This window comes from Drosophila navojoa, chromosome X (assembly GCF_054131105.1).
Source record: "Drosophila navojoa isolate 15081-1374.11 chromosome X, UAZ_NAV_1.0, whole genome shotgun sequence".
In the NCBI taxonomy this organism is placed as follows: domain Eukaryota; kingdom Metazoa; phylum Arthropoda; class Insecta; order Diptera; family Drosophilidae; genus Drosophila; species Drosophila navojoa.
Window position 1 is genome coordinate 4,869,650 of NC_142895.1, and position 72,089 is coordinate 4,941,738.

Sequence of the window (72,089 nt, forward strand, 5' to 3'; positions counted from 1 at the left end):
GAAAAAAGAGCATATTGGCATCGAATACAATATTCTAATATATATTTATGTGTACTAGAAAATATGTTCTGATTCATTCTTAATTCTCATTTTCAAAGAACATGAAGTATGAAGATGTGATGATAAAATGTGAAATCTCATAATTAGTGGATTTGATTTATAATTTGCAACTAAAAAAAGTCTCCTAATTTTGTAGTATATATAATTTGATTCAAGTTAAGCTATGATTCATTTTAGAATCATTTAAATTTTGGAGTTCAATCAGGAAACATTTAAAAATTCTTTTGCTACAGTCGGTGCAGGACGTTTTGGGCCATAATTACAGGGTATAACGCTTATGTTTACCTGTGAATGTGAATGCGAATGCGAATGTGAATGTGAATGCGAATGTGAATGTGAATGCATCGCTGGCGACCAAACTAAACACAGCTCGAGCGATGCCAGCGAACGGAGCAGTTCGCATGGGCTGAGTTGAGCTGCCACGCCCACTGTTTGCAATGCCCCACATATGCTATGGCACAGTGAATGGGTCGAGCGGGTCGAGCGGAGCCAAACCGCTGCAATTGTGGTGCAGAGTGTGGTGCGCCTTTGTCCTTTGTCCTGCGTCCTTTTGTCAGCTGATTTGCATTTAATTGCAGCGATTTGCCTGCTTTTTTATAACTATATATATATATATATGTATGTATGTATGTATATAGCAAACATATTTATATTTCTATGTATATATATTATTTCCAGTGGGCGTGGCATCAAAGTAGCCATTTGTGCTTGATAGATAAGTCTATATATATACATATATGTGTATATATATATGTGTGTGTATATACTATATATATATATATATATATATGAGTGCTCACTAGTGAATGTCCTTGTTGTTGGCGCTTAAGCTGCTTTAAATTTATTGGTGTGCACAGTTTAAGCGATTTCGTTTTGTATTTTTGCACCCGGCCACGCCCAGCCGCCTTCGCCATGCCCTCGCCGTGCATAGCTGCAAAAAGCGAGCAATGTATAAAACTTGCCAATTATGCTATTGTATGCAATGAACTGAACTACTTCAATTCCAATAGCAACAGCAACAGCAACAAACACACACACACACACACACTCTCTCTCTCTCTCTCTCTTTCTCTCTGCTTAGATGTCTGCGCGCTTTTAAAGCCGTTTTTGCCATTCATCGTGCCGTCCACAGCGCTAAATGTGGCATTAAATTTGCAACAAGAGCAGCAGCAGCAGCAGCAAAAGTGAGGCTGCAACCACACACACACACACACCATCATATACACACACACACACACCAACACACAGACATTTATAACTGCTAACTGGACACTAAAAATATGGTCACAACATGAACTCGCGGCGCATAACATAGATAAAGTAGAAGCAAAAGAGATGGAGGAATGCAAAGAGAGAAAGAGAGAGAGAGAGAGAGAGACAGGGACAGGGAGAAAAGAGACAGAGAGAGAGAGAGAGAGAGAGAGAGAGAGAGAGAGAGAGAGAGAGAGAGAGAGAGAAGAGTGAGTGTCTAATATCGCTTAATGCTATAACTTTTATGGAAAATGTGTAAAAAGAGAGCGAATAAGTGAGATAGAGATGGAGAGAGCAGAAGATAAAGGTAAAGCGACAGAGGGAGAGGCAGAGTGTGAGAGAAAGGAGGAGAGATGAAAGAAGGAATGAAATAGATGTAAGGAATGAATGAGTTATTAAAAAATATGTATATAGAACTTGAGAGAGAGAGAGAGAGAGAGAGAGAGAGAGAGAGAGAGAGAGAGAGAGGGAGATAGAGACTGCTAGACAGATATAGAGACTGGGAGAGAAGCAGATAGAGAGACAGAGAAAGATACAGAGACAAAAACAGACAGCGAAAGAGACAGAAAGAGAGAGAGAGAGAAAGAGAGAGACAGCTAGACAGATATAGAGACTGGGAGAGAGAGTGAGAGAAATTGATAGAGAGAGTGAGACAGAGAGAGAAAACGGAAGAAAAAGAGGCAGATAGAGAGGGCGAGAAAGAGAGATCTCTCGAGAGAGAGGAAGAGAGAGCTACACTAAGAGATAGAGAACAACATAGAGAGTGTAAGAGAAGCAGAGTGAGATACAATATCAAATATAGATGGAGGGAGAGATATATTGAGAGATTGAACGCAATATAGATATAGATAATATAGTCAGAAGTAGAGAAAGTTACATTGAGCGATAGAGAACAATATAGACAGTGTGTGAGAAAGATGGAGAGATAAAATAAGAGATATATAAAGGAAAAGAGCGAGAGAGAGACAGAAAGAAAGAAAGAGAGATATCCATGTGTTTCATATAGCAAAACTCAAACCGATGCCTCTTGCTACTCAGAGATAGTGAAAACACGATAGAGAGAGACAGAGAGAGAGAGAGAGAAACAGAGAGGGAGAGAGAGAGAGAGAAAGACGAAGAATAGACAAGGGTAGGGCTCAAGGGAATTGAATAATTGAAGTCTCCAGCTCCACTCGAATCATGCGCTGCAGCTTCTTCCATTCTCATGACAGTATAAATACGTACAGAGAGACAGATAGCTAGATGGAGCGAGGGAGCGGAGTGCAGGGCAGGGCAGAGGGGGCTGCAGTGCACCCAGATATTTTGTTCACATCAGCAATATAGCTACGCAACCGCTGGCTTCATATTAATATTAAATCATCAAACAAAGTTATGACAAATAAATTGCATACCCTGTAATTGCTGCAGTATGGGCATAGTGGGCTGCTTGCTTCCGCCTTCTCCAGAGTTTCGCATCAACAGCAGCATACCCTCCCTGTGCCTCACAGTTTTCAATGGGTATTAAATTAATATGCAATATGAACGCTTAAGTAGAAGTCGAGCATGCTCTTAGCTAACTTCTCTGCTGGGTATTATTGCAGCTGCTGCTGCTGCTGTTGTTGCTGTAGTTGATAGTTGCTGCGGCTGCTTGCGCACTTAGCGCTACTTTCGACTAATTTTTAATGTCGCTCATATTTTTCACGAAAGCAACAACACGAAATGGAGGAAGAATGTCCATTGCTGCTGTTGTTGTAGATGTTGCTGTTGCTGTTGTTATTGTCGTTACTGCCACTGCTGCTACGATTGCTGCTTCTACTCTTACAGTTGCTGCTGCTGCTGCTGCTGTTGCTGTTGCTGTTGCTACGATTGCTGCTGCTGCTCTTGTTGCTGCCTCTGTTCATGTTGCTTATCGTACTCTTTGTGTTGCTGTTGCAAATATTTTAGCTATGGGTCTTTTTGATGTTGCTCTTGTTGCGGCTGCAATTGCTGTTGCTGTTGCTGCTGTTGTTGGTCATGTTATTGCTGTGAGGCTTCTTGCAGTTGCTGTTTCCACAATTGCTGTTCCTCCTGCTGCTGTGGTAACTATTGCTGTTGCTGTTTTTCCTTGTGATGTTGCAGTTGCAATTGCTGCTGCTGTTGTTGCTGCTGTTGTTGCTGCTACTGTTGTTGCTATTGTTGTCGCTGCTGTTGTTGCTGCTACTGTTGCTGTTGCTATTTCCGGTGTTGCTGATTTCGTGGGTACTGTTCTAGCAATTGCTGTTGGCATTGCTGATGTTGCTATTGCTTCGACTACTGTTGCTGTTGTTGCTGCTATCGTTGCTGCTGTTGTTGCTGTTATTGTTGCTGCTGCTGTAGTTGCTGTTGCACTTTCTGCTACTGTTGTTGCTGCTTTCGTTGCTGTTATTGCTGTTGCAAATGCTGCTGCTGTTGTCGGTGCTGTTGCTGCTGCTGTTGTTACTGTTGCTGTTGTTGCTACTGTTGTTGCCGCTGTTGTTGCTGTTGGAAATGCTGCTGCTATTCTTGTTGCTGCAATTGCTGCTGCTGTTGTTGCTGTTGCAATTTCTGCTGCTGTTGTTGCTGCTATTGTTGTCGCTGCTGCTGTTGCTGTTGCAATTGCTGCTGCTATTGCTGCTGCTACTGTTGCTGTTGCTATTCCTGGTGTTGCTGATTTCGTGGGTACTATTCTAGCAATAGCTATTGGCACTGTTGATGTTGCTGTTGCTGTTGTTGCTACTGTTGTTGCTTGTGTTGTTGCTGTTGCTGTCTATATTGCTGCTGTTAATAATTTTGCTGTAGCTGTTGTTGCTCATTTTATTGCTGTCGTTGCTGCTGTTGCTATTGCTACCATTTCTATTGCTGTTGCTGTTGATGTTGCTGTTGTTGCTGTGTGCATCTCTTATCGCTGCTGCTGCTGCTGCTCATTCTACAACTAGTGTTGCTGTTGCTGCTGCTCACTGCTCGCTGCTGCAGGTGTTCGAGTAATTGCTTATGGTTTCAGCTTTCGACTTGAATTGACATAATACTAGCTTTCATACGCCCACCAATTTAGAGGCGTGGCACTTCTGTCAATTGTTGCCAATTGCTTCCTCTGTTTCGGTGTGTGTGTGTGTGCGTGTGTGTGTGGAGCTCTATGGCAAAGCGTGTTATGTGCTGCGAAATGCTTTGGTTGCTAGTTGCCCGCAGCCTGCCACTGCAGATGTGTGGCAAGTGCGAAACGAGGCGTGGCAGTGGCAGGGGCGGGATTAGGTAGCTGCTGCCGCTGCTATGGCGACTTATGCATACGAAGATACTCACATGTGCCCTCTCACTTACTCTCTTTCTCTCTCACTCTCTCTCTCTCTTCCTCTCTCTTCCTCTCTCTCTCTCTCTCCCTTTCACACTCTCCCTCCCACTGTGTGTTTTGTTTCCATTTTTTCTTTGCTTTATTTTGTTGCTGTGCTGCTGCGGTTGACTCGCGATATTTATTATTGTTACTGAAATTGCTCTCCCTGTGTGTGCGTGTGTGTGTATGTGTGTGTGTCCTCAACGTTCGCTGCAGCAAGTGCGCCTTAGCCTTCGGCTCCATCTGCTGCTGCTGTTGCTGTTGCTGCTGTTTCTGCTGCTGTTGCTTCACAGTTGTTGCTGCTGCTGACGCATTTAAAGCTTTTGCGTCATATAAATAAAAAAACAAAATGGGAAAAAAAGCGCAACATCAACCGAAAAAATTGTATATAAATATAATATATATGTATATATTGTATATATAAAGCAACTAGCAAAGCGGAACAAGCAACAGCAGCAGCAGCAGCAACAGCAGCAGCAACAGCAGCAGCAACAGCAGCGAAGCAAAGCAAAGCAAAAGCGTCTATTTACAACATGAAAAAGTTTAAATACGCTTACAGCAAGACTTACTAAAAGATTTTCGTGAAACGAGATAAACAGAGAGAGAGTGAGTGTGTGGGAGAGAGAAAGAGAGAGAGAGACAGAGAGAGAGAGAGAGAGAGAGAGAAGGTACCTCTACACCATAAATATTTCTGAAAATATCTGGAGTATTGAAAAACACTATAGCATACATTAGTGCGTAGCAAGAGAATAATATATATTAGGTAAAAAGTATAATAAAAAAAATTATATACATATATATATATATATAGTAGTATATATATTGACAGCTTATATGTTATAGATATAGTAGTATATATGTATATGGACAGCTTGTATGTTATAGAGATAGTAACTAAGCGATCAACTATATACATAGCATACAAATTATCCATAGACTCAAGTTTGGTGAAGATACTTAGAGAGAAAATACCTCTATGAATAGGATAGATATCTTGTATATTTCCCACATATGATATATGAGGTAATATATGGATATATTTATATAATATGATATAATAAGCCAATAAAAATAGATACTAATATAACACCAACATAAGCTTCAAGCAGAAGTGAAAGACTAGCTTGTATAGCTTTTATAAAGGAGATTATAAGTGGGAATCATGCGAGTTTAATAGGTACCATATATTTTAATGATTGCGAATAGCAAAAAAGAGCTAGAGAGAAACGAAAAACGCTGTTAAAAATAATAAACTTAGAAGTGTTTGAGCTTGACTAGTTCAAACTAAACTAACTATAAGAAGTACAAGAGATAACCTTATAATAATAATGACAGATTCTTGAAGTTCCTGTGAAACCGTAATATATGTACAATATATAAGCAAACATAATTAAGGCCAAACATAAGGAACTTATCGATAAGCTTAGATACATATTTTTTTCTTCTTCAAGGAATAATTTCATACTGAAGATTTGCGATATGAGCGAGGTATACTTGAGGTATCTCTGAACTTACCTTTAGTGACTGAGAGTTTAACTCTCTATAGACTAAACTATATCGAATATAGGTCAACGCAGCTGAGCTAGCCATTACAGGGTATGCAGCGCATAGAGTTGAATAAGCTTACTTACGTTCTCTAGACCCCATATTCTTGTAGTAATAAAACGTTTAGCAACAGGCACTTGATATAGCCCAATTACAGGGTATACATTGCAGAGTATCATCAATCCGATTCGTGCCCTAAGCTGATCCTGGTCCAAACTCTTACTCTGATATCGACTACCCAATCGATGTACCCCAATTACAGGGTATACATTGGTGAGCTTCAGCAATCAGACTTACGCTCTATAAACTTGCCATCAAAATCCACAATAAGGGAGTATATATATACCCTTTGGGGCGGTCGCTGCTCAGCTGGAGCTGCTCTGGGCTCGGCAACAAATCGATATACCCCATGCCAGGGTAGACGACAATGGGCTGACTGCGGATGCCGAAGATGAGGCACTGATGCCGGTGGACTGCGACGCCGGAGTCCTCGACTTCTCCAGCTACTACAATGGTGTCTCTTTTTTTTTTTTTTTTGTTTTCGTCGGCTTTGAGGCCAGACGTCTGATGATGCGAGCAATGCTTGATTTATTGAGCCACGGCACAGTGCGGCCCGCGGCACCAGCCACGCCCACTTTATGTGGAATAAAAAAACTTTGTTGGTTTTCGCTTTTGAATTTATTATTTTTTTTTTTTTCTTTTTTGTTGTCTTGCTTTCTTTTAGCGCGTTTTGTTTGTCTTGTTATCGATAGTTTTATTTAGGGGCTTTATTATATATGCAAGTTCTGGTAGCTATGTATCGTTATCGTTATCGTTATCGTCTTGGTTGGCATGTGACATACACTATATCAGGCTCCAATTAAACATTTATCTATGAAGCAGCTCAATAACCAGTAGGAAATACATGATGTCTTCTTCTTCTTATTATTATTATTATTATTATTATAATTTCTTTTTCTTTTGGTTTGAAAGACTTCTAGAAACTTAAGAGAATTATATTCTTTACAAATAACTATTTAACGGTTAATCTATAATTCATTAAAGTCATATACTTGTTTATATTCGAATTGGTATGCACGCCAAGATACCCTATAATTTGTTTTGGAAATTATTTTTGGAAAATTTGCATATCTGGAAAACATATTCGTTTCAGTTATTGAGCTTTGCCTTTTGTCCTTTACTTAGACAGAGATTTTTCCTTCCTTTGGTTTGCTTGTTGCTTAAATTAGTTATACATATACATATAGGTATATCTCATATCGGGTATATATGCATGTCGTATTCATTATGCTATTTTACACTCAAGTAGTTTGCAACAAGTAGGTTTACATATCGTTTAGGCTGCGATTAGTTGAAGTTTTCCAGTTGGGTTCCATTTATTTACTTTTATTTTATATCTCAATTTGCCTAACATTTTTAAACAATTCTTGATTTTAGCAAATAAAAAAAAGGAATGCGATAATATATAATTTTTTTTTTTATTAATTTGATAATATGTTCTTTTTTTCGCTATTTGATTTTATGATATGTACAGTCTGCAATTGAAAGGAGCTTTAAGAGAGCTTGGTTAGGGAATGTTTTTTTTTTTTTTTTTGCTTTTGTTAGGTTATGTTAGCTCTTAGTTGAATGCAAATTGATTTTTTATCACATTATTTATTTATATTGGTATAATATGCAGTAATTTTTAATTTCAATACTCGCTCACGAGGCGATAGGAAAGGCGTATAGATATTGACTCTCTGTTTGACGGTCTCTCTGTCTCTCTCCAACTGGCTGCATCTGTTTTCTCTCTCTCTCTCTCTCTCTCTCTGTGTCTCGTCTCGTCTGTTCCGTCCATTGGTCAGCGACTATTCCTTTACGTCTGTCTGCCTGACTGTACTTCCCTACATCTGTCCGTCCGTATGTCTATGGCTCCGTCCCATCTAGCTTTTTGTCCGTTCGTCTGTCTGCCCTTCTACACACTTCTCTGTTCGTCTTTGTCTATCCCTTTCTGCCTAGTTGGTCCATGTGACTTTACCTGTTTGTCTTTTTTCCCTCAGCTCAAGTACTTAGGTCAGTCCATCTCTTGAGTTTTCCGATCGATGACTTTAGATAAATACTTCTGTTCATATCTTCCCTATCTCCATTGCTCTCTTTCTCTCTATCTCTCTCGCTCTCCCTCTCTCTTTCTCCCTCTCCCTCTCTCGCACTCTCAGTCAAAGCCAAATCTGCGACAGTTCTTCCCAACCAGTTCAAGAGATTATTGAGTTCTCACAATGGACTAACGCTTGACCTAATCTACAGATAGAGCATTCTCCATTGGGCGGGATATTTTTGATATTTATAAGAAATGTACTTAATTTGCTTGTGGCGTGAGCGAGTATTGGTCAGTCGAGAGCGCCCGACTGCAGCATGCTTGACGTTTTTTCTTGGTATTTAGTATATTTTTCCTTTGTTTAGTATTTTCTATGCAGTTTTATAAAATAAGTACAAATTGGGGTGTTTTTTTTGGGTTAGTTTGTTTTTGCTGCTTATTCACTTCATTCTGGCTCCATTATTTCAGTTTAGATTAGCTATTTGTTGTAGATACAAAGATACAAGATACAAGATACAATTTCATTGGCTTTAATTGACTAGACTCTTTCTCTGTGTGTGTGTGTGTGTATTTAACTAACATGTGTCTGTGTGTCTATGTGTCTATGCGTGTGTGAGTGTCTGTTTGTGTTTATGCATAATTTTCGTCTAGGGTAATTAAGATATTGTTATTTGTTGACTTTTGTTTTGTTTGCTTATAAATTTTGCTCTTTATTAATTGCCCAATAAAATGAATGTATATATGTATATGTATATCTATGTATATATCTTTCTCTTTCACTCTTTCACATCCACCCCAGTTTGTTTCACCCTTCCGCTTCTTGTGTTATTTATGAACTACTAGACTAGGACATTCAAAAAAAAAATTGCTTCTCTTAAAAAAAAAATACCCTACATATACATATATATATAGATAGAGATATATAGATATATGTATATATATCTGGTTACATATGCTTAAATACATTTTTAATTGTTTTTTCTTTGTTGTTGTTGTTGTTTTGTATTAGTTTTAGTTTTAGTTTTAGTTGTTGTTTCTGTTTTTGTTTTTCGTTTTTCAGTTTTAGTTTGGAATTTATGATTTACACATTAGATTCAAATTCGTTAGATACAATAATTTACGAGTCAATCGCATCGATTGCGTGCAACTCGATCCCCATCGACTCCATAGACTCCATTCTCCTTCTCCTCCTCCCCGTCCTCCTCCTGCCGCTGGCGCTGCAGGATTAGCCTGGAGTCTGGCATTTGCTGCATAAACATAAAATAAACATGGATAAAATAAGCTCTGATATAAAACTGCAGTGTTTTTTGCATTTGACAAATTTGTGGCCATGCGCCAGGCGCTGCACTCGCCTAGGACGATGGGGTATGCTCGACTACTGACAACAAAATGCAGCCATTTGAATTGAGCTGCCCCATATCTAGATATATGGATGTATAATAGTCATAGCTTTAGCTCTATGCTGAGTGAGTTCAGTGAGTTTTTGGGGAACTATTCTTGCGAGTTTATATATAAGGCCTGCTAGAGAGAGAGAGAGTGCAATGAGTATTCTAGGTTTCATTTGTTGTAGAAAATAAAAGTTAAAGAAGCGTAAACGACAAGCCAAAAGCCGTTACGAGGTAGCAATATGAACCGAACTAGTTCGTAAACGGAACTACACGACTTAGTCAATTATCAAGGCAAATCAAAGCAAGTGTTAGTGGGTAAGGTTACGAGTTACAGCCTGATCTAAGCTATATGACACAAAAGACATCCATAAATGAGCCAACTGCTTACTGGTTCCGAATGTGAACCATGTAACTGCAGTAGAATCCGCTTATAGCGTCCGTACAGCTATTGCGACGAAAATGTTGGTCTACAGGCAAACTTCTATGAGCAAACTTATACGGCTATAGCGCATTTCGGGTATAAAGACGGTCCTTTGGACGACGTTATAACCGGATTCCGCTGCTTATAGAATCCATGTAACTGATTCATATATCCTAATGCATGTATTTACATATATAACGATATTTATATGGGTGAGTATGTGTTTATGATATGTATGGTATGTATGATATAGGTATATGAAATGTATAATACAGTAATATATATGGTATGTATGATGTCTATGATATGTATGATATGTATGAAATATCATATACATATGTATATATTTGATATGTATAATGTGTATGATGTGTATGGTATGTATGATATGTATGTTATGTATTACACAGTAATATATATGATATGTGTGGTACATATAATATGTATATGATATGTACGATATGTCTGATATGTATGATATATATGATATGTACGATGCAGTAATATATATGTTATGTGTGGTATATATGGTATTTATGATATGTATGATACAATAATATACATGATGTGTGTGGTATATATGATATGTATGATATGTATGATGTGTATGATATGTATAATGTGTGTGTCGTGTATGGTATGTATGATATGTATGCTATGTATTATAAAGTAATATATATGATATGTATGACATATCAAGTATGTATGATATATATGATATGTATGATGTGTATGATATGTGTCATATGTGCTACATGTTTCTTGTGTATTTGTGCATGAGGTATACGTATGCCTGTACAAAATGTGTATGCGTGTACGCATGTATACGATCTATAAGCATGTGCATATACACATGTGGGACATAATTAAGTGAAATGATATGTATCAAATTCACAGCTATGTACATGCATAAATGCCAAACTGCATGTAAACATACATATGTATGTATGTATGTATGCATGCAAGCATGCATAGCTAGTCTAAACACTCTTGTTGAGTGCACCATTACAGGGTATTCAAGGGCCGAGTGCATATTCCGTATGCTTATACTATTTGTGTGGCAAGGAGTTTGTTAACAACAATAAAATGCATCGTTGTCATAGCTTGGAATGTTCATCGTGCTGGCAGATTGATGTGCAGACAGGACAGGATGCTGATGCTGGGCCAGAGATAGAGAGAGAGAGAGAGAGAGAGAGACTAGAGAAAGGATATTCGAGTGCACTTGAATGCCTATGCGAGCACACTTCACATAGCTACACACACACACGTACACACACACATACACACACATGCATACTGAGAGATAGTAACATATATGAAGCTGTTGCCATGACATACCGCAGCTCCTTCAGCCGAGACCCCAATCCCAAGCCTTGTGCCCCGCTCTGATTTATGTGCACGTTGAACACTCTATGCAGTCCTGCTCTCTCTCGCTTTCGCTCATGCACTCTCTCACTCTCCCACTCAGCCCGCCCAGTCGGCCTCTGCCTCGTTTCAGTTCCGGCAATCTGCTTGAATTGTGCGCTGACTGTTTGCAGACACCAAACACACTCACGATTTGTTTGTACTTATTTTTGATTCGATTTTACGAGTAGCGATCGCTAAAGGACTCTCGAACTTGGACTTCGCTTTGGACTTGAACGGCACACCCGGCCCTGGCCGGGAAATCAGAATGAAGCGACGGCTAAGCACTTCAACAAAGCAACAACTTTAATTTCAGCAACGGCATTAAATGCTTCCCACAGTCCTTCAGTTAGGCACTTCCGTGGGGCATCCAGCTGAGGCTCCAGCTATACCAGACCTGCCATAGACCTGCCTAGCTTACGGCTTTAATTATTCGAGTTTCGGTCTTGTTTCGCCCAAACATTGCAAGGTGTTGCTCATCATTTCAGTGCAGCTTAGACAACCTCCCAGCTCCCGTCTTTGGCTACCGTCTCAGACTCTAAAGTGCACTTTAGCTGAAGGCTTTAGCCTTCTGACTTCTACTTATTGCCTCCCCAGGCCTTTGGCCACACATTTTCTACTTAGGCCTTGAACTGACTGTGTTTCTATGTGGCTCGAATCAGACTTGAATTCTTAAACTCTGCGGGAGTTTCCATTTCGCTTTTGGACTTTAAGGCCTTTAGCATCTGGCTCTTATGCTTTACTGGGCTTTAGCATTGAAGTGATGGCAAGAGCTCTGCTCTCATGGAGCTTTTCAGATGCGTAGCATTCAAGCCTAGCCGAAGATTGAGTTTCAGCTGAGGGCTCGTCGAGTCGATGCAGGCGAAAGTTGCGTTTTCCCCTCAAATTAGGTTTAAGTGCTGAGAATCTGTAGTTGAACTACGATAATACTGCTTAGGCTTTTCCTTTAGGAATCTAGCTCTAATCTGTAGAGCAAAACAGGCTTATATATCTCATAGATGTTATACATCTGACATATGTTGTATATTTTATATCTTTTATATCTTACATATCGCATGTATCTTATATATCTCATCTATTTTATATATCATATATATCTTAAATACCTTATATATCTCATATATCTTATATATCTCTTATAGCTGATATATCTCTTATAGCTGATATATCTTACATATGTTATATATCTTATATATCTTTCAATCTTATATATCTCATCCATTTTATATATCATATATATCTTAAATATCGTACATATCTCATATAACTTAAATATCTTATTTACCTTAAATACCATATATATGTATCTCATATATCTTATATATCTCTTATATCTTATATATCTTACATCTTATATATCTCATACATATTATATATATCGTATATATGTGTGTCTATCTTTTACATATATCTTATATACCTATATCTTTTCCTTTGAGAACCTAGCTCTCTGCTCTAATCTGCAGACCAAGAGAGGCTTATGTGTCTCATGTATCTTATATATATATATCTTATATATTTGATATATATATATTTCTTATCTATCTTATATATCTTACATATCTTACGAATCTCATGTACCTTATATATCTTATGTATCTTATATATCTCATATATCTTATATAGATCAGCCTCTCAGTGTGTCTTTCTCTGTTTTCGATTAGCATCCATTGAAGCCCTAGCTAGGTCTTTCTAGTCAACCCGCAAGCCTTACCCAACTAGACTAAGCACTCAGCTGACTACAAGATTTTACTTTCATTCCTAGTCAAACGAATCTTCATTCTTCTTGCTTCTTTCTCTTATAAATGCTCTCAACTTTTCGTCGTTTTATGTAATTAGGAAAGAATTCCTAGGGAACCAAGGATTTCCCTGCGACTTCCCACTAGGCGCTAATTGAGTTTGCTCTAGTTCTCAGCAGCTGATCAGAGATCAGAGTTTCACGGAGACTGTCTAACTGACTAACTGAGTAACTGTCTAGCTGACTGACTGCTTGACTGATTGACAGGCGCAGCACTTTAGCTGCTGTTGACTTCTTGGCCTTCTTCTCCCGGCTTCCAGCTCTCTGCTCATTTGCATGTGTCACATCAGCTTTGGTGACATCACAAAACAACACATGCCAACACGCACACGCACACGCACTACCACACACACACACTCACACACACACTCACGCACGTGTGTGGCAGGCAGTTGTCTCTGCCTCGTAGCCTTTGGCATAGGCGATTTTTCAATTAGTTGGCTGCTGCTGCCGCTGGCAACAAATTTGCTGGGCTTTGGCCAACAGCACATCCTGCCCTCTAGCCATCGCTCTCTGCCACACCCCCACGCCCCCCTCTGACACACACTCGATGCTTCACTGTGTCGGCAGCTGTTTTAGCCTTCAGCGCAAATCCTACATAATTAAAATACTTAAAGGCTTTAAGCAGAGCAACAAAGTTTTTCACTTTTAAATTGTTGCAAGCCAAGAGTAAAAAGCCAGCCTAACGGACGAGCACATGTGTAGAAATGTTTTATGTGAGTGTGTGTGTGTGTGTGTGTGTGTGTGCGTGTGCCACCCCTCTAACCATGCCCCCTGGCCGGGTCAGGGTTAGGGGCGTGCGTGTGGGCTCTGCAACGCACAGGCACACTAAGCTCACTTAAGTATTTTTGCGTGCTGGCTTTTTGCACTTCCAACCCAAGGCACAGTGGGTCGAGCTATTGAAAAACTGGAATATCACAATTCATTTCAAAATTGATTTTTTGAATATTGATTTGTGTAATCGATATGCATATCGATATTAACGTTTTGATAGTGATTAGAAATATATGATTAGAATCTATTGCTGTTATCGATAAACCGATAAAATTCCGACATACATTTCATTTCAAATTTGATTTGTATGCACATTATTTTCAAATATCGATTTGAGTAATCGATATCACGTTGTGATAGTGATGTAATATGTATGTAATATCTATTACACTTATCGATAAAACATACATATAATATTGATTGGTACTTATATATACTTATATAGGAAGTCTATATTGATCAAACATGTAATATCAATTACATATATTATCGATAGCGATACATGTAATGTCGATTGTTTCAATATATTTTTTTTCAATGAGCTTTATTCCCCTTGAACTTAGTATATTTGTCATATCGATTGCTGGTATCTATAACGTAGAAAATTTTACATAATCGACTCATATATATATATATATATAGTGGTCTGTTATCGATATAGATATATATACGATATGCGATTAAAGTCCTTTATATACGAATATACGATTCATTTAGGTATATCCATATATGCATTGATAGCTTTTACCGACATACACAAATCAGCAATCATTGTTATCGATATTCGATATGTCATTACATAGGCTCAACATCAATTTTAGACTGTTTCACCCACAGTGCGACATGCTGAACTTCTGACAGCCTCCACGCGCTGTCGATGTCAGTTTCAATCTCAGTTTTTAGTTAAGCAAAGAGTGTGTGGGTGCTTTGTTGTGCCTTGCGTGTGTGTGTGTGTGTGTGTGCTGTGTGTGTGTGTGTGCTGTGTGTGCTATGTGTGTGTGTGTGCTGTGTGTGTGGGCGCATCTTTTAAAATGTTAATGATTCGAGCTTAATTGTGGGCGGCTCATGTGTGTGTGTGTGCGTGTGTGTGTGTGTGTGGGAGGGGCGTTGCTCTGGCAGCAGCTGCCCGCATATAACTCATACGCAACGTTGGCCACAGCTTTCGCTTGCGGCTCGTCGATTTGGCCACGTTAATTGACAGGCGGCCCACATAGATTTTCATAATTTTTGTTATGAGACAACACACACACGCACACACACACACACACACGCACACACATGTGCATAGTGTGCTTGTGGGAGGTCAGCTAGCCGCATATTTAATTACTTTTGTAGTTTTGGCCCGCTTTGGCACAGCTGTTTATGGCTAGGGTCAGAAGGGCTCGCACCCATCGCCGTCGCTTTTGACCTCGATTTAACGATTTTGCTTTGTCATTTTGGCCGTTTAATTATGTGCATGGAAATTTATGTGCGACTCCTTGACTTTAAATGAAGTGTAAGCACTCCGAGCCGAGCCCGAATATAAAAAGCATAAATAGCATCCAAAACCAAGCCCCCTCCTCCCCCTCCCTACCCCCTCCAATCCGATTCGCATAGGCAGAAATCCAAGTCCGGTGAGCCTTTGCCGCCAGCTGTTTGGACCCTGCCCCTTGCCCTGCCCCTTGCCCTGCCCCTTGCCCTGCCCCTTGCCCCTCCACTTCCCCTTCCACACGGCCTCGCCCACAGTTATTTATGGGCGGCGCGCGCCTGATAATTCGGCGAGGCCCGGCTCAGGCCAGCCCAAAGGCTCGGCCCAGCCTGATTAAATTTTGTATTAGCTCAATAAATTTGCAATGCCAAATGGCAGACAGGACAAAAAAAAACTGTATACCGAAAGAGAAAGAGGCAAATAAATGCGCAGCGACACGCAAATGGACAGCGCTTAGTCCTTTCGCGTAGTCCTTTTCCTCTTTGTCCGTTGTCATATTTGAGGCAGAGATTCTCGGGGCTAATTGATGGCGCTTGTTAATTGCCGAACGGACTGCCACGGCCATGATGATGACAATGAGCAATGCACAATGAGCAATGAGCAGCTGCCGAGCACTTGGCCAGCGCAACGCCTCGCTCACCTTGACCCAGCGAAGTGCCGTTGGAGCAATTGCCTCTTGCATACTTGAAACGAATTTTATTTTTTTTTTCGTTTTCTCTCTTCTTGCCTTTTGCTACTTGTTGTAGTTGTAGTAGTAGTAGTTGCCTTTCTTTTCATCTCATGGCTCTATACTCTATGACTCTAGTCTTCTTCATTTTTCATCTTAATTTTAAGTAATCTCTTATTGTCTCTCTCTCTCTCTCTTCTTTTTATGTCTGTCATTCACTTGCTTAAACATATTTTCCCTTTCCCTTCATTTAATCCACTTCATATTGATCTGTTTGTCATTCCCTATTCTATTCTTTTCTTCCCTTTATCTCTGATCCCTCCGTCTACATATTTCCTTCACTTATCTTCACTTCGGCATCTTTGACTTCTCTTCATTCATCCTATTCTCGATCTCGTATTGTCGTCTTCTCTCACTTATCTTCATCCTTTTCGTCTATTCTCCCAGGAGTTTTTCTCATCTTGTCCAGCTTCTCTCCTACAATTTGTCTTCCCTTATCTGCCTTTACTTCTCTTGCTTCTTCCCCCTCAAAATCTCTGGCCTTCATTCCATACGACTCCTCTTCCCTTTCATCTCCTCCATTTGCACCTTTCATTTCAGCTCCTTTGTCTTCTCTTCCCTTTCACCTCCATCTCTTCTATTTGCATCTTCTATTTTTTTGGCTCCTTTGACTTCTCCTCCCCTTCAGCTCCTCCATTTGCATCTTCCATTGCAGCAGCTTCGACTTCTCTTCCTTCATCGCTTGCTTCATCCCCTTCAGCTCCATTAAGTCTTGGTCTTTTCGATTTCATCGCATTGCATTTCTCAATTGACTTTCATTTTTTGCTGCTGTTTTTATTTAGTGCAACTCACTTTCAACTACTTTCTTCAACTACCCTGTACTATTTGCTGCAAGTGGGCATGCTGGACCAGCAAACTAAACAACTTCAATGCTCAATGCTCCACTACTGGACAATACAGAAAACTCGCAAGGAACTGCATATTCTATGGCATTCATCGCTTGAAAATGTTTCAACAGGGTATCTTCCCGTCGTGCTTTACTTCGTGCACACTCTTGTCTTGATTAATTTACTTTACTTTCGCGAAAATTTCACGTTTTTAGTCACTTCTTGCAAGTAATTTGCAAAATGTGTTCGCAATACCCTGGAATTAGAATTCGCAAAGGGTATACTAGACTCTTAGAGCCTGAATTTTCAAAATAGTTTAAGATGTGATAGGGTTAAAGTGTTCTTTCGTTTTCTTCACATAGTCTTAAGGGGTATCACAGAGGGTATCATATCTATACAATATGTAGGGTATAAACAGTTTACATCATTTGCATTTACTCTTCATTTCTTCTTACAAACTGTTTAGAGTGCAATTTTTAGCAAAGGTTTTAGCTGTGAACAGGGTATCTGCTAGCTATGCCGCTGTCAAGCACTTTACAGGGTAGCTGCGAGTCGAGCAAATAGCTAGTACTTGCTAAACCTACTTGAGTGTGCCATAGAAAGCTGCCTTGTTGTATTTTCAGTCAATTTTCTTAATGTTTCACATAATTTACAGGGTATTTTTGAGTCGTACACGCTTGCTGAGAGTCTGGGCTATGACTTATATGGCCAAAATGTGCTATATTTCACAACAAGTGCTCAGATTCAGTGACAAATTTATCTACTGCTCACTTTAAGGGGTATGTGTCGGTCGAGCTTTGCGTGTGCGAGCATTAAATTTGGTTTTCGTCGCGATTTTCTGTGAAACTTTATCGATGCTATAAAAAGGGGGCACGACGAGCTGCTGCACATGTGTGACAAGTTTTAATTTGACTCGGCTGAGCAGGAGCAGCAGCCATGCAGGAGCAGGAGCAGCAGCAGCAGCAGCAGCAGCAGCAGCATCAGCTGGGCTTCGGTTTAGGTTTAGTTCAGCTGAAGCGCTGCTCGCCCGTTAATTACGCGACTTTTGCTGCGGTCGACCATTTGCTGATTGCATGACGCACTCGCTGACGTGTCAGCAGCGACGCGACGTTGGCAGCGGCACGCACGGGCACACCCCCCTCCCCTCCCCCTTCCATCTGGCCGAATGACCAGCGCGAGTCCCATGGCCATGGCCGCCCACAACAGTTAGTCACGCCAATTTTATTGCACTGCTGACACGGCCAGAGGGCCTAGAGGCCGCCATGTGGGTGGGGCACGAGCAGGGGCAGGGGCAGGGGCAGGGCTGGGGCGGTTCTCCACTATCACTCGCAACAATGGCGTCGAACAGAGTTTTCGGATTTCAAGCGGAACAATTAAGTTAACGATCTGCGGACATGAGCGGGCGCCAAGTGACAGAAATCGTGTGCCAAATGCTCCAACATTGGCGAGGGGGGAGGGGGCTGACACGTGCGGGGTGGGCAGCTCGAAAATGCGCGAACGTGTTTTGTAGCTAACGCATAGGCACGCCCATTTAAGCCAGCACCGCCACTCGCCCACAGGCTGGCGGCCCCAGCGCTGGATGGTTAAAGCTTTAAGTTCGGGTCAACAAAGCATTTCTTCTTTCAATTAGCTCAACAGCCAAATTGATTAAATCAATTGCCAGCATTACGTGTGCTCAAGCGGGTCGAGGGGGCCCGGCTAGGTGGGCGACAGTGCGAAAATGTTGCAGCTGCAGCTGGACAATAGGCAGCAGCAAAAGCATCACTGATGCAATGCTCTGTTAGAAGCCTCAAAATGTTCAGATATATGTATCAGTTCTATAAGAACTATAGGTTATAGCTAGTTGAGTCCTAATCGAATGGCTAGATAAAGCTAAGTAAGCAGACTTTGATCTACGATTTTTACTTCTGAAGAATTTTATTTCACAAATTTTCTATTTCCATTCCAACATAAAAAAAAAAAACTTTCTATGAAAATTATTTTTGGGAAATTCTGTTTCGATTTCAGCTTCATCCGATTCGAATTTCTCCTTTGACACTCTTTTACAATTATATTTGTTTTCTAAGACATCTACTTAAAAGCTCCTTTTTCTTGATACCTAGTTAAAACTACTGTATTTTCTGTCTTTCTGCGTATTTTTATACCCTGAACCCATTGAAAATGGGAAATCAGGCTATAATGGTTTTGTTGAAATATATGTAACAGTCAGAAGGAGGCGTGGCAGATCCTACAAAGTATATATATTCTTGATTAGGGTGACGAGCTGAGTCGCTTTAGCCCTGTCTGCCTGTCAGTCTGTTCGTCTGTCCGTATGTTTGAACGCGTCGATCTCAGAAGATATAAGAGCTAGAGATTTCAATTTTTTTAAAATGTCCGTATATATAGAACGCATATCGAGTTTATTTTTCGCAATTCTGGATTCTAATGTCTTTTCCTATTTTTAAGCACTTTTCTTACGGATTTTTCCCGTTAGTTTTTCATCTGCTTCTATCTGCTCCATTTGTCTACCAGCTTCCATCTTCTAGCCTCTCCTGCTGCCCTAAAATTTGCTCAACTTTTCCAGCTATAGGCTCACCTCTCCAGCCTCGCTTCTCCTATGCTTCTTTCTGTTGGGTCAAAAACTTTAAGTTCAATTTGAAAAAAAAAGAGAACAAATATTATTTAAATGATTCCAGGCAAAGTCCTAAGTCAATTGTAGCCAGAATTTCGAATTCAATATGCACTGCTATAACAAGTGGCACAGATTTATAATGCACTCAGCAAAAAGGGTAAGTCTATAGGCATTGAGCAAGGGCAGGGGCGTGGCATACATTACAAGAAGTGGACTTGAGAGTCAACAAAGTTTTAATTTCCTTCAATGATTTCTCTGCGCATTTGTTTTACCAAAGCAACAACAGAAGTATGTGTGTGCTATGTGTGTGTGTGTGTGTGTGTGTGTGTGTGTGTGTGTGTGTGTGTGTGTGTGTGTGTAGCATCATAATCAAGTTAGATAAATCTAAATCCTTTGCGATAAGCGTCTATAGAATGAACCCGCTGTAGCATTGCCTTTCAGCCTAACCAGAACTTTTAGCTGTATGTTTGTGTGTTTGTGTGTGTGTCTCTGGAGGGGGTATGGGGGTTGGGGGGTACAAGTTGGAGCAACGAATTAGAGAGCGCTCTTCCTCAATGCCGTTGCGAGTGAATAGAATTTGTAATTTCCGTTTTCGTTTTGTATGCTAACCCATAGACCCCCAACCGGCCCCGCTCCCCACCTTGATGAAGCAAGCCTCTACCACACCGTACGTCCGTCCGTCCGTCCGCTGCCTCCCTAGGCTGTGAGGCCTGCAGCACTTTAAGTGAGATGTGGCATGGCACAATGAAACTGTTGAAGCTGCATCAACAACAACAACAACAACAACAACAACAATAACAACAACAACAACAGTTGAGGCTGCCTTTAAGGCTGGTTGCAGTTCAATTGGAGGAGCCAAAAGCCAAACTGACGAAAAAAGCGAAGGAAATAAAAAAAAAAAAAAGTTAACGGATTCGGATTTGGCTAACTGTGCGGAATACTTCTTTTTCCATATATGAGTTTGACAGAGAGAGAGACAGAGAAAGGTAGAGTGTGCGAGGGAGATGGCGAGATAGAGATATGAAGCGGGCATTGAAAACATTTTCCATTTGCATTTGAAGCGAAACGTAAAAGTTGATAGCAAATGTGTATAGGGTATACAACCTCTGTGTGTGTGTGTGTGTGTGTGTGTGTGTGCATAGGGTATGTGTGTGTGTGTGTGTGTGTGTGTTTGCTGATGAGAGCGATAAGCAGCCGGCGACGCAAATGAAGCTGAAACAAAAAATACTTTCCATTAGCAGCGCGATCAATGGCTAAAGCTAATTGAAAGCAAATGGAATCAATGTAAGCTATCCGCCAAACGATACCCCGTAAAAAGCGAAATTCAAATGAAAGGAGTACCAGATGCAAAGCAGCGTTATTCAATGGAGCAATATCTTAATTACATTTCGGCCAAAGGTGACGGCGAGGCAAGAGAAAGCGCGTGAGGTTCACATGAAATTTGACTCCATTGCCTCAATGTGACTCTCCAACTGCAGGCAGCAAACGCAGTGACTTTCCAACTGTAAATAGGCATAGGCATTACCTGAGGGCATATGTTGCTTGGAAGTAGTTGGAATTTAAGGGGAGCTGAGTTTTGGCTAGTCAACTAAGCTGAGAATAAGAAAAGCAGCAAAGGCTTGGAAAGGTTTGTGAGGCTGACGCATTTTTGACGGCTTCGAAAAGGCGCAGTCCACGCTTATTGGCTCTGTTGAATATAGCTAGGGGCGTGGCTGATCATATAAGGCATATGTAGGCTTCTGATGGTGTAGTAGGGCGAGTCTTTCTTTCAGCTCTCTGTCTCTCCAAGCTCTGTCTAGCTGATCTCTGTCAGTCTAAGCACCGTCTTGCGTTTGTGGAGCTTGGAGCGAGGGGATAAGTTCTTGTTTATACCCTGAACCCATTGAAAATGGGAAATCAGGGTATAATGGTTTTGTTTGTTTTTCGATTTACACAGAAATTTAAATTATCGAAAACGATTTTTTTTTTCTAGTGGACAGAATTATTTCGATTTATCGCATTTATCGCGATGACAAATTATCGAGACTCGACTGTACATGTCTAATCACTTCTCCTGGTGCAATAGCAGGGCCGAGTCTTTATTACTGTTCCAGTCTATTCGTCTTTCGTCCGCCTTCACTGCGTCCGTCTTCACTCCGTCCGATCTTCCTCAGTCCAAACTCCATCAATCCGACCTGTGCAACTTGGAGAGACAAGAGACACGTAGGTTGCTCTCTAATGAGATAAAGATCTACTGAAAGCACTAACGATTTAAACTTTCTATCCGAAACGTCTTAAAAATGGGATATCAGGGTATAAGGGCTTTCTGGTTAGAGTTAGTAATACCAAGACCAAGCAGTATTCATTTGCGTAAGAGTTGATAAAGTTGATATAGTAAACCCTAAGTAAACTCAATTGAACTTTAATCGACTGTGAAATCGATAGTTCAATGAATTTATCACTATGATCCTGGGTATTTCAAAGTCAGGCACTCCCCACTGGAGCACATCATAGTTTTTCTGTGACTCGCTTTGAATTTTTACAATGATTAGCGCAAGGTTCGGTTCAGTTCGGTTGGGTTCGGCTTGTAGGTTTTTGTAGGAATCGAAAATGAACTCAGCTTGCTTGAGGTTCTGAAGAATAAGGGAGTAGAGTAAAGCAACTAAACTAAAACAAATAATTGAAGTTCATCAATAACACTCTATAATTCATATGTTCCATTACATTCTCTTAGACTAAGTCAAAGCGCAGGCTGGCCTTTGGCAAAATTGATGTAAAGTGGATGGTTTTTTATGGGGTTTCAGGTTGGTTTACTTACTTCTTAAGCAGGAAATGCATAGTGTAAAGTACAAACGGAGCTTTAGTTCGCTCTCTTTCGCGCCTTCGCGTTGGATCCGTGCTGGAGTAGAGCGGGGCCGATCTAGTCGGGTCGCCGGCGCTTTCGACGTCGACGCCAAGCGATGTGACTGTGACTGAGGAGGTGGGCCAGCAGCCGAACGTAGCGCCACTCGACACAGCTGGCCACGGCGATCAGGAGCATGGCATTCAGGCCGAGCGCCAGTGTGGCAGCCGAGCTGCCCAGATTGCCCTTGGTCAGCTGATCGGCGCACCGGCCGATCGCATCGATGTCCAGTTCGCTCATCACGCGCCCGTTCACCTCCAGCGGCGAGATGCAGTAGTTCTTCTGCAGAAAGTCGCTCAGATTGTGCGCGCCCTCGGCCAGGGGCCCGTCGAGCAGGGTGTGGATGTGGCAGCCGCAGGGGAAGTGATTGTTGATCAGCTGCAAGTGATCGACGCCATCCACGATGATGGCATTCGGATCGGGCGTCTCCAGCACATGGTTGCCATGGAACTTCAGATGCTTGATGGCGGCCGTGTGCGTGAAGTTCAGCTCCTCGATGGAGTCGATTTTGTTGTTGAGGATCTGCAGTGTCTCCACCTGGGTGAGGCCCGTGAAGGCGTCGGCGCATATGACGCCCAGGTCGGACTCCTGCAGCGTCAGCAGCAGCACATTGGACAGGCCGCGAAAGGTGAACGGCGAGATCTCCTTGAGATCCATGTAGGCCAGCTTCAGCAGACCGACAGCGTCCATGCCGAAGAACGCGTCCTGCTCGATGCTCCGTATGCCCGACGGCAGTATCAAATGTCCCACATTCGTGAGGCTGGAGAACGCCGACGTCTCGATCCGGATCAGCGGATTGTTGCTCAACAGGATCAGCTTGATGTTCGACGTGCCCGCAAAGGCGTTGCCCTCGATCCGCTGGATCTGATTGTGACTGAGCAGAATGGTCGACAGATTCTGCAGTCCGGCGAACGCGAACTGCGCCACCGTCTGCAGCGGCGTATACTGTATGGATAGCTCACGCAATCGGGGCAGGCCACGGAATGCGAACTGTTTGATGCGCGTTATGTTGTTGCCATCCAGCGATAGCTTCTTCAGCGCCCGCAGTCCGGCAAACGAGTCCGGCTTAATGATGGGAAAGTTGTTTTTCGTCAATGCCAGATTCTCCACTGTCGCTGGCAGCTGGCGCAGTGGAATCTGCTCGAGTCCGCCCGTGTTACACAGCACCTGCACGACGGAAAGAGAGAGAGAGAGAGAGAGAGAGAGAGAGAGAGTGAGGGACAGTTATAGAGCGTGGCATATAGAGGTGCTGCGGCAGGGCAGGTGTCAAGATGTTAGTCAATGTTGGTGCGAAAAATTGAATTTGCGGCTTTATTGCTGCCAAATAAAATTAAATCGAATTTTTTTTTATGCTCTTTGTTCACTTTGTCATACTCTGTAAATGCTATAAGTGGGTATATGCGTTAAGGAATATCTTTATGGTTGTTCGTTGAATGTCTTTAGGCTTGCTTCTCCCTTAACTAGACTCGCCGATATATATCGATTAGGTTAAGCTAAGCTATGTTTGCCGATACATACATTTGCCGATTGGGCTGTATGGAATAGTTTCTTGGTCTGTTTCTCATACAAAACCTGCTGCATGGGCTAGGCGGTTATCTCTAGCTATATGTTAATTTAAAAATCGATAACAATCGATTATTTAACATAATTTATCCAATTAAGACCAACAAGTCTTGCTTGTGATTGTGAGACTAGAGTTAAGTGAACTGTTTATAGCTGAAATTATCAAGGATCTCGATTCTGTAATCGTAAGTATATTATCGATAAATATCGATACACCGTATTTAAGTTTTCTTCTAGAGTTTTATTCTATTGTATGCAACAGAGATTTGGCCCTCAAATTAAAAATTTAGCCACTCCACTTCAATCGATAATTATCGATTATTATATCGATAACTTAAATTTAATATTTCATATTCCATTTCGCTGTTTATATACGTCTATATATCTATACCTATAGTCTACTGTGAGTTCAGCTCATTTCCATTGCTCCCATAGAGTGCAGGGTATCTGCCTCGTCGCGCACTCTTTTGCTTCGTCATTGTTTTGTTTTGTCGCCGCGTTTCTGTTGCTCGTTTCGTTGTTATTTTCGTTGTTTCCTTTTAATCAACCTCTCCCCCTTAGCAGCTGCTTCTGCCCCAACCCACTTTGCTGACCCATCCCACCCCCACCCCCCACGCCCCACCCCCTCGACATTGTTTTGCGCCACGCGTTTCGCAGCCCGCTGCTCGCGTCTCGTCTCCGCTTTGTGCTTTCATTTTTTTTTTACAACTATTATGTGCTGATGCGTGCGTTTGTGGGCAGCACAGCCATGCCCCGCCCCCGCCCCCCCGGCTGTATGGCTACAATGTCCATGCTAGACATGCCTCGTTCCATCTACTTCGTCTTTACACTCTGCCTTATCTGTTGTAACTCCTCCTGCTCATCCATCTACATCTCCTACTCCTACTCCTGCTGCTGCTGCTGCTGCCGCTGCTTCTGCTTCTTCTTCTTCTACTACTACTGCTGCTGCTCATCGTCCATCTGTCTGTCGCATCGCTTGTCGCCGTTTCGTTGATGTCATCGCTGCCCGCCTCTGTCCAGCTCTTTTACAGTCCGCCTGCCTTTCGCATTTGCGCAATTTTCATACGCTTCACCTCTTAAATGAACGAATTAAAAGTTTCATTTCTTGCTGCTTCTACTGCTTCTTCGTCTTCTTCTTCGTCTTTTGTGTTTTGTATTTGATTTTATTTTTCCTGTTTAACAATTGCTTATGCGACTGCCGCCAAATGTTTCATTTCAATACGTTGCGCTGCGTTTCATTCTATTGTTCGATAAGCTCCATGTTCCAGTTTGTAAATGAGCTTAACGGGTATGAACTTTACCAAGTTGCATATATATGCAGCTACATATATATATCTATCAAGTAAGTAAGAGCAAGAAACTTACAAGTAATACAACTAAGAAGATCTATGAGAACTAAACTGAACTGCAGCAAAACAATTTGCAAAACGTCAACAACTTTTTACTGCTCTGCGCGTAAGTTTTATTTGTGAGCTATTGTCATGCCAATATCTTTTATTAGATGGCAATGCATAACTTTAAAATGTGGCGCAATGTGTTCGATTCAATTGAATTCGAGTCTCTTCTGGGTAATCCTTAGTCGACCTGAAGTGTATGGCTGTTAAATTTTCCTCACAACTACAAAATTTGCCTCTAGCTGTTGGCTTTAGACTGCAAAGACTATTATAGTATTGATAACATCTGTCTACAGTCATGCCTGCCTACAGCTAATTGGCCTCTGCAAAAAGTCTAAGCTGATATTCTCAGCTGCCGTCATGATTTCCCAATCAAATGAGAGACCTTACTGAATATTTAGATATCCAAATATTATCGATAACTCGCACAGCTGCATAAAGCTATCGCAAATGTTAGCTCTCCTGCTTGATCCAGGCAAAACCTTGAAGGTTTCATTTAGGGTTCTTGAAAATATATCAGAAAATATCAATATATCGATATATTTCTCAACAATGAAGCTTTCATTTCTCATGGTCTCTCAGCCCTATTCTAATGCCTAAGCCGACGCAATTAGCAAACCAATTGACTCGGTTCTCAACAAGATTAAATCTCTCAGCAGATATACACAGCTAAACTTATATATATATATATATATTTGTATATGCATAGCTGAGCAACCAAGTCCAAGTTGGGCACTTGAGGCAACGGCTAAGCGCAATTTTTGAATAGAACGAGAGAAACACTTCTAAGGACTCGCGCTGCTCTTTTACCTCAATTCATTTATTAATAATTTTTTCATTTTCGTTTTTGTTTTTGTGTTTGCTGGTTGGGGGGGTTGGGGGGCTGAGTAAATCATTTCATTGTTCATAATCTGGAATAATGAAATCACTTAAGTTCTCAATTTGGTAAAAATGACGATGCCAGCAGCGCTCGCTCGCCCCATTGGTAATAAGGATGCGCATTAAGCGTGCCTAAGTGGGCCGCTGACGGGGCGGTCTTGCGGCTAAAGGGGCGCGAGATGTGCGAGGGGGCGTGGCAGTGCCTACTGCCATCATTTGTTTTTTGTGTTTCTGGCGCCTCTCGTGTTCTCTGTTCACATCCTCCAAACTATTCGCGCAGCTGGCCGCAAAAATTCTCGCGGGAGACAATTGAATACGAAAAGAGTGCAAGCGCAGTGGTCGCTGAGTTGACTGACGAAGGGGATACCCTGTATACATAATGAGAAATTGATTGGCTTGCTTGGCATTGCTATATATACCATTAGCTAGATCTCTAACTGCCTATATTATCTACATATATCTATGGCTGTCGCCAGCTACCCTATCTAGCGCTCGCTACAGGGTATACCAAGTGGTGGCGGGGCGCACAGCAGCAAATGTAACAAGTGGAATATGCCATGCCCACAGCAAGTGCCGCCGCTGCCGCGCCCCGGCTCCTGGCTAGCCCCCATGCCTGTCCATTGTGCAGTTTGTGAATTGTGAAACAAAGGGAAATGAACATTTTTGCCCAACATTTTCGATTTAATTCTACTCGCTCGCTCTCTCTCTCTCTCTCTTTCTCTCTCTCTCTCTAGCTGTCTCTGCGTGTGGCCAAGAGGCTGACCAGGCCGAGGATCCCCCAGACGAACTCTCTATAGGCCACCAGCTGATGATGATGATGATGATGCTCCTGCTAACAACTATAAAGGTATGAGAGAGAGAGAGAGAGAGAGAGGGAGAGGGCTAGAGGGTAGCTGGTTAGACATTGTTAAGCTTACTTGAGTCTGGGACAAGCAGATGCACTCGGCTGGGCATGATTTGGATGTTTCGGTTTGTTGCGAGTTCCACAGGCAGACAACAGTGAGCGCAATTATGAGCAGCAGCCAGGAATTGCACATTTCACGTTTCTTCTTCTTGTTGCTGACACGACAGTTTGGCGGCGTAATTGAGCTCGATTCACTATCTCTCTTCCACGCACACACACATACACGGGGATAGAGCCAGAGAGAGAGAGAGAGAGAGAGAGAGAGAGAGAGAGAGAGAGAGAGAGAGAGCGAGAGAGAGGGCGAAGCAGAGTGAGAGGGAACGGACGGAAAGGGGTGTGATTCAACTGCTGCTGTTGCGTTGGCTGCTCCCTCGGCTGCCAGTTGGCCTTTTGCCTTTGCCTCGTTGCGTTTTGGCCTGCTGCTGCTGCTTCTTCCTCTTCCTCTGCTGCTGCTGCTGCTGCTGCTCCTGCTCCTGCTCCTGCTGCTGTGCTCCTTGTGCTTCCTCTTGCTTTGCTGCTGCTGCTGCTGCTTACTTATTTATGTTTTTTATATTGCGTTATTTCATTTGAACTTTCTTTTTATATATTCTTAAGCTTAATCATATTTATTTATGCTGCTGCTGCTTCCACGTGCTGCAAAAAGAAACAACAAAAAGAGAGAGAGAGATAGCATAAGATAACGAAATGACAATTGTGCGAGTTTCATTTGCACTTTTCCAATGCGACACTTAAAACTTATGACTTACTATAAATATAGATAGAGCTCTATATATACATACATATTTCTATCTATACATGCATACATAACACTAAAGAAGCCTACACTTGATAGAGAAAGAGAAAGAGAGAGAGAGAGAGAGAGAGGCAGAGTGAGACAACATGCAAAATTGATGCGCAGATTAGACTTGCTGTAGACAGCGAGAGGAGTGTGAGGGAGGGTTAATGTTAGATCGACAGTTGGCATGAGCCTGGCACCTGGCTGCGGCTCAAAGCCAGTGCTCAAGCTCAGTGTTTAGCTCTTAAGCCCCACTGCCCCGAAAACTCCGCAAGCTGAACGAAAAGGCAACGCAAGGCAAGTCATGGCAAAGGCCGCATTGCCGCTGACGTTGATGTTGGCTTTGGCTTTGGCTTTGGCTTTCAGACTGGGCACTTGGTTCTGGCTGGCTGGCTGGCAGGCTGTCAGCTCCTGCTACTATGTCCAAAATAGCTCCTTGTTAATCCTCAATAATAAATAAGTAATGCAAGGTGGACGCCAGCTTGCAGCTGCTTGCAGCAACAAAGCCAGTGCAATATAATAACTAAAATTGCTCTAAAGAGAATTTGCGATAAGGCGTCGCTGCTGCTGCTGCTATTGCTGCCATTGCTGCTGATGGCAAACGGGCTGGTGGGCCTGTTTGAAATGTTTAAATGCACAAATCAAATATGCAAGCAGCCAAAATGACAAACAGACAAACAGTCAAACAAGCACCTGATGTCCAGCTGAGCTGGGCTGCGCACGGCTTTTAATTGAACATGCTGGGTAACTTGGCCTAAGCAAAATGTCGCACACAATGCCAAATGCGGACACAAGGGGAGACATGTTTGGGGTCAGCCAGACACAATAAATATGCACAGGCATAAATCCGTGACATTATAATTGGAAAGCCAGCAAATATGGCTGCAGGCGCAACGCGTAAGTGTGAGTGAGAGTAAGAGATAATGCACGCATTTGCGCTCGCCAGCTATATTAAAGCACAAATGCAGCAAACTGGCGGTGGGAGCGAGACTGACTGTATGCAGCGAATCGATCGGCTGCCGCTTAAGTAGCCGCCATGTTCCTTAGGATGCGTGTGCGAGTGTGAGCGCGAAAGCAAGTTTACGTAGAGTGTAGACTAGTCAACTAGCTTTCAGAGAGCTTTCAAAATGAATAGCGAGAGCATCGTAGAAAACTGATCTAAGCAGCGTAAAAGAGACAGATATATGTATGTGTATGCATGGCGGTTATACACAATGGCTGTTCACTGGAGATTGAGAGAGCGCACGCAGTCTTATGTAGAGTTTGTGTAGAGTTTTGCAGACACTTTGTAGAACGAGTGAAGAGATACAATATATATATGCAGTGTGTAGTTTGACTTCTCTCATTGACAATAATTATGCCTGTGTAAGTGTATAGCAAGTGTGAGCTGCTATTATTTAAAGCTCTGTCGAAAGGGAGAACGAGAAGGAAAGTCAACTTTAAAGCGTTCGCGCTCATGCTGGTATGTGGTGTACATTGGCGGCCATCTTTGTCACACAGCGTGACATTTTGGCAGCATTGGGAAAAACCTTTGCAGGACCTGAAGCTATGAGCACACGAAAATCTGTGTGTTAAGGACGCGATGTGAAGCGACGCGACACGACGCGACGGTCGCGACGCTCGACGCCTGCCGTACCTCACACAATCGCATTACGTTCTGATCTAAAGGGATAAAAGCAAAATAACAAAGCTCAAATAATGCACAGACAATTGTGTAAGCAGCTGCTATGGAAGAAGAAGAGGAAGAACGACTGCAGCACGACACGAGCAGCAGCAGCGGCAGCAGCGGCAGCAGCAGCAGCAGCAGTGATGGCAAAAGGAATCACAAATGTGGCAACTAAAGCAGGCACCAGGAAACAGCTTAGTGGAACAGCAGCAACAGTAGCAGCCCAGTATAGTTGCTTACTCCATGCGATATGTGGCACAGCATCCAGCAGCCAGCATCCAAGTGCCAAGGCAGACACTGCAATCACCACTGTGGCAGCAAGAGAGAGCGGAGCAGGGAATAAGACAGCATGCGCAGCTAATCAATCAATTTTATTCAACATTTTATTGAATTAACACTGTTGAAGTTGTACAGCGGCTTACGAGACAGACGTTGCCCATGTCCAGGTCAATATCTAGCGCAGCATCATCTCTGACCTCGGTTCTCTGTTCTATCGCCTGCCGTTGGCTAGCCATCATTTATGCTGGCCGTGTCATCGTTTAAGCCAACATTATAGCCAATTAGTAAATAGATTTAATGGCAAAGACATTGCTCAGCATTCCACAAAACACAATGCAATGTTATTATGGCCTTCTATCAATCACAAATTGTGGATAGATATTCCAATTTCGGTTATATAACCAACAATTATGTGGCGAACGTATGCGTGTGCGCTAGAGCGAAAGGGTTAGATAATTGAGTGCAACAAAGCGATTTTAATTGCTTTACTTTTCACACAGTTATTCATATACAAATAAACAAAACTAATTTGCTGTGCTGCTGTCTCGCTTTAACGTGTAACTGAGTACGTACACACAATTATTTGTAGATTTATGCATACTCGTGAAAGTGGAGAGTTGATCAGAGGCAAATGCTCGCCAGTGTTTGCTGCTGTCCCACTCGAACTCATTTAAACTCCGCTCGCATAGCGAGTGTTTGCTTTGATTGGTTGACAGGCTTACTGATTGATGATCAACAACGGAGGCAGCAATAATTTCCAAATAGCAGTAAATTCCATTTTTCACAAAAATTTTCCTTTGTGTCGTAATTAAATACTGACACACATGTTGTAAAGTTTTGCTGCTGCCAAGCTGTGAAATTTATGTTTCTCTTTATTATCACTTTTTGTTTAGGCTCGACTTTGAAATGCTTTGTGTAATCGCAACTCAGGCGAATTAACAAAAAAAAAAAAAAAAAAAAGCAGCAAACCACAAAAATCAGAAATTCAACTAAGCTGACAGTTTGAGTAGACAATAGTCGGATTTAAAGGCTTAAATCAATATTTGAGCAAAAAGTGATTTTAAATTTAATGACAAGTACATTTGCCGGAGCCAGAGTCGGATAAAGTGTTTAAACTTGGACTGCATTCAATTTAGACACAAATAGCAAATGCCAGCAATCAGAGTAAAGAACTTGGAAGCAGTTGAGCAAACTTAACCCACATAACAATTGAGTGGAGGAGGAAGCGGCTGCCTTCACTTTAAGCTCGGCAACCATCTGTGTGACTAAGATGCGTTGCCGCCGATGATAATCAGGCAAGGAAGCAATATCTATAAGATATGTGAGCTCATAAGTTAATGTCCGTTTCACGAGCTAAATAAATATCGTTAAATAGATAAGCAAAGAAGCCAGCAAATAGAATTATTTTTGCCACGCAGCACACAGAGAAGGCGACCACAGAGCCAGAGCCAGAACCAGAGCCAGAGCCAGAGCTCAGAGTCAGGATGTTGGCCAAAACGACAAACGACCCACGACGGACAAAGGACACGGGACACGGGATACGGAATACACTCGGACGATTGGACGATTGGACTTGGGACATTTGAACGTTTGTGTCGTTTGTCGTTAGTCGCCGGGGCCACATTCAATTGCTGCCAACTGGCGAGCGAACTAAGGGCTCCAGCACATATGAGCTGGCAGGGAGCACCTGCAGCAGCAGCAGCAGAGGCAGCAGCAGCAGCAGCTGGCAGAGGCAAGTGCTTGACCGACCACTAGCGTTCGCTTGCCATGAAGATAATTTAGAAAGCCGCACAAAGCACAAAGCACACACAGACACAGACACAGGGACAGGGACGGGGACAGAGGGCGGGAGGGGCAGAGTTGGGCCATCAGTCAATGCAGAAGGCTGTGTCCCGCTTAAATTAGAGAGGGTGTGAGAAAGAGAGGGAGAGAGGGAGAGGGAGAACATTAAGTAAGTAAGTTTTGTGGTTGCAATTGAAAAACGAGCTGAAGCTCTCTTAAAGCGGGCAACAGCGGCCAGCAATGTGGCCGACACTTCATTAACGTGGCCCGACCCGTTGGCCGGTTGGCTCTTGGCCATTTTAATGATCAGCAGCTGCAGCTGCAGTTGATCACAGTTGAAGCTGTTCAACGACCAGCTATGCATTTAATTGCTCTTTGTGGGCGAGCAAAGGACCAGCAGCAGTTCACAATATTTTGGCTGCTTGCCAGCCAACAGTATTGCAATGTCTGTCTGTATAGTTGTGTGCGTTTCTCTCAGTCTCCCTGTGTGTGAGTGTGTGTGTGTGTGTGCCCGCTTATCTTTTCAGTTAAATGCCTATGCCTGGGTCGCTAATCAAATTATGAAAGCCTTGTTAACAACAAGAACAACAACAACTAGGAGAACGAGAACGAGAACGACAACGACAACCAGAACAATTGTGAGCAATGACGATGTGCATTGGGATAAGAATGCCAGTCGGAATTCACCTGGTCAGTGGCCTATGGCATGCATTGATAACTAACATACAACTAGGCAGGTGTTGTGTTGCCCTGTAATATGCATATCTAAGATGTTCGTCTGCATTTGAAGTATATTAAAGTCAACTCATCTGTCATCCAATTCTATTAGATCATCAGTTAAATAAGTGAGATGGCATGATATGCACGTCAGCAGATCGAAACTCTACACATGCAGCTCTCTCCCACCCTGCCTTTCTCACATACTCAGCTGAGTCTCTTTAAAGATGGCCGTCTGCATAAACGGCTAAACTGAAAGCATTTTATTAGATCTCCAGTTAAGTAAGTGAGATGGCATGATATGCACGTCAGCAGATCGAAACTCTACACATGCAGCTCTCTCCCACCCTGTCTCTCTCACATACTCAGTCTCTTTAAAGATGGTCGTCTGCATAAACAGCTAAACTGAAAGCATTGGCTCACTCTATTAGATCATCAGTTAAGTAAGTGAGATGGCATGATATGCACGTCAGCAGATCGATACTCTACACATGCAGCTCTCTCCCACCATGTCTCTCTTACATACTCAGCTGAGTCTCTTTAAAGATGGCCGTCTGCATATACAGTTAAACTGAATAGTGTGCATACAAGCATTGGCTCACTCAACGTTAAGTGAGCGATCGAAGCTCTAGATAGTCCCCTCTCTCTCTCTCTCTCTGTCTCACCCACTCAGCAATCAAATTATGAGCGTGCTGTTAAGAAAAGCAACCAATAGCAAACAACAAGAGCTTTAAGCAATGTTGATGTGTGTTCGGTATAAGAGTTGAGGTCAAATTTCATCTGGTCAGTCGGCCATGCGATGCGTTGTTAATCAAAGAGGCAAGGCAACTCAAATATGCCAGCTAGTGCTCGCTGCCAGCCTTCAATTACCTGAACGCCTGTAAATATGTTGGTCTCATGAGTTTTTGCTTGTAATACACGTATCTTGGCAAAAGTTTTCACTCGTCTGTGCTCTATCAAAGTTAATATTATGCGCAACTTAGCACAAAGTGAAAATCTTTAAGAGTTCATGTGTGTGTTTGTCTGGATGTGCGTGTGTGTGTGTGCGTTTGGCTGTGCGTGTGCTGCAGCAGCCTGTTGACGGTTCCATAAACCGAATACATAAAACATGTGTTAAACTTTGGCCTACAGATTTACACTTGGCCCCAGACAGCGGCAATACAAGCGTTCTGGCCAACATCAAGGCTTAGACGCTGTCTATCACTCTTTGTCCTCCCCATCCATTCGCTTCGGCTGTCTGTCCGTTCGTCCATCCGTCCAGCTGTCCGTCTCGCTGTCTGGCCTTGGCTTGCCAAATTTGTGGCTGTCAACGTCAACGTAAGGCCAGCCTCAACACCATTGCCAGGCATCATCTCTATCACCAGCGCCGACACCAGCACCGACACCAGGACCGACACCAGTTCCAGCCTCATCTCCATCTTTAAAGACAACGACATCATCGTTGTTCTTGTACTCGTTTCTCCTTGTCGTCGTCGTTGCCTCATCATCAGCAATTCCCAAGTGCGTGCAGTCGCCTTTAAGCTGCCTTTGTCTAGCTCTGGCCGCACAGCACAATTACACTGAGAGAAATGCATTGAAGAGGTTAATTCAATACAAATCTAATCAATTCGCACTTTCGGATATTAGATTATAATGCAACACAATTAAAATTCCGATGAATAAATTGATGCAAATATTGAGCTCATAATTTGCATCTATTTCTTGCAGTGTAACTGATGGGGTTATATGTAGCTTAATAGAAGCTGCCGCGTGTCGCATGTCAACCATGGGAGAAAATAAAGAAGAGAAGCCAAAGCAAGCGGCGAGTGGCGGGGCTCGAGTTAAAGCTGTGTGAAGAGGGTATAACGGCACATAAAGCACGACAGCTTCTTGCCATCGCTTTGCTTTGCATATGCTGCGTGTGAAAAGAACTGCGTGTGAATGAGCGAGAGAGAGAGAGAGAGAGAGAGAGGGGGATGGCGAGAGTGCGTGTGTGCGATGTTTCATTGGCTTTTCGGCGTGAAGAAGTAGGAGAGGGACAGGGACAGGACTAGTGCTGGGGAAGAGGCCGGGGCATTGGTTATTGTGTTTATGGCTTTTTATAAGCCATGTCCCAAATCTGTCCGGCCTGAGTTATTGGCCAAAGTTCAAAGGGCTTTGCCATGTTTGTTGCTTATTTGGCGATTTTCCCCAGATGAACGAAGGGCGACGTGTGTGAGTGTGTGTGTGTGTGTGTGTAATATATACTATATCTACATGCCAAGTAAGGGAAATGATAAAATGAAGGGCAAACGCATAATTCAATCATCCGTTCAATTGCTTGCCAATGATCAATCAATCGAGCATATCATTAATTAATTCTACCATTTAGCCAGACGCCAAGCACTTAACAAGCCGCATATACTCCCTCACACACACACACACACACAGTCCGTCCCTAAGTGAGCAGCAAAAAGAAGCCAAGAACTCAAGAAATCAACAGCAGACAGAGCACAAGGCAACCCAACCACACAGATACAAATAGGAGATAAGCACAAAAAAACACTTTCATAAGCACAAACACACACACACACACACACACACACACTTAGAGTTGTATCAATAGGAGGAGGAGAAGGCGGCTGGGCATTTGGGGGCGTGGCAGCAGCTACAGCTGCTCGGCAGCAAAATTTATTTGGCCAACTTTCATGTCGACGCCGCGTTTTCGGCTCGACTCGTAGGTCGTGTGTATTTGTAATTAACTGTTATTTAATACGATTTGCCTTGATTTTGTGGCAACAAGCTAAACACACACACACACACACACACAGACACACACACACACATGGGATATGGGCAAAGACACAGAGCAGGAGCGGGTGGGTTTTTTGGCTGCGGCATCAGTTGTATAGAGCCAAGCGGTCGAGTGGCTCAGAGATTGTTAGACCTAAAAACCAAAAGCCAAATAGCACTTAAATGTGTGTGTGTGTGTGTGTGTGTGTGTGTGTGTGTGTGTGTGTGTGTGTCATGTGGCTGTTGTTGTTGGGCCTCTCTTGTAGACAAGCAGCAAAAATGCTGCGATTTAATTTGCCAAAGTTTTCGACGCCTTCGCCCAATTTTATCGCTTGTTCAAAATACCCTGTAACCGCCTACAATGCTACACAAGGGTAAGCCAGACTTTTGTATGCAGTCTTATGTACCTTGATTAATGTATGTGAATTTCATATTGTCTGATTGATTGATTGATTGATGATTGATTGCTTTGACTAATGTACTGCAAAAATAGGAGTTTCGTAATCGCTTAGCTAAGCGATTGAGGTACTAAAACAGAGATTGATTGATTGATTGATTGAATGAAGTAGAAACTGAAGTGAGTTAGCATGTTGATGATTGAAAGATTAACGAGTTGAGTGACATACTAAGGTATTGATAGCTTAATAGACTGGGACCTCATGATTGACTGATGGATAGACTGACTGCTTGATTGACAGGCGCAGCTTCTTTCTAATTGATTGCTCGATTGATGTTCTATTAGATTGCTGATTGACTGAATGACCGCACAATCGATTGACTGATTGATGACTAATTCGCTGCGCATACAGGGTATTAACACTTCGAGCACACACTCGCCACACATCACTTGGCCTCGCCTTGTTGTTTGCTCTGCTAAGTAGTTGCTGATGCTTCAGCTGCTGTTGTTGCTGTTGCTTTCTTGTTCTGGCTGATATTGATAAATGTTGGTGTTAGCAGGAGGCGGAGCAGGCGAAGGAGCAGGAGCAGGCGGAGGAGCAGGGCAGCTTGTTTGCTGCTTAATGATGATACTTCTCGCTGTCAGGTCGGCGTCTAGTTGAGTCGCTCAGTTGGTGATTTGTCATTGATAAGGGTGACGACAACAGGTGGGGCACTTCGCACGAGGACTTATATATTAGCTGATTGGAGATAAGCGGGATAACACCTGGATAACATCGCAAGCATGTTGCCAAAAGTTCAGTCAGCCAGACGAAAACTTAGTTTGCCAACAAATTGCGATTTGTGGCTAAACTCAAAAGTTTCTGGCCAAAAACGTAGCAATGAACCTACAGAGATATACATACATACATACATACATATATCTGAGTTAATGTGCATATGTGTATGTGCATGTGTGTGTGTGTGTGTATCGAGCGACATTTATGCATGTTGCATGTGGAAATCGAAAAAGCATTTCTGTCCACAATTTCATATGAAACTCAAGAGCTATCAAAAGTATGCTACGCTTGTCTAGAAATAAGTAGATGCAAGTGTAGCACACTTTTCAGTTTTACTTGAAGTATATATGTACATATGTATATCTGTATATATGTATATGGGTTTGAATTGTCTTAGATTAGGTATTTAGGCAAAAACTGCCATGAATTCTCTGTGTATTTCTCTGTCTAGCTCTCGCTCTTCTCTCTTTCAGCTTTTGATTGCTCTCTCTTTCTCTAGCTCATCCTTCATTTCTTATCTCTCTTATATTCTTTACCCATTACTCTCTGCCCTTATCTTTCTCTCTCTCTTTGTCTCACTCTCTCTCTCTCTCACTCTTTCTCTCTCTCTCTCTCCCTCTCTCTCTGTCTCACTCTTTCTCTCTCTCACTCTCTCTCTCTCTCTCTCTCTCTCTCTCAATCTCTCTCTCTCTCTCTCTTTCTCTCTCTCTGATCTACACCTTTCAAGTATCTGCTCTACAAATAGACCTATTCGAATATTTAAGTGAATCTTTTAATTAGTGCTCTGCCTATTGGAAACTGTCAAATTCATAATAGATGAAATCGTTTTTGAACCAAAGTTTTAAATAGATTGCCTGACTAAGGACTTAATGAATTTGATATCATCAACTGGCCTCAGTTTACACAGAGCTGCGCCAGCTTTTGTGACATTCGACACTCAGAGATGAATTTATATTCAGAGTTCAAACAGTTTTCTATTCGTGAGAGCAGAAAAGGGAAGCGAAAAATCAACAACAATTATGTAGCATACAAACATACATACATATATAGAGAGAGCATAGTATAGTCGCTATATAAATGTATGAGAATTCCCCTGGTTTTAATCCAACTTTGTATTAAATTCGATTTGCAAGCACAAAAAATCAAATTTCAATGCGGAAAGCCAAAAGCAAAATGTTTCAAGGTGAAGTCAGCGGGCGCTGGGCAGGGGAGGGGAAGAGGGAGGAAGCGGAAGCGATGACGTTGGCAAAAAAACAAAAACAAACAAACAAACAAACACAACCAAAAACAAAAGAAATGATGATGTTGTAAAAGAAGCAGCAGAAGCAGCAGCAGCAACAACAGTCATAAGAACAACAACAACAACAGCAGCAGCAGCAAAGAGGCTATAAAAACATGTGTAACTAGACGGCTTACAAGGATCACGCACTCAGTGACACTTAATGCGCCCAGCCACGCCTGCCCGCCCACTGACAATGATACGCGACAGACGAGCACACACACACACACACACACACACACACAGAGAGATAGCCAGAGACAGGCAGAGAGTGAGCACGCTGAGCGAGAGACAGACAAACGCAATTAGCTTTTAGCCATCATAACATTATGAACGCTGAACTGACAGACGACAGCGACGTCGACGCTGGCTGAGGCAGTGACAGCGACTGCGACTGAGCGACTGAACGACTGCTAACTGCTAATGATGAAGAGGCGAACGGCAGAGGCAGGGGGGGAGACGCAGCAGTTGAAATCTGCAATAGAGACGTAGATGTTAGATGAATGAAGAGAGACAGAGAGAGAGAGAGAGAGAGAGAGCGGGAGAGGGGAGAACTGCGAGAGACTGTAAACTGAAGCAGCAGCAGGAGGAGCAGACGACGAAGGGGCGGAAGGGACGGTGTGGCTTGTGGTTGAGCGAGAATCGGAGGTGCAGACGATAGAGAGGGGAGAGGGGAGAGGGGCAGGGGGGGGGTCCACAGCACATTATATGTTGATGTGCAGAAAGCAGAGCTCACGGCGCTGCCAACAATGCCGTTAACTTGTGTCGAGATTAAAATAAGGACACTCGCCGAGCAGAAAGCAAAAAGGGCAGCCAGAGATACGGCGAGCGGGCGAGCGGGCGAACGGGCCAGTGGGGGCGTGGCTGAGAGCAAACAGCCATGGACGGGCAGAGGCTACGTGCCACACGCGCTGTCGTATTGCTGTTCTTGTTGTTGTTGTTGTTGTTGCAAGTTGTGTGACTCGCATGAGTTGCAAGCTGTGGAAGCTTTGTTTATGATGTCAATTGCGAGCCGAAGCGGTGGGGCAGGGCAGGGCAGCGGGCGGCGTGGCACGAGCTGACTTTGAATAGGGCGGCAGTGAGTGCTGGAGCAGGAGCAGGAGTAGCAGGAGCAGGAGGTGAGGCTGTGGAGGGCAGAGGAGGACGCCGAGTCTCGCCTGGGCAGCTGCCTAAAAATTACTGCGTAAATGATGATATGAGATTTGGGGAACACATTTTCTGCGGTGTCATTTGGCTCGAGCGGAAACGGATATATGAGCAGGAAGCTGCTGGAAGGGGGGGATAGGGGAGTAGGGGGGTGTTAGCAGGATGGCTGCTTGTCAACTGTCAAGCGGCGGAAACGGAAGGAAATTATTTAACACATACCCACAGAGAGAGAGAGAGAGAGAGAGAGAGAGAGAGAGCGAGTGAGAGACAGAGACAGAGACAGAGTCGGGTTAAGGCAGGCAACAGGCATTAGATGTGAAGCAACTCCGTCTCTCTATGCGTGTGTGTATGTGTGTGGGTGGGTGGGTGGTATGGGGGGGAGGGGCACTGCAAGTGGGAGATTATGTGGCACGATAATCATATTACGATTATGTCGCGTAAAATTTGCGCCACTCGCAGCGGCAGTTTAAGTGAAGTGAACTCCGCCAGTTGAAGCACAGCAGACAGACGAAATGAGAAGCGAGTGGGGACGAGGGCGGGAGGGGAAGGGGCGACACTGGGAAAGGATAGACAGTAAAACATCAAATAATACACTCGCAGTCAGACTCGACGTCGGAGTTGGAGTTGGAGTTGGAGGGGGAGTCGGAGTGGGAGTCGGGGTTGGAGATAGAGCAAAGGGCTGCGACGTGCACAACATTGACTTTAGCCCCAGCTAAACAAATTCATTATAATGATATTTTTACATTTTTACGTGGCACGGCTGAGGACAAAGGGAAACTAGAGAAAATGACAGACAGAGCGAGGGGGCGAGAGGGCGCGACGGGGAGAGGGGCAGGGCAGTTAATGTGGACTGTTAGGAAGTGGCGGAAATGGCTTCATAATAATACTCATATATTTATTAGGGAGTTCTTGTGGCGGCGAATGAAAAAACCAAATGCCGGACCGCAGCTAAAAACTCAAATTAAATATTTTTCAATGTGTGTGCGAGTGGGCAAAGAGGGAGAGAGAGAGAGTGAGAGAGAGCAGGGACAGCGTAGAAGTGGGGGAGCTATTTAAAGTGAGCTATATATGTAAATGCAGTTACACAAAAGGATACTTCATTAGATGTATAAATATTTGAAAATGAGCCAGGGAATATGTGGAACTGGACTGACGGCAAGCTCCTATGTTAAATGTAAGCTCTCTTTATCTGAATATGGAAAAGAATAAAAACCCGAATATTTATGTGAGACACTGTATGTGTGTACGTATGTGCATTTCTTTTATATTCGTTATCGTTCTTACGTCTATTTTGACCTGCTCCTTATTCTTCCCTTTATGCTTCTCTCACTATCTCTCTGTCTCTCTCTCTCTTTCTCTTCTTCTCTCACTTTCTATATCGTACACATACATACATTTCTCACAATATCCTCATCTATATGGCTCTCTTTCCCCATCTCAATCTACCATCTTCATCTGCCCTTCTCTCTCACTCGTTATCTCTTTCTCCCTCGTTATTCTTTGCTTTCATCTTTTTCTCTCTTTCTCTCTCTCTTTCTCTCTCGCTCTTTCAGTCTCAGTCTCAGTCTCAGTCTCAGTCTCAGTCTCAGTCTCAGTCTCAGTCTCAGTCTCAGTCTCAGTCTCAGTCTCAGTCTCAGTCTCAGTCTCAGTCTCAGTCTCAGTCTCAGTCTCAGTCTCAGTCTCAGTCTCAGTCTCAGTCTCAGTCTCAGTCTCAGTCTCAGTCTCAGTCTCAGTCTCAGTCTCAGTCTCAGTCTCAGTCTCAGTCTCAGTCTCAGTCTCAGTCTCAGTCTCAGTCTCAGTCTCAGTCTCAGTCTCAGTCTCAGTCTCAGTCTCAGTCTCAGTCTCAGTCTCAGTCTCAGTCTCAGTCTCAGTCTCAGTCTCAGTCTCAGTCTCTGTCTCTGTCTCTGTCTCTGTCTCTGTCTCTGTCTCCCACTCTTTACATCTCCCTTCTGCTCCGCTCTCCTCCTGGCTTATCTTTCTCTTGCTTCTACATTTGGGATCCTTCTCCTCTTCATAGCTCTAGCCTACATATTCAGATGGTCATCTACCTCACATATACATTATATATATGTATGTATATGCATAAATAAATATGTATGCATAACTTTTTTAAGAGCAATACGTGAAATGTCTTCAAGAGCCCTTCGCTTCTCTCTTCTCATTTCCGCTCTCCAGCTTCCTTCGTTTCCATTGTTAGCTAATCGCCCTGGCATCTCCTGGCATTCTTCATGTTGGCATGCAGCTTAGACAAAAGTATGCCAGCGATACACTGAGAGAAAGAAGCCACTCGCTTAGCCTTAATTAAAACGAATTGATATGGCTAATCTTTCTCTCTCTCTCTCTCTCTCTCTCTCTCTCTCTCTCTCTCTCTCACTCTCTCTCATTAGCATGTGAGCTACTTGGGGCTACTTAGGGCTACACTTTATGGCTATGGCACATGCTTCGCCCAGTCTCACTTTTACAGCCCCATTTTCGCTCAGTGTACAAAGTGTTTAATTGTTTAAATGTTATTTCATTGAATAGCGAACGCCCACAGCGAACGCCCCATGGGCGTGGCACTTGATTAAAGGCTGAGCTACAATTTTTGCAAGCATCACACAGACAGCCGGCTGTGTGAGCGAGACAGGGAGGGAGCGAGTTGGGGGATGTGGAAGAAGCGAGCTGAGAGAAACGCTTAGCGTTAATGTTCTTCATTTATTGTCATTGTTGTTAATGTTTTTCGTGTGTGTGTGTGTGTGTGCGTGAGAAAAAAAGCATTTGCATGCCAAGTGAGCGAAAAAGGGGTAAAGAATGTGGGAGCAGGAGCGTGAGGAGGAGCGGGGGGGGGGGGGGGGGCTGGCTATAAGTGGAAATGGGGTCTGGTTACGTGGTTAGCGCAGAGATTTTGCTTGAATGATTTTTATTGCTCGTTTGTAGTAAATTTGGTGTGTAATTAGAGTGAGAAAGAGAGAGAGAGAGAGAGAAGGAGAGAGAGAGAGTGAGAGCTAGAGGCATAAATGAAGAGAGCGAGACAGAGAAAGAGAGAGAGACTGCAGCCCAAAGTAAAATGCGGTTTATTACAACGTGTGTGTATCCATGTGTGTGTGTGCGTGTGTGTGTGTGTGTGTGGGTGACAATGGCAAAAACCCAACTGCAACCGAAAAACCAAGCAAAACGAATAGAAGCAGCAGAAGCAGTTAGCTGGGAGCAAAAGCGGAAGGATTGCGACAGCATAAAGAATGCCAAAATGCCAAATGCTAAACGGGCCGAAAATGAAATTCTGTTGCAACAAACAGAATGAGCGAGATGGCGAAAGAGCAGGAGAGTGAGAGTGGGGGCAGCTGCAGCACGGCCCCGGGGTCAAAAGGCGACCAGATGAGAATGATAAGTAGTGGACGCAGTGCTCCATGATAAGCGGTAGCTGCAGTCGAATGCTTGATGCGGCAGGCCCTGGCCAGTATACCCTGTAAAATGCCGCAGTTGAACGAGCAGCGCTGACGCAAGTGAAACTATGGGAATAATTATGTGGGTAGAGTCCATAAGTATTTGTAGTTTCTATTTATGGTTGATGGCTTCTGATACCCTGTACTTCTGAAAGTGGCATAGCCGCTGCCTCAAGGGCAGCTATAGGGTATGATGCATTATTGCTGGTGTACTTCAATGAGATTATAGCTTGTTATAGGGTATTAAATGCACACGAATGCACTTTACAGGGTATATGTGGGTCCAAGACCGCGTGCAATTGTTGCAAATGCATTTGCTAGGGTACCTCAGTGTCAAATATATCAGATATGTTGGGCAGTTTTTTGGAAAATGTTTACAGGGTATACTCAAGTGTGAATACTTTATGTTAAAAGCCATATTTAAAAGCATTGTTGGCTAATTACAGGGTATATCGTATATTTTGTAGCTGTCGAATTTATTACGAGCTAAGTATATAAAAGTTTGGTAAGTTTATGACAGGGTATAGACAAGTCTGGCAAAATCATAGCTGTATAGGGTATATACACTTCGGATATATTGTATGAGGAATGTACTATATATGCAGGTCATCCATCACTTTTCTGCAATCTCCTTTACAGGGTATCTCGATAGTCTATGCAGGTCACATCCATCCACATTTCTGCAATCTCTTTTACAGGGTATTTCGATGCAGGTCACACTCACACTACTGCAATCTCTTTTACAGGGTATTTCGATAGTCTGGCAAACTATTTCTGCTGCTCGAATAAAACTTGTTTTATTTGTTGCATTTCGCAGAGCTAAAGAAATTTACTCGTTACACCAAATGTAGCTCTGCCTGTGCGAGTGTGTGTGTGTGTGTGTGTGTGTGTGTGTGTGTGTGTGTGTGTGTGTGTGTGTGTGTGTGAAAAGGTGCAGTGGGTAGTGCAGGAGGAGGTGGTGCCAGAGGGGGGGTGGGGGGTATAGCGTGGCGTGTTGTTACTGTTGTTGCTGTGCTGTGGTCTTTCGGTCGTGCTAGCTGCCAATTGGCATGTTTTGGCCAACGTCTGGTGACGCCTCTTAAAGGCGCAATGCGAATAAAGCGAAAGCGAATGCGAATGCGAATGCGACTGAGACTCTGACTGAGACTGAGACTGAGACTGAGACTGACTCAGCGACTGCGACTGCGAATGCGAATGCAGTTGCTATAAAATTTAATTCGCCTGGGGAAATGGAGGAAATGGGAAATATGGCTAATATGGGTTGGGGCAATGCGAAGCGTGAAACGTGAAACGTGACGCACATAGGATGCATTGAGAAACATTTCAGGTTTCGTAGGGCCTGAGACTCGATCGAACAACACACAATTCACAAATCGAACGATGTCTGGGCACAAGGCTAAGCCGACGCCATTGCCATTGCCGGCCATGCAAGCCGAGGGGGATGACGAGAATCCGCTGGCGGAGGAAGAGGCGGACTCGGAGCTACTATACCAAGATGACAGCGATGAAGAGAGCAGCGAAAGCGATGACAGCGAAAGTGCGTCACATCACAGAGCGGATCCCAGCTGAGCTCTTCTCTCACATACTCTCTCTCTCTCTCTCTCTCTCTCTCTCTCTCTCTCTCTGTAGTGCTTAGCGATTCGGATAACTGTAATATCCTGTCCGACTCTGACAATCTGGAGCTGATGCAGCTGGGTGGGCAGTGGAAGGAGCAGCATGTGGAGCTGCAGCTGGCGGAGTTCGAGTACAGCCGCCTCGATGGCGACTCGGATGTGGAGAGCGAGCTGGAGGACTCGAGCCACGAGTCTGCGGCGCTGCTCGCACACGAGATACTCTGCTGCGATCACGATTCAGATATGGAGAGCGACAAGGATGAGGCCGGCGCTGAGCAGGACGAACTGGAGGAGCAGGACCAGGAGCAGGAGCAGGAGGAGGAGGAGGAGGCCAGTAGCTATGCTGATGTGCAGCACAAATACGCTCTGCTCTTGTGCAGCGAGGACGATGATCAATCACCATTCGAGCAACCGCACCAAGAGCAGCAACAACAACAACAACAACAACAACAAGTGCAACTCAAGTGCTCACTGAAGAAGGGCGGGGCCGACTCCCTGCTGCTGCTCGCCAACCAAAACGATCTGTCGCAATTGACAATTGAATCGAAGATGGACTTTAACGAAGACAAATGAATTGATTATGAATAATACTAATAAACAGAAACCCATACGCCCAGGCCATGGGGAAAGATTTTCAGCATAGCCCACAAAATGGAAATTCTGTACCCAAACTCAAATTTGACTTTGGCGAAAACAAAAATTCACAAATTATCAAAAACTGGGATTAAGCAGCACCGATTTCACTAATATTGTTGGAATAGTGTTTGTTGGCCTTGTCAAGACGTTTATCGTAATCCCTATTCTCCAATTTTTCCTCTGATCCTCCATAATTTGACTAAGTCCTTGACCTTACGTTCTTCAGCTCTACAGCACCGACTCTTTCATAGATGGCCCATTCGTCTATCTGTCCATCTATCCCTCTGTTTATCCGTCTCTCTGTCTGTTTCATTCTCCCTATTCCCCTCTGTACACTCGACCGTTCCTTAGTCTGCTCTTTCGTCCAGTCCTCTCCAACGGTTCAGCCATCTATTCAAAAGAACGAAAGGCATCTGCCGCTATTAAGCCCCAAGACTTGACTACATTTACAGTAGGATAAAGAAAAAGTTCTTTGTAATATTTGTTACACATTTTCTAACAATTCTCAGCAAATCTTGCCCAAAATCTTGGACTAGGCAAGACCGTTGCTGCTCAGCTCTCTTCAGTCCGAAAGTCTCGAAATTAACACGAGCACGTAGGAGTCGAACAAGCATTGGGCATAGAGCCGGGATTAAGCTGCATCGCACTCAGAATAAAATGTGTTAAATACAATGAAAATAAAAGGAAAATAAATAAGAGTCGAATGTATATGGGGCGTATACGTAATATAGAAACATAAATCTATTACATATCCTATCAATCATTTATTGATATCATTGAAAATGTATAGCTTAGCAAGAGACGAAAAAGTTTTTTCACTCCATTCAATTGCAGCAAATGACAAAACTTAACAAAAGCAACAAAAACCTAAAAGCCTTTGCATTGGCTTAGGTTTAGAAAGCCTTGCAAGGCCAGGCATCAGAAATGAATATTAAGTTACTCATATTCAAAAATAAAATCAAGTAAAATCAAAAATGTCATTGGCGAAAGTTCAGCAAGGCTTGAAGTAAATATTATTTATGCAAATATTTTGCTCGGGCGTATACGTAATATTTACTCACTAAGGCAGAGACTCTTAGGTCCAGTGCAGATCCAAGTATCATTATATATATATGCGAATTTCAATAAAATTAAAATTAAATTTTTAAATTAAAAACTGATTTATATTTAAATCGATTATTATTATTATCAATATTATTTATATTACGTATACGTAATATTTTTTACTTGTTATCATAAATGTTGTTGAGACAGCGTTTAGTAGCACCTCAAAACTTAAACATCATGTGCTATTGCAACGCAATTTAAATATATTGTTACACATATCTTGAAGACATTTTAAATTAGAGCTTACGTATACGTAATATATATATATATTTTTTTTTTTTTGTGCCTTTTTATGAATTTATAAAGAGCTATGACGGAAGAAATTCTTGTATTTAGGAATAAAATAGAGTGAATGACTCACAGGTCTCAGGCCGTTGATTCGACTAGTAAGAGATTTTCTAATCTAGTAGACTAATAGGAAATGGAGGGGATGGCATTCCATGGACCCTAGTGCCTTTAGCACTTAAGTAGAATATCATTTACATTCATCATTACTATTAGCAGTAAGGAAATTTCTCAATTGGAGAGGAACGATAGCAGCAGAATCTTTTAAATATTTACAATGAAGTGGAATATAAAGTCTTTCGGCGTTTCGCCTTGATCTTACTAAGCCCAAGCTCAAAGTTCCAGCAACTTCAATCAATGTAGAGCAAATCCTAAATCTAAGTTGAATTATGCATCGGAATTGATGGAAATATATTTGTCTTGAATTTACTGAATTTTTTTTCATTATCCACACAAAAATATTCTCTGACTCAATGGCAATTCAATTGAAAATATATATATATATAAAATATTAAACATTTTCTATCAATAAATACGAGGCAATATTATAGCAAGCAATAGTTAAAAAACAAAACAAAAATATAAAAAAAAAAAAAAAATTAATTAGAATGCAAATTAGTCACATTAAAAGTGTTAACAATAGAGCTGATGATAATTGAGTGAAATACAAAATATTGCGTATACGTTGGTAATAAATAGCGAATTTAATTATTTTCACCTACTAATGCAATACTCAATATATGATATGCGCCTATGAAATACGTAACATTTTAGGTTTTCTTCAGTCACTTTGACAAAATTTCATAATATTTATTATCTTGTATAGCCTCTCAAACAATTTTCCCAGTAGAAAGCAGTTGAATGTAATAGAAAAATCATTTTTATACTCCCACATTTCTAAATAAAAGCATTGATTATATTTATATCAATTTTAATAAATTAAAAATATATATATATATATATATATATATATATATATATATATATTATTATTTGAAACTTTCGAAATTTATTTAACTATATAACTAATTTACGTATACGCAATATTTGATTTTGCAAGTCGTAAATAAACTTGAATACGGCCACAGAATTTGCTCCGGCTCTTGGGGTATGGTAAATCAATGTCTAAACCAAATTGGTTCAGTTAAATATTTGCAATAAATCAAACTTAACAAATAATAAATCAGAGACAGCTAGCATATGCATTAGCCTGGCCGACAAAATCAAAGAGCAAAGCTCGGCACCAATAAAGCCCAATCAAAGTCTCTCGACTCGCATCTGGGCCGTATACGCAATATTTGTGTTTCGATTGAAAATGTAACCAAATTTTTGTTGTCAACAGAATATGAAAATCATTTTTGTAACCAAATAGACAGAGAGGGAGAGGGAGAGGGAGGGGGGAAGCACTCGCGGCTGGACTTGAAGGAGTCTCTGGCTGCAGTCGAGTCGAGTCGAGAGCGGAACTTCTATCTTATTTCTAGATATTTTATTTTATTTTTATTTTTTATTTTTTTTTTTTAGCTATTTGCAACTGTGAAGTGGGGCAAGTTGGCAGCGGCCCTTGAGCTGGAGCTGGCTGTGTTGCATGCCACTTGCTGGCCACTTGGGCGATGTTGTTGAGCGGCATTGCGCGGCACTTACCTGTGCGCCACATGCATCGGTCTGGCTCCAGCTGCAACTGGTTGTTGCAGCACTCTCGCGTCTCTCACACTGCCCAGCAAACACTTTATCTCTCTTTCTTTTCTATCTTTTCGCCTGCTCTTCTTCGACTGCTTTGACTTCTTCGTTTTTGTTTACACTTGCATTAACATTGCCATTTTCATTCGCATATACATATGTATTTATATATCAGAAACTTTTAATTAGCTGCAATTAGTTGCTCGCTGCTGCTGCTGCTGCTGCTGCTGCTGCTGCTGCTGCTGCTGCTGCTGCTGCTGCTGCTGCTGCTGCTGCTGCTGCTGCTGCTGCTGCTGCTGCTGCTGCTGCTGCTAATTGCTGTGAAAAGCATAAAACAAAAACAGGAAAAAAAATTCTTGTGTTTAATAATTTGATGTTTATTTGATTGCACTTCGATGTTGTTGTTGTTGTTGTTGTTATTGTTGTTTTTGTTGTTGTTGTAGTTCTCGTTTGTGCTCCGGCAACCGCAGCAAAAGCGCACCGCAAAACTAGCTAAACGTTGAGCCCGACGGCAACCGCAAAAAAAAAAAATATGTTGATGCCGCAGTGCAGCAGCAACTGTTGCCGCCGCAACCAGCAGCAGCAGCAGCAGTGGCAGCAGCAGCAGCCACCACAAAGTGCCCAATCAACTGGCAAAAAACAGTCAAACAAACACACACACACACACACACACACGTGCCACGTGGCACAACAAACAAACAACAAAAAATATTGAAATAAGTCTAAGCAGGTGTTAAGCACCACAGCAACAGCAACAGCAACAGTAGCAACTATTGCTGTCAGCTTCGTCCACAATGAGGCACAGCAGCAACTGTTGTTGTTGACTCAGCCTGCACTTGCACTGTGCTGTTGTTGTTGCTAAGCATTGCAAGCACAACAGCAACCATTGCTCGATCACACTACATTCACAATTGCAAGCACAACAGCAACTATTGCTCGATCACACTACATAGTATGCAAAGTAAATCGTTGATGCTGCTGTTGGATCACACTTTATATATTGCTGCTGCTGCTTGATCACACTACATTCACAATTGCAATGGAAATTATTGCTGCTGCTGCACTGACAACAGCAACTGTAGCTAGATCACACTACAGTTGCAGTTGCATTAGATATTGCTGCTGCTGCTGCTGCTGGCGTTGTTTGCTGTTGCTGCTGCTTCGTCTGGCCACGCACGTGTTTCGTTTCAGTGAGTTTTCTTTTTGGCATCCGCATCCGGTGCCCGGTTCTGTTGTCAACAAGCTACCACACGCAACTAATTCAAAAAATCCAAGCGAACGGATTACGCTACGATGTTGCTGGCAGACACGCACGCACACACACACATATACACACAGGTGCAGCCACTGGCACAGAGACAGCAGCAGCAGCAGCAGCAGCAGCAGCAGCTGCCGAAATCATGGCAGTCGTCGCAGCCGAACAGCCGAACAGCGTCGGCACTCGGCTCGGCTTCGTTGCGCTGTCGCTGTCGTGTCGCTGCGTTCATCGTGCCGCGACTCACGTTTCGTGCTGCCTTTCGTTAGCGCTCGGCGCGTGCTCGGCTCTAGGACGGCGGCTCGGTTGCGACTCAGTCGTTGCTCGGCTGCGACAGCGACAGCACGTGCTAGCGGCTGAGCGATGATGCATGCGCATTAGTGTGTGTGTGTTAGTGAGTGAGATTGCCTGTGCATGTGTGTGTGTGTGTGTTTGTGTGCATTAATGTGTTGTGCGTATTATTTAAAAAGCAGCTTAACCTGCTTTTGTGACCTTTTCCCTTGGCCGACACACAGATTTGTCCACTTCGCATATCGATGCCAATTCTCTAGTGTCTGGCTGTGTACGTGGGTGTGTGTGTGTGTCTGTGTGTGTGTGTGTGTCTGTGTGTGTGCTGATAAATGAGTTTTTATTTTGATTTTATTTACTGGCTTTAGCATATGCAACATTTATTTATTTGACTTCTTCCATTCTATAATTTTTTTTTTTTTGCTCATTACCACGCACACACACGCACACACATACATAGAGAGGTAAGTGTGTGTAGTGCAATATTTATAAACCTTTTGTAAAACAATTTCTTGAAGCTGAGCAACTGTTAATTACAGAGAGCTTCAGTCGAGGCAGTTCCCTGCCTCCCTCTTTCCATCTCTCCCTCTCTCTCTTTCTCTCTCTGTCTCTCTTCAACTCTACCTCTCGCAGTTTATCTCTTCATCGAGTTTGTCCATTTTTTTGGCTCGTGCTCTTCAGCAATCAAACCAATAAACCAGTCTAAGCCGGCTTAACTTATCTCTCGCTGCTTGCTTTAAGCCTCGCTTTTGGCTCTGTCAGTTTTTTGCAGTTTTTGCTGAAACAGATCAAAGCGAACGTATTCATGGCAATCTGAATAATATACAAAAAACATACATATAGCATATTGACGAGGTCATCTTGAAGAATTGATGCGAGGTTTAAATATAGAAAAAAAAAAGTCTATGCAATGTGCATATGTCAAAGATTTTTATTCATCAACTGAAAATCTGTGTTTTTATATGCGAATTGAGAGTTTTTTTCTATTTGGTTCTAAGTGAAATTTCTCTATAAGAGTATTCCTCTACCTATAAAAACATCTCCATTTATAGCATTTAATGAACGGGAATGGTGTAGTAGGTTCCTCTACCTTGATCATACTTGATCATATTCCCGAATGTCATGAGGACTTTCTCTCTTATGTGAGGTAGAGCTTAATCAATGATATTAGCGATTCGAGCTCAGGAATAAAGAACAGAAATACAAATTGATTTTAATATAGTTACTAAATATATGTATATACTTCATTCATCTAAATCTGCTGCTTTTTGATCGAACACTCTAGGGGAGAACACAGGCAGTCGAGTCTATCTGGTTCGATTCATATTTGGACAAGAGATAATTAAGAGCTACTAAACTATTCAGTTGTCTATAAACTAAGTTTTTTCATTGCATGTAAAATAAATTTATCTTCGCTAGAATACAAAGCCTTATTTTAGCGAATTTATCCATAAACCCATTGAAGAGTCTCTATCAGACGCCCACTTCTTTACACACTGCTGCACCATTTTCATCGTATCATCGTATGATTATCTAATATATGCATAGGAACACATTTGTTGTGCAGTTTCTATAGCTAATTGCTGCTCAGTCCAGCTCAACTGAAGATGTTTGAGAGAGCCTTCCTTCTCTCTGCTCATTGATTCTTTCATCGTTTCCAAGTTATTTCCTTCACTCATCAAATGCAAAGCAAAGTTACGACTTAATCTTGAAATACGTGGAATCCTTAGAGCATTTTCAATTCTTAGTAATAGCTACGAGAGACTTAACTGGAATTTATGATGAATTGTAAAGAATTTAACTTTTGTAGTACGCTGCAAATAAGGAGGATTTTGAAGGTGGACAAGTTGCCTACTTTAATGCAATATTATTCATAATTATAATTGAAAAAAGAAAGCTAACAGATATGCAACAATTGCTCGAGTTTCAAAATATTTTTGGAGATTAAACTAGGAAAAAAAAAAAAAAAACAACTTTGAATGGATCCATGTTAGGCTAAGGGAGAGCAGTTGAGGAACGATGAATGGAACAGAGAGTGCAGCACAAGGGGCAACAGAGTCTGCAACACCATGTGGTCTTTCGTTGGCAACAACAATTGCCAAAGGAGAAATTCCCGTTCAGCCGTGCACCTGGCACAAAAGTATGGGCATTCGCATCGATTGAACGATGAATGCAAATATCTAATCGGTGGGGCATCCTGGTCAAGCATAAACATGCTGCTGACGGCGCCCTGCTGACGCCGTTTTGAGGTTGTGGTCGTACTTCATAGACATACTTCCATTCATAGTGCCTGGGATTGTGGAAGGAGAAAGAGAGAGAGAACAGAAGCAGAGAAGAGTGACTCATTTAAGATTTACTTTATGAGTCGATGAGCTACGCACTGTTCTACATTGCCACACAGATAACTCTAGGCAATATAAACATAAACTCCTTCCCTCACTTCACACTTCATATCAAACTCCATCGGCTTCTTGGCTTAAGAGCCAAAGGTTCTGTTATTCCATTCAGCCAACTCATAGCGAAGTTTCCATGGCATATTTATAGCTGAGCTTACTTAACTAGTGAGGGCAGGAACTATCGTATGACACGCTATAGTCGATTATTGCGCTGCTCCATTGACATTTTAAAAATATCGCAAAATGGGTTCCGATTATCTAAAACCGCAATCGTTTATTCCTAAAGGTAATCGCATCAGTCTATAGAGTATTTTCCAGGACAAGCATCAGAGCCACTACAGAGCCAGCAGATCGCAGTTTTTCTCTCAATATACAGCAAAATCCGGTTATGTTGAATCCGCTTATAGCGTCCGTCCGGCTATTGCGACGATTATGCGATGTCTTGGGACCAGCCTTACTAACTTACATGAAAGGACCTTCCTTCGGTTATAGCGTGCGCCGGCTATAAAGACGTAAGATCGTCGTTGCCTTGAGGACGTTATAAGCGGACTCTACTGTATCTGTTCTTTAAGCAATGCAATACAGCTTATTTAGCTTATTTAATAATCCCTTCATAACATTTTTATATTTAAGCCATTTGACAAACAATTCTTACACTTAACGGCATATTTAGATACTCAAATCAGATAAAAAAAAAACTTAAACACCTGCTATGCCTGCTATGGAGCGTTAGATACTTATCCAGAGCAGCATCAGTCTTGGCCCGGCCATTGGCCAGAGTCGCAAATTCAGCTCTCGCTCACGCATATATCGGCTTTAAAGAGCTTGCCCTGTGAGCTGGCTTAGTTGGCCATTGAGAGTGTGGGCGGGCGGGCGGGCGGGTGGGCGGAGCTTAGCTGTTGCTTCAACTGCTTCAAGTGCTTTCAATTGAGCGTTTAACTTTGAGTCGATTCGGTTATATCTAAAAAGGAGCAGAGACAAAAAAAAAAAAAACGAAAACCATTTGCTGGAGTTGGCTCAAGCACCTGTTAGCCCTTATCCTTACCTATCACATACAAACACACACGCACACACGCACACCTTGTTTTTTGCAAAAGATCATTTGATGGCATTTGGCTTTGGCTTTGGCTTTGGCTTTCGCTTTGCCTGACACATTCACGAGCTGCTCTGCCGCTGCTCTGCTGCTGCTTGGCCCCATAATTCGCTCAACATCCGATATGACCGCAAAACTGGCAAATTGGTCAAGTCGGTTGCTTTAGCCAAAAGGAAACCAGAAAGCCCCAATCGGCTTCACACACGCACACACACACGCAAACAGCAACTGCTGCTCGAAGCAGCAATTGAAGTCGATTTTCGAGTGCGACTCACTCTGTTCGATGTGTCGATATGCTGATGCAAATGGCAGGAAATGCGTGATAACGACCACACACACACACACATGCACAAAATATTGGAAATTTGAATGGACACACTAAGAGATAGAGAGAGGAGAGAGAGAGAGAGAGATAGATAGATAGAGTCAACTGGCTGCACTGGCTTCAACTAGAGCAGAGGTCTAAACTTTGCCTGCTTCACTCCTGCTGCCATTTCACACGCTTGGCTGATGGGCTCCGTTGACTCGGCTGGCTCTCATTCCGTGCTCTGCTCTGCTCTAGTCTGTTCGCTGATGTTGTGAAAGTGTCGACAACAGTTTGGGCCTGGCCAAAACACATGCCATGCCAGGCATGGCAGCATGACCAGCGCCAGCATCAGCATCAGCAGCTGCCGCATGCCGCATGCCGCATGCAGCATGCCGCATGCCGTTTCCTCGTTCCGAATGCGAATGTGAATGTGAATGTGAAGGAGCAAGCATAAAGAACCGCAAAATCATGAAATTGAAATGCAATAATGAAGGCTTCATGGTCGATCGCTCAAATATACACATACCCATACACACACACATACACACACACACACACATTTACACACACACAAAGAGACAGCGAGCCAGACAGTTAGAAGCAACAGAATCAGCGAATGTGCAATCGACACGGCACAGTGGAGCGAATGCGAACATTTTCGTAAACAAATTAGTAATTGCGAGCATGTTAAGCAAGGCTGCCTGTTAAACAGCTGTTAAGTTAACATCTTTATGTTATCATTTTAATGGTAAGCATGAAACAATGAAACAATGTGCAATAGCTGCTCTGTTAACATCTTTATGGCATTGCCCAATGTTAGGCATAACAGAGTGTTGGGTAGCTGTTAAGCTAACATTTTTATGTTAAGCAAGGCTGCCTGTTAAACAGCTGTTAAGTTAACATATTTATGGCATAGGTGTTAAGTTAACATCTTTATGGCATTGCCCAATGTTAAGCATAACAGAGTGTTGGGTAGCTGTTAAGCTAACATTTTTATGATGTTGTCTTAATGCTAACTATTACAAAGTGCTAAGCAGCTGCTAAGTTGTGGTCTTTATGTCAATGCATCAAAGTTAAATTTCACAGAGTGTTAAGCAGCTGCTAACTTAACATACTAACTTAACATACTTCAGTGTTAAGACTGTCAAATACCCTGTAAGCTAAAACATTTATGTTATTATTTAAATGGCAAGCATAGCATGCTGTTAATTAGCTGTTAGGTTAACATAATCATGTTATGGTTTAACATAGTCAGGCTATTTTAAGCATTCTGTTAAGCACTACACTCTCTGGAATATCTGTTAAATTAACATCTATATTAACTATAAAATATGTATATATATATAACATATAACATATATATATGTTATTTGGAGCATGATGTTAAGTTAACATGTTCTGTTCTGATTTAACATAGTTATGATATTTTAAGCCTAATGTTAATCATAAAGGTCTGTTGATTAGCTGTTAAGCTAACATAGATATGTTATGGCTTTACATATTTATGTTATTTGAAGCACGATGACAAGTTAACATGTTGTGCTCTGATTTGACATATTTCTTTTAATTAAAGCCTGATGTTAATCATAACATTCTGTTGACCAGCTGTTAAGTCAACATGTTAAACAAGACACACTGTTGAATAGCTTTTATGTTATCATTTTAAGCCATGTTAGATTTGATAGCTAAACAGATCTGTTATGTACATTTGTAATGATATATTAGCTGTAAATGCAGTTAATGTTAACAGTAGATAAATAATATTGCCAGCTAACAAAATTTCTTTTGAAAACTTTACATTTTGCCTACCGTTAAAAGGCTTCGCTGCAATTGAGCCAGCAAGCGAGTGAGTGTATGTGTGTGTTCATGTGTATATGTGTGTGTGTGTGTGTGTGTGTGTGTGTGTTCATGTGTGTGTGTGTGACGACACCACAAAGTTGCCATATTTAAAGCATAAAAGCAACATTTCCGTTTGTCGCATGCCAGCGCAGGGCACAGCGGGAGTGAGGGGGGCAGGGATAGAGTAAGAGAGAGTGAGAGAGAGAGCGAGTGCAAAGAGGAAAAGTATTTACGAAAGGTATCGGAGGGAAAGGGATGGCAAGGGAGGCTAGCCAAAAAACTAGAGGAACTAAGGCAGAGGCCGAGGCCGAGGCCTACCAAACATAGAGACAGTGCGCTTCTCTGTGTATGTGTGTGTGTGTGTGTCTCTGTATGCGTGCGCGTTGCAGTCATGTACAACATGCAACAAACGTGAGAAACTAAAATGAGTGCAATTTGTATGCCACATCGAAGGCCAACGGGACGACGGGAGATGCCCAAAATGGAGGCTCAGACAGAGGATGATGCTCTGTGAAAGGCGAGGATAGAGCAAGCGGTGCCCGCAGCACACAGCTGTTGGCTGTAGGCTGTAGCGGAGGAAGTAGGAGAGACAGGGAAGGGTAGAGCCAGAGGCAAGTGGGAGAGGGGCGAGAGGAGGCGGAGCAATGCGCATCTTTCATTCTTTTTGACCAGCAAATTCATTTTTGCATCAATTGTCGCATAAATTATACAGATTAACACACAAGCAACACACGCACACACACACACACACACACACACATAGATTATACAATTTTATTTGAAGAAAGGATGAAAAAGAAAACCATATGAAAAAGTAAATGAAAATGTAAAGTAAAGAAAAAAAAGCAACAAAATTCAAAGGCAAAAGACAGCTTGTGGACAAGCGGCTAGGAGGTGGGGCTGGTGGGCGTGGCTGGTGCAACAACTGCAGCAATCGTTCGTGTGTTTCGGTAATTGTTTAAAGTAACTGCTACAAATTGAAACGGCGCTGAAGGACGAACGGACATGCAGACAATGCTCGGAATTTCAAATGGACAAGAGAGAGAGAGAGTGAGAGGAACAGAGAGAGAAGAGCGAGAAAAGAGCGTGCATGGGTTGAGAAAATAGGCAAATTAATTATATGTACTATATACAACGTCAGATATACCCTTTACTATCATAGGGTAAATCAGATAGGATAGATAGATATAGATATAGATATAGATATAGATATAGATATAGATATAGATATAGATATAGATATAGATATAGATATAGATATAGCTATAGATATAGATATAGATATAGATAGAGATAGATATAGGGATATAGATATAGATATCTAGATATAGATATAGATATAGATATAGATATAGATATAGATATAGATATAGATATAGATATAGATATAGATATAGATATAGATATAGATATAGATATAGATATAGATATAGATATAGATATAGATATAGATATAGATATAGATATCGATATAGATATAGATATAGATATAGATATAGATATAGCTCTAGATATAGATATAGATATAGATATAGATATAGATATAGATATAGCTATCGATATAGATATAGATAGATATAGATATAGATATAGATATAGATATAGATATAGATATAGATATAGATATAGATATAGATATAGATATAGATCTAGATATAGATATAGATATAGATAGATATAGATATAGATATAGATATAGATATAGATATAGATATAGATATAGATATAGATATAGATATAGATATAGATATAGATATAGATATAGATATAGATATAGATATAGATATAGATATAGATATAGATATAGATATAGATATAGATATAGATATAGATATAGATATAGATATAGATATAGATATAGATATAGATATAGATATAGATATAGATATAGATATAGATATAGATATAGATATAGATATAGCTAGATATAGATATAGATATAGATATAGATATAGATATAGATATAGATATAGATATAGATATAGATATAGATATAGATATAGATATAGATATAGATATAGATATCTCGATATAGATATAGATATAGATATAGATATAGATATAGATATAGATATAGATATAGATATAGATATAGATATAGATATAGATATAGATATAGATATAGATATAGATATAGATATATAGATATAGATATAGATATAGATATAGATATAGATATAGATATAGATATATAGATATAGATATAGATGATATCGTCTAGATTAGAGGTATACGATATAGCTTAGTATAGATATCGACTAGTATAGCTTATGATCTAGATAATGATATAGTATAGTATAGATATTCGCTATCGATTCGATATCGCTATAGATAGAGATCTATAGATCTAGATTGATATCGATGCTAGCTATAGATCTATAGATATAGCTTCAGATTAGATATAGATTAGAATAGATATATATATCGATATCGATTTAGAAGAGATATAGATAAGATATAGATATAGATTAGCTATGATATAGATATAGATCTAGATCTAGCTTAGATCTCGAGATAGATCTCGCTAAGATTAGCTTATCGATTAGATATAGATATAGATATGCTATAGCTTAGCTCTAGATATAGAGATCGATATGATATCGATTTGAGAGAATAGAATGGCTATAGATATAGATATAGACATAGATATAGCTATCGCTCATAGATATACTATGAGATATAGATATAGAGATATCGATATAGATATAGCATAGATTAGCTCTAGATATGATATGATATAGATATTTAGGCTTGTCCTAGGGTATCTGCAAGTCAAGCATGCCGGCATACATATGCAAGATATTTGCGTGTCTCACAGCTTTCGGAATGCCTCACAGTGGAGAATTAATTAAAGCTGCCAGGGCTGGCAATAATTTTGGGGCATTGTTTCGCCTCGAAAAGGAAACACTGTAAAGACAATTCTCGCCAGGGTTTGGGTAGAAAGAAGGTCAAGTCGGAAGCAGCGCGATGCAAGATGCAACGATGCAAGATGCAGTTGCCGTTGCCGTTGCAGGCTCTCGTCTTTAAATTAAAGACGCGCTGAGACAATTGAGTGCCATAAGCCTTGAGCAAGCTGAGCCGGGCTTCACTGGTCTCACGGGGAAGCCAAAAGGCAGGCCTACTGGATGGGATGGTAAAGGCACTGGCTGGTGCTTGTGTAAGGGCTTCTTTATTACTTCTTTTTTTTTTGTGTTTTGTAGCGCCACGTTAATGGCAAATGTCTGACATGCGCTCGCTGACGTACACAAAACCGAAATCTAATTTAGTTTGTCAAGAGACAGCAGCAAGCACAGCTGCCTTTGCCACCTGGCTGGGAGGCTGGTTGTCTGTCTGTCTGTCTGTGTGGCAGACACACACATGTTGCAACAACGTGGGCCTTGGTGTCACTCTGTTTGCGTTGATACTTAAAGCTGCATGCGCTGTGGTTGCCCATAATTAAGATGGCCCAACCCGAAAAACACATTGCGAATTGAATTGTCAGCTGCAAATGCATGGCAACTGCTCGGCAGGCAGGCAGGCAGTCAGCCTCGTTTAGCCTTCGGCCAGTTCAATTGCCAGTCAACTGGTTCCCAGTTGCAGTTGGAGCTGCAATTGCAGTTCCAGCTAGTGCCTCGACTCCTTAGCTGCTGTAGATTATGCTGTCGCCTGGCGCTGCGACTATGAGAATGGCTGACAATCCCCCCCCCCTCTCCCCCTTCCAAAATATACTAAAATTGCCAGCCAAAATGTGTGCTTGAAGTACGTGTGCTGCTAAGGGGTTAAGTGACGGGCAACGTGTGTATGTGTGGGGTGTGTGTGTGTGTGTGTGGTGGGAGGAGGGCAAACAGTTATTCCGTAAAGGGTAAGTGGATATGGAAGGCGTGTGTTGCAAAAATACTATACTAAATATAAATGCACATAAAAATTCAATTTCTCTAAAGTGTAGCTAAGCATGTAATTGAATTTGTAATGGCGAATATCGTTGAAATCGTCTACAACTCAGCCAAACTCATTCCCATTTTCACATTTCCATCTTCATTTTGTTCCATTCTGTCGCGAGCTGAGTGACTGGCAGACGGACAGACTGTCGCATGCATAGATCCATGATATATACATACATACATATATAGATATAGGTATGTATATATGTATATGCGTTAGAGAACGTGAGTGTGTTTGCCAGTTGACTCCAATTTCAATTCCACTTCCGACTTCCGACTCCGACAAATAATGCCCCGAACTGGCATTTTTGTTATGCCCCCACATCGTTTGATATCTTGGCAGCCAAACCAAACACAGCCAGCGGCTCGTTGGCTTCAATTGTGTCTCTATATGTCTGTGAGTGTGTGTGTTTTTAATAACGGCAAACCAAACGCTTGTCACCTCGTACTTACTCAATTTGAACTCTTTGCGAACGGGCTGTAGCCGCATTTACATATAAATATGTCTATTTAATATTAAATACCATTTAAATTGACATCTCCGACCGCAAAGAGACGCAATTTGCACTCAATTAAGATGCACATCAAGCACAGGCAAGCTTTGCCATACTGCATTTAACAATTTGCACTCACAGCACTCACATTAACATTTATAAAATCTTAAGCGTCGCTAAACTCAATTCAATATAAATGCTTATAATAAGAAAAGAGCATTTAACATTAGGCCTTTAATATGCCGCCAATTCCAATTGGCGTAAATGGAAACCAACCAATCAACAGTTTGTACGATGATCGAAATAGCTTTGCAGAGTTAAAATGCAAATCGAAAACGATAATAGCAGCAGCTATGAGAGTAAAAGAGATGAAGCTATTTCTAGCTTAACATTATGAGTGGGAGCCTACACAACAGCAACAGTGATCACAACAGTTAAATGTTATGGCAGTGAGAGAGTGGCATGCATATTGGAGACTTTGGCAGGCAAAGTGTAGAGATGTACTAATAGAGCAAGTAACGAAGCGAAACCAGCAATGCGTGCGTTGATTGAAATAACTTTGGAGAGTTTCAATACAATTATGAGAGTAAAAGAAGAGAGAGCAAATTGTAGTCTTGGAGGCCCAATTCCGCCATTTTGTATTTCTAGAAGCGGAACGCAGCTTGTAGAGCAACGATCCAATTTGCTTGGCAGCATTAAGTGCCCAATGGGAATGACTGCTGATTGGAGACTCAGAGAGACTCTAATAGACAACGAGCCGCCATGCATGCACACATATGCAGACATATGCATATATGAAAGTGTGCGAAAATTACATATTGTGTATATACAGAGGTGGCAATATGGCTGCCACATGCTGCACAGTGTCATAGAATGCCATTTAATTGTTTTACAGTTCATTACAAAGCGGGCGCCGCGAAGTATGCAACGAGCACATTAAAGCCCAGCATTATAGTTGTTGTTGGTGTTCATGATGTTATTGCTGCTGTTGTTGTTGTTGTTGTAGTTGTTTTTGTGTAAATTTGCTTTTGTGGCGCCATCAAAGGAGCTTAACTCAGTCTGCATGTGCAAGTGCGTGAGTGTGTGTGTGTGTGTGTGTGTATATGTCAAGCTATTGCAGTTTAAGGAGTGAATGAACTAATTTTCGTTGCTATGTCCACGACATGATATGCCGGAGATATTGCACGGCGCATGCTGCTGCAGTCAATTCTTGCGTCCGTCGGTCAATCAATCAGTCAATCAGTGGCATTGACAGCGGATGCTCAATCAATTAGTAGCTGGCCGAACACATTGTCATTATCGCTTGTCACCGCGTGGAACGCACGTTCCAGCCAAGATTAAGGCCAGCAACAGGAAGTCGCATCAGCTTCGGTATCAGCGGCAGCGGCAGTGGCAGCCAGGACACTCAACTACTCCGACGTCCGCTTGACTTGCTTGGCATGTAAATTGCAACAGGCAACGAGCAGAGGAAACAATTATGTTGAGCCAATGAAGCAAACTGCGATGCGACAGATACAGTTACTGCTACAGTTACAGCTATGGCTCTGACTATGGCTGTGGCAACTGGCAACTGCCAGAGGCATTGCCACGGCCACTGCCACTGCCATTGCTACTGTTACTGTGCTGCAAAAACAACAACAACTACGGCACACACTTGCAGCGCGTGACACGACCATGACACGTTCAGCAAGCCAGCCGACAGAGCACAGACGACAGACGACAGACGACAGCCGACACCCGACGGACGGCAGTCGACAGCTGGCAGCAACTGCCAGGCGCCAGCACAGTGGAACAACTCCACATAACAGTGCGTCAATTGTGCGAGCAAAAACTATTATGTTAACTACTTAGTGAGCTGCATGTGTGAATAGAAATGTTAAATATTCATTGTTAATGTACAGTGAATGTTAAGTTAATAATACGAGCAATCCTTCAGCTTCCATTTCTCATTCTCCCTTTCTCGGTTCTTGCACTCTATTTGCGTCTTTCCCCTATAATGTAATTTCTGTCTTTTCTCCTCTTGCTTCTTTAATATTTTAGCTATCTATGTTCATTATTCTACTTATTACTTTATTACTAGTTCTTTCTCTCTCTCTCTCTCTCTCTCTCTCTCTCTCTCTCTCTTCATCATCTATCATTCCAATTTTCCGTTACTTACTCTTTGTCTCTATCCCTCTCATCCTTTTTCTCTCACTTTCCCTCATTTTTACTCTACTACTCTGTCATTTTCTATATCACTTTGTAGTTCTCTCTATCTTGTTCTAGTCTCTATTATTACCTCCTTACCTTTCTCTCCTTTCCATCTATTATTTATCTCTCTCGCCTCTGTCTGTCTCTCCTTCTTACTCTCTTTGTGTCTCTCTCTCTCTTCCTTTCTCTCCCTCTCTTTCTCTCTTTCTAGCCCACTCTTTCTGTGTCTTTCTCTAAATCGCTCACTCTCTCTCTTTCAATCTCCCTCTATACATATATCTCACTTTCTTTTGTCTATCTCTATCTCTCTCTCTCTCTCTCTCTCTCTCTCTCTCTCTCTCTCTATCCTTGTCTTACTCTTACTCTTTTCCCCCTCTTTTTCTTCGTATATGTTCAGCAATCTGTCTCTGTCTTTTCTCTCCCACTGTGCACTGATGGGCAGCCAGCCAAATGTGGGTGTGGCAGCAGTGGCAGCATTGTGGGCGTTTTGCCCGAGCACTTTACAAAATAAATAAAATGAAAATTTGCTGCTTCCGGCCTTTATGCAGCGTCACCCAGTCTCTCCATCTCACACTGTGCCCCCCCCCCCCCCCCCCCCTCTCTCCCTCACTCTCTCTCTATCTCGCTCGCTCACACGCTGTGTATGTGTGTGTGTGTTGCTATCCATGTCCATATCCGCATCCGTATCCGTGGCCATGTCCGTGTGTGTGTGCCTCTACCTCTCTCTCTCTCTCTCCCCGTCTCTCTCCCTCTCCTCCACACATTCTCTCAGGCTGACTTCTTGCTTTCTTTTCAACATAATTTTAAATGGGACGCAACGAGACGTAAAGTGAGAAAGCTGCAATAGCAGCAGCAGCAGCAGCAGCAGCAGCGGCGGCGGCGGCGGCAGCGCCACCAACTAACTGTTAACGGCTCGTGCCATGGCAAATGCGTGCGTGCGCGTCTACTTGTAACCAACTACCATCCGCACGCCCACACACCGCCCCAGCCCCCCAGCCCCCCTGCCCCATCAGCCCCATTCTCAGCCAGCTCTCTGCGTGTGCCTCGTCATTCAGACGCTGTTCGACTCTGTGTCTGTGTGTGTGTGTGCAAATGCAAATGATGTTATCTGTGCCTGTGCCTGTGCCTGTGCCCCTTCCCCCTTATCTGCCCCGACCTAGCCTGCTGCTCGCAGAGCCAAGAAAAAGGAAAAAACTTTTCATTGCTGTTAAGAAATTGATCAAGTGAAAAGGTGAAAATTGATTTTGCGACATGTGTCACAGGCCCTTCCGCACACGCCCCACGCCCCCAAGCCCCACGCCCCCATGCCCCATGCCTAGGCCCACTTGTGCATATGTATGTCTCAATTGTTTATCAGGCACACGCACTTTAACACACTCACCCACACACTCACACACACACTCACACACACACCCACTCACACACACACACGCCCACACACACACACTCACTCACTCCTTTTGTGTGAGAGTTTTAGACTGAGTGACTGACTGAATGACTGGCATATGGCGTGTCATTCGATTACGTTAATCAAATGATGCACAAACACGCGACTCTCTCTGACACCTGCACCGCCCCTCTACCTCCCGCTCCACCCACCCTGCCACAATCTCAATCTCCAGCTGAAACTTCTCTTTAGCATTCCCCTGGCATTGCCTAATGCTAAGCACTGGCGCTTCTGTTGATTTTTGTTTAAGAGCACAACAAAAGCGACACACACACACACACACACACACATACACACACAGACACACACACACACACACACACACACACACACACACACACACACACACACACACACACACACACACACACACACACACACACACACACACACACACACACACACACACACACACACACACACACACACACACAGACACAAACACACACACACACACACACACACACACACAGACATACACACACACGCATGCAATACCCAACGGTTGTGCGGCAAGAAACTTCTCCCTAAACACAACAGCAAGCGGAAAGTATTGTTGACAATATTTAATTTCATTTTTGCTCAACGCTCGCAGCCATAAAATGTCTTCAGCTCGTCATCTTGATGATTCACAGCTCTATTTACACATATCATATCATTTTATCACTTGGTTCCATTTAATTAATTTCATTTTCAGATTGTCTCTCTCTCTACCTCTCTCTCTCTCTCTCTCTCTCTCTCTGACACTATCTTGCTCTGAATTTTTATCTCTCTTCCTCTTCCTCTTGTTCCCAAGATATCCCCCTCTTTTTCGCTTTCTCGTTTTCTATAAGATCCTCTCTCTGTCTCTCTCTCTCTGACTCTATCTTCCTTTCACTTATTATCTCTCTCCTTCTCACTCTCAAGATTTAACTCTCTGTTCTTCTCTGCTATCTCCTTTCCTATGAGATTCTCTCTCTCTCTCTGTCTCTCTCAATCTCTGAGACTATCTTTCTCTTACTTTTTGTGTGTTTCTCTCCTCTCTCTCTGTCTCTACCTTTCTCTCTACCTTTCTTCTCTCTTTTATCTCTCTCATCCTCTTACTCTCAAAATTCCCCTCTCTTCTTCTCTTCTCCGTTTTCCATAAGAATTTTATCGCCTCTTTTCTATCTCTATCTCACTCCCTCTCCCTCACAAGATATACCTCTCTTTTTCGCTATACCGTTTCCTATAAGAATGTTATCTCTCTTTCTTTCTCTCTCTCTCTCTACCTCTATCTCTATTTCTCTCTTTCTCACACTCTGTATCGCTCCCTTTCTCTCGAGATTCCCCTCTCTTTATCGCTTTCTCTTAGCTGTCTAGAGTTTATCTAACCGATATCTTAACTTCCGATCGATCATGCATTTCCTCTATATCTTCTTTCTTCCATTTTTAAGACGGTTCTAACCTAACTTTTCCAAAAGAACACAAATTCTTGCTTTGAGCAACAAATTTAGTTTTCCATATAGTTTCTTTACTGTATCTTGATACTCTGAGAAACTTTGCATATCTATTTTCCAATATTCTTCAATATGTACATCTATTTATTTTGTGACTTTGGTTCTTATTAGTTTTGTTGAGCTTGACAGAATTTTTGGTCTTGGCTGATCATAGCGCTACATACACTGAAATGGAAGCAGCCCGTCTGTCCGTCCGACCGTCCAACCATCCGTCCGTCCCTCCGTTCTGTTACTATCCATCCGTCCGTTCCTTAATTTTCATCCATCCGACCCTCAGCTTATTCAATCGTCCCTCCGTTCGAAATCTTTGCCAACTGCAGCTCAGCCCGAGCAATGACCAAAGCTGATGAGATCTATTTTCACTGATGCATTGCTCATGCCCGGATGCATGCATTCATTTATGAGATATGTATAAACTAATTTGTGTGAAAGGCAGCGCCAGCTATTGATCAACACCTGCTGTACAGGTAAAAATCATTTCGAGTCTTTTCATTTCCCATTCGCAGAGATATTTGCAAGAAGAATTTGCCATTCAGTCAGTTGGCAAAAATATTTATGAATCTGTGGCCAAACATTTGCATGAATGCATGAGGCAAGCCCTTAAAGTTGGCCAACGAATGCCAGCTAGGGTATACCCTGTAAAGGAGTGAGCGCCGAGGGGTATAAGTGTAGGTGTAGAGGTGAGTGTGTGTGAGAGGTAAGCAAAAATGGGTTTAGTTACAAATGAAATATATCGTAAGATATATCGTATATATGTATAGCTTAATTACAGGGTATCTGTCGGTGTGCGAGGCGAGCTGTGCCTTAGCCATGGGTCAGGCAATACGATATGGCAGTTGCCTAAGCTTAAGCTATACAGAAGTGTGGGCTGAGGGGGTTAGGCATTGGCTGCTGCAAGGGGAAAGAGAGTGAGAGGGAGAGAGAGAGGGAGTGCGAGAGTGAGAGGGAGAGGGAAGATGGTCCATCAATTGCAATGCACTTTCCACTGGGCATTCGACTAAACGAAGCAGCTTTAAAATGTAATGTTGGAAAGTCAGGCAACAGTTGTCGTTGTTGTAGTTGTTGTTGTTAAAGTTAAAGTTGTTGTTGTTGTTGTTGCTGTTGTTCTTAGTGCCACAAATTGCAGGGCCAAAAAGTTTATCGTGTAATCATTTTAAGTTCACTTTCTTATTATTTTTGTAACTGCAGCAACAAGAAGAAACAAAAACAATGAAACAAAAAACCAGAGCCAACGAGGGAGAGAGAGAGAGACAGAGAGAGAGGGCGAGAGCGAGAGAGAGAGAGAGAACGAACTTGATGCGAAAGCTGAAGCAAAGTTGCAATAGTTTCGGTTGCCTATGTCATTTTCGAAAAAGCTTAGTGCCGGGCTTCCAGTTGATTCCTGCTCTTGGATACCCTGTAAAATGCGTAAGGTGGGTATGCAAGGCGCCATTTACAATGAATATGTGTTTGTAAAGCAGCGCAGCTTCTGCCATATTACTGACTACATATGTCTGCTGTATAGTATAGGCTTGTAGATACCCTGTAAAAAACTGATTATCAACAGAAATTGGCTTGCTTAAGGCATCTATTTACCATTTGTGTCAACAATTTAGATTTGTTTGCAAATTGCATCTTTACAGGGTATTTACTAGTCGTGCTTAACTTTTCAATATTGCCGTCTTTGATATGATTTCTATGGCTTAGGGTAGTAGCTACCCTGCTGTAGGCAGCATTTTTCAGCATTTTGTGCTCATTTGCATTTTTACAGGGTATCCACTGCTTGCCAAATGCTGCTCTAAAGATTTATCCATTTGCTATTACTCTAGCTGCTATTGTTGTTGTTGTTGTTGTCTTCTGTGTTTACAGTTGGTAATTGTTGTGGCCTGTTGTTGTTGTTGCTGCTGCTGTTGTTGTTGTTGCTGTTGTTGCTGTTGTTGCTGTTGCAGCTACTTTGAAGTTTTGTATACAACTTTTATGACACTTTGTCTTATTGTTGTTTTCTACTTTTGCAGCAGAACGTGTCATATTCAGTTATGTATTTATTCCAATTGCAGCCAAGACAGCCGAGACTATCTCAATCTCCCTCACTCTCTCTCTCTCTCTCGCTCTCTCTGTGTGTCTGTCTCTCTCTTTGATTTGCCTTGGCAGCTCTTAGCTGTTTGGATCTGGGCCACTTCTTGAGCTCTGCTGTTGAGCATAAGCTTTCAGATTTGCCAGCTAAACTAGCGCTGTCCCTGCCTCCCCTCTCCCACTCTCTCCCACTCTCTCCTACTCTCTCTCTCTCTCTCTCTGTCTGTCTTAGTTTTTGTTGGCTTTGGACGCGGCAACTTGCAACTGTCAGAAAAACGCTTTGGGCACGAAACAAAAAATAAAAAGAAAAACAAAATATTTTGCAGCTTCGTTCAGGCGTTTGATAGATGCAACTGCTTAAAGCAAAGCAAATGCTATAGATGTGCATATATATGAATCATATAAACACATGTCTACAGACATAATTATAGACGCATGTAACTGTTAATTCTCTAGCTGAAAGCAACATTAGTTTGGCCATAAATTTCGGCTTATCAAAGTGAGCCACGTCTCGCCTCTTGCCTCATTGGCAGCGGCTTAAAGTCTCAGTCGTTCAGTTCATTAACAAGCTTCCACCCCTCCCCTCCTCCTCCACTACATACCCCCGTCTAACCACTTTAATCCCATTCACTTTTTACATCTATTTTTTTCTTACTTTAATCCCAATTAGAGTTTCATTTAATTACGTTTTTTTTTTTGCTGCCCCTCATACCCGCTCAAGTAGAGAGTGGAGCATATGCGCTTTTGTGTAATATTTGGATTGCTGTTTGTGGACATTAAAGGCGTGGCAAATACTGAGGCCTGTATAACTCAGTGCTCAAGGCAAGGCTCACTGCTTATATACCTCTCGACACCTATGGCATTATAGGGTATGTAGATGCATATATATACGTTTACAAACACAATAGAGTCTCGATAGTTCGAAATATCAAGGAACTTACACCAAAATTCAAGTTATTGGAAATTATCGCGAACGAAGGGTATCGAAATTTTTCGATTTATCGCGATTTTCGCTTTAATGCGGTACGAATTATCGAGATTCGACTGTATAATATACTATTCCAACTGCAACTGCAGCGCTTCATCACCAGCTTAGCTCCATTGAAGCGAGCATCAGGCAGTCGTGCATGCCCTGCGGCAACGTTCGTTTGTTTATGACAATTAAATCAAATTGGATCTATTTTTATAATGCTAAAAGAATAGAAAATTGATTGTAATAAAAATCTAGTTTATTTAGTACAGGGTATATGCGGTGCGGGTGCGATTGCTGGCAGATTACGCATACGCCATGTTGTGCGGCGCTTTAAGGCTTCAATGGCTGATCTCTGGACTGCAATGCATTGTTGCCGGCTCCCTCGCTACCCACCCCTCTCTCTCTCTCTTTAATGCCTGGCCACGCCCCGGCTGTATTTTTTTTTGGCTATGCGATAAGGTCAGCGTCGTCGTAGTCGTCGTGTCTGTAAGTGCTTGAAAGTCAATTTTGAATTTAAAATACGCCACGTAACGCAATATGTTGATCTTTTGAATACGAATGCGAAATCCACGAAGTTGTACAGGAATTGGGGGTTGGGGCATGGGGGTTGGGGGTGAGTTGAGGTGAGGGTGTTTGAGCTCTAAGAGAATTGGGCTGAATGTGAAATGTGAGCACAAAATGGCAGCACAAGCAGAAATGCAAACAGATATAATAGAAAGGGGAGAGAGGGTGAGAGGGGGTGAGAGGGAGAGGGGTGAGGGTAGCGGGTAGAGCTGAGCCAGACACACACACACAACAAATTTAAATAAACTTTACTAATAAAATGTCGTTTACAAGTGGCAAGTGTCGACGGCGACGCTGACAGGTTCTGAACCTGGCCAGAGGTAGAGCGAGTGAAAGAGAGAGAGAGAGGGAGAGTGGGAGAGGGAGGGAGAGTGGGAGAGAGAGAGGGGTACAGCAGACGCTGATGCCAAAAGGAGGCTGTGCCATGAGCTGAAGACAAAGTCTGAGACTTTGACTGAATGTCAGCAACGAAGGGCTTATGTATTGCCGTTCGTGTGTGTGTGTGTGTGTGTGTGGCTTAGCTATAAGGCAAGCGAACGCTGCTGCCGTTGTCAACGCATGAGTTGATGCCGATGCCAACAACGTATTAATTTTGTGTATCAAAATAAACTTATTCCAGCTACACAAAAAGGCACAGAGAGAGAGAGAGAGAGAGCGAGAGAGAGAGAGAGAAACCGAGTGGAGCAGTCGATGGGCAACGGGAGTTGCAGCTCGGTTTACAGTTTGTATTGCGTTAGAGCGAGACAGAGATGGGGTGATGCTGGGTAATGCTGGGCCAGAGGGGAGCGGACGGGTCGGACATGTACATATAAATATCTACATCACGTTCCGAGCTCGGGAATGCCAATGTAAATATTTTCAAACTTTGATGAAATAATCAAGGTAAACAGTAAATGTCGTTGTCGTTGTCGTTCTCGTTGTTCTCATCATCGTTGTTGTTGTTGTTGCTGTTCGAATTGTTGTTGTCGCACTCCTTGTCGTTGGCAATGCGCTCGTGCTCCAGCCTCAGCCTCTGACTCAGCCTCAGCCTCGGCGCATCAGACAACACTTAGAGCTGAGTACGAGTCGTGCTTTGCTGCGTGACACGAAATAATACTTTCTTTGAGTGTTGGTAAGTGTGGGAAGAAACGGAAATAACGCAGCATAGATGAAATGAGTCCAAAGTAATAAAAAAAATGTATCTATGTAGCAAACTCATTGACTGACTGATTGACTGATTGACTTATGAAGTGATTGATCAGTCTATTATTAAAGTATATTAAAGGACTGATTGACTGATTGACTTATGAAGTGATTGATCAGTCTATTGACCATAATTAAAGGACTGATTGACTGATTGACTTATGAACTGATTGATCAGTCTATTGACCATAATTAATGGACTGATTGACGAATTGACTTATAAAGTGATTGATCAGTCTATTGACCATAATTGATTGACTGATGCAATGATTGATTGACAGACTCTCTGACTGACGACATGATTGATTATTGGTGGAATAATTGAGTAATCATATGATTGATATGCCATTCATAGACTAATAGACTGATTGATTGACTGACTCTATGACTAACTGAATGATTATTGGCTGATTGCATTATGAAATGATTGAACTAATAGACAAGTCAATTTGTTGACTGATGCATTGATTAATTTACTGACTGATTGAGATGACTTAGTCGTCGATCAAAATAATTCACTGATTGATAAGCGATTCATAGAATGAGGAACTGATTGATTGACTGCCTCTATGACTAACAGACTGATGGATTATTGGCTGATTGATTGACTTATGAATTGATTTAAATGTTTGACTGACAATATAATTGATAAGCGATTAATTGACTGATGCAATGATTGATTGACCGACTAAATAGTTCTATTACTGACCGACTGGTTGATTATTGACTGATTGATTTGATGACTCATTGACCGATCAAAATAATTCCCTGACCACATGATTGATAAGCGATTTTTTTACTGATGCAATGTTTGATTGACTGACAATATAATCAGCTCCAAGACTCCAAGACTAATTGATTAGCCAATGGGCTGATTGATTGACTTATTAAATAATTGCTCACTATATGATTGATAAACGATTAATTGACCAATAGACTGCTCGGCTTGATGGACTGTTCGACTGATTGATTGATGGATTGAACGACTGAGTGTATCAAGTAAATGACTAAATGTCAGTAAAAGAAATTGACTGATTGATTGGACAGACTCATTGACTGGCTGACTGATTGATTGGCTGATTGACAGGCTCATTGACTGGCTGACAAATTATCTGATTAATATACCCTCTGACGAAACGATTGACTGACGATCAAAACGATTGACTGACTGATTATAATTCGATTGACTCACCCATTAGCCAGCTGATTGACGGAGAGCAAACTTAAAGCACAAACAGTTATTCAATCAACTCAAGGCGACAATTGACTGATTGATTGATTGATGCCATTTGCGCAATTTGGCGATTCTTACTTGAAAAACTCAACGAAAGCGCTCATCTCTATGCATCAACCACAATTGCCAAATGGAACAGAGTCTGACTACGCTCTGTTTGTATGTATGTGTGTGTGTGTGTGTGAGTGTGTGTGTGTGTGTCTTACCATGTGTATACAGTTACAATTACAGCTACAATTACAGTTACAGCTGCAGTCGGCAGCCAGCCGTTGGCTGCCAATGTTTTTGTAGCCTGTTTGCTTCCATCGCCCACCAGCTGCCCGACCATCCGTCCATCCGTCCAGCTGTCTGTCCGTCTCTCTGTCTGGCTGTCCGAGTGTCTGCTTTGTGCTGTAGCTGTTGTTTGCCTGGGCACACACATAAATGTTTAACTGCAGCCAAGAAGCATCGCGAAACAAATGAAAGCCTTGAGCTCTGTCCCCAGCCAGAGACTCCAGACTCAACAGATCCATTGTGTGATCTGCCGGAAAGCGAAAATTGTGTTAACTTTTGGTCAGTATAATTAACAGTGACTGAGAGTACGACAGTGCTGTGAGGAAATGTCAACAGTTGCATGTTCCCTTAACTGCTCTTTTAACATAACTCTAACGGGTAACAGCTGAAAGTCACGTTAACAGTTCTATTAACTTACATAACTCTAACAGTTAACAACTCAACGTTCTCTTAACAGCTGTACTAACATTGACACAACAGCTAACAGCAGTATATTCTGTTAGCTACTATAATAATATTACTGTAACAGCTAACAGCAGAATGTTATGTTAACAACGTTGATAACATTACTGTACCAGTTAACAGCTGAAAGTCGACGGCTCTATTAACAGAGATATAACAGCTAAGAGCTGTATGCTCTGTTAACAGCTCAATTAGCCTAACTCTTACTGTTGCTTACAGTTTCATGTTCTGTTAACAGCTCTATTAACTTAGCTCTTACTGTTACCACTTTCGTATTCAGTTAATAGCTCTATTAACATAACTGAAACAGTCAACAGTTTCATATGCTGTTAACAGCTTAATTAACATAATTCCAACAGCTAACAGCCACAGCTACTGTTGACAACTCACTTAAAATTACTCTAACTGTTAACCCATAACATTCAGCTGTTAAATTATTCATTAAAGACGATTATTGGGTTTCAATTCATCCAAAGCCTACAAATAATTACCTAATTTAAACAAAACTCTATAATATGGAATGGCAGAGAGCAATTTGTTATCTCATTACATTTTGTTATCTCATTACACGCGCTCGGGCACTTTGACACCCCGCGACAAGCCCCCAAACACCCATCGGCCAACACTTTCCAAGCGCTAGAGGCAAACATTGAGCATTACACCTATTTAAGCAGCTCATTCTGAAGCGAATACTTCAAGCACTACGAGAATGGCTCGGAATGGTATATTGTATATATATGTGTGTGAATGTTGATACGATAGGATATCGAAAAGTGTATAAAAGCTTAAAGGCCCTTTAATCTGTTGTACTCTTAACTTTTATTTATAGTATTTGATTTGCTGCTGTTTTGGCTTACGCATGTTGTATAGGTAGAGTCATCCATATTGTTGAGGCTACGCTGAAATCACCAATCTATCATCTGTTGAACTTCTTATATATGTTTCAATTTTTGTTTTTATTTAATATAACACAGAAGTGGAAGCTTATTTCATACAAATAAACCATATTTCCAAGGCCATACATCAGTCATCAATCAGGCAATCAATCAACTCTGTATGTTA

The 72,089-nt window shown here is 42.1% G+C and overlaps 2 protein-coding genes across 7 annotated transcripts; one reads left to right on the top strand and one right to left on the bottom strand.

Annotated features, from left to right (window-relative positions):
* Positions 1–7,623: 7,623 nt before the first annotated feature.
* Positions 7,624–48,854, bottom strand: LOC115564622 (uncharacterized). 6 transcript variants are annotated; one of them, XM_089264822.1, is made up of 5 exons: positions 48,758–48,854; positions 47,545–47,898; positions 27,284–27,903; positions 22,447–23,697; positions 7,624–9,478 (listed from the first exon to the last, which is right to left on the bottom strand). In XM_089264822.1, the coding sequence occupies exons 3-4, from the start codon at positions 27,401–27,403 to the stop codon at positions 22,549–22,551; spliced, it is 1,269 nt and encodes a 422-aa protein (XP_089120948.1). In that variant the 5' UTR covers positions 27,404–27,903; positions 47,545–47,898; positions 48,758–48,854; the 3' UTR covers positions 7,624–9,478; positions 22,447–22,548. The 6 variants fall into 6 exon arrangements, with proteins under 6 accessions (XP_089120948.1, XP_089120947.1, XP_089120949.1 ...); XM_089264821.1 differs by having other exon boundaries at positions 47,545–47,816; positions 48,754–48,850; XM_089264823.1 differs by having other exon boundaries at positions 47,545–47,807; positions 48,754–48,847.
* On the top strand, positions 43,552–44,486 carry LOC149090538 (uncharacterized). Its single transcript, XM_089264425.1, has 2 exons — positions 43,552–43,799; positions 43,892–44,486. Exons 1-2 carry the CDS (start codon positions 43,643–43,645, stop codon positions 44,446–44,448), a joined length of 714 nt encoding a protein of 237 aa, XP_089120551.1. The 5' UTR covers positions 43,552–43,642; the 3' UTR covers positions 44,449–44,486.
* Positions 48,855–72,089: the final 23,235 nt, after the last annotated feature.

Bases quoted from the DNA above. Each gene is read 5' to 3' on its own strand.
- LOC149090538 (XM_089264425.1), top strand. From the start codon at position 43,643: ATGTCTGGGCACAAGGCTAAGCCGACGCCATTGCCATTGCCGGCCATG. The intron at 43,800-43,891 runs GTGCGTCACATC...CTCTCTCTGTAG, and splicing joins CGAAAGCGATGACAGCGAAA to TGCTTAGCGATTCGGATAAC.
- LOC115564622 (XM_089264822.1), bottom strand. From the start codon at position 27,403: ATGTGCAATTCCTGGCTGCTGCTCATAATTGCGCTCACTGTTGTCTGC. The intron at 23,698-27,283 runs GTAAGCTTAACA...TCCGTCGTGCAG, and splicing joins TCTGCTTGTCCCAGACTCAA to GTGCTGTGTAACACGGGCGG.